Raw genomic sequence first — 72089 nt, 5'->3', positions numbered from 1 at the left:
TTCTTCTATAGTCTTAGGTTCAATTTTAGAAATAAGGGCAATATGACTAAAGTTTCTATAAGAGGATCTAGTTCTGACTCCTAGGTTTGGATCAACCAAAATTTGGTCAGGCGGGTGAGAGGTACTTGTTCTAGTTGATCTTATGTTTGGGTCAGAAATTGGTTCCTCTGGTTTATTAGTGTTGGGATGAATTCCATCATCTTCAATAATTCTTGGATTAATGTCAACATTTTCATTTAAATTAGGTAGATTATTTTCTTCATCAAATATTATATTAGTTGTTTCTTCAACTTTTAGGGTATTTTGGTTATAGACTCTATAAATGTGGAACCGCCACATCAGCGACCCCCCTAGAGCCGGTCCCACGGATATGGAGGGAGGTAAATGCAGGTACACAGCTGAAAGCGCATAGCCGGGACGCTAACATCAGGCAATGACACCCCGAGGATCGAACCCTAGACATTTCGACCACGAAACCATGCGCCCCCAGCTGTGCTACGCCCTCGGGACTTGGTTATAGACTCTATAGACCATACTGGTTGTGGAGTACCCCAAAAAGATTCCTTGGTTTGATTTAGGTGTAAATTTTCCTAAGTAATCTTTAGTATTTAAAATATGAACTTTACATCCAAAAACTTTTAAATAGTTTAGGTTGGGAATTTTATTATAATACATTTCATAAGGAGTTTTATTGTGAAGTTTGTTAATTAGAATTCTATTTTGAATATAATTTGTTGTATTTATGGCTTCGGCCCAAAATTGATAATTTAAATTATATTCATTTAGCATGGTTCTAGCGGCTTCTTGTAGGGTTCTATTTTTACGTTCCACTAGACTGTTTTGTTGGGGGGGTTCTAGGACATGAAAATTCATGTTGGTATCCATTGATTTTACAGAATTGGGTAAACCTATGATTTTCAAATCCCCCCCCCCCTGATCACTTCTTATTCTTTTAATTTTAGTATCTTTTTCATTTTCTGTTAACTTGCAAAAATTACTAAATTCTTCAAAGGTTTCATCTTTTGTTTTTAGAAATTTTACCCAGGTGAACCTAGAGTGGTCATCAATTATAACTAAGCAATACTGATTCTTTCTTAGTGGCTTGGCTCCATGTGAATCAAATAGGTCAAGGTGAAGGAGCTCAAGTAAAGAGTTAGTTCTTTCTAGATTAGTTAATTTGTGGGTTGACTTGGTTTGTTTTCCTTGTTGACAAGCATTACAGATTGAGTTTTCAATAAATTTTAATTTGGGCAAACCTTTAACTAGACCATTTTGACTCATTTTTTAAATGAGTCTAGTGTGAGTGTGACCCAATCTTTTGTGCCACAACTCAGTTTCCTCTTCTTGTGTTAGAAAACATTTTATTGAGGAAGTGGGTAGATCAATTAAGTACATATTATTTTTCCTAAGCCCCTTAAGTGTGATTTCAGGGTTTTCAATATTTTTAACTAAACAACTAGATTTGTCAAAGGTGACTAAGTATCCACTATCACACAATTGGCTTATACTTAGAAGATTAAAATTGAAGTTTTCAACTAATAGAACTTTTCGAATAATAAAATCGGAACTAAGTTCGATGTTACCTCTTCCGATTACCTTAAGTTTGTCGTCGTTGCCGAATGCAAGAAACCCTAAATTCTTTAGTTTGAGCTTTGTGAACTTTAGTTTATCTCCAGTCATGTGTCTGGAGCATCCACTATCTAACATCCACTGATCCAATTCTTTATGTTCCTACACATAAATTGTTTGAATTTGACTCTATTTGATGAAAAGAAAGTGAAGTGATTAAGTTTGAATTTGTATTCGATGAAACAAAGGTTTAACTTTTAGGTTAATTTTGGAAAATAATTTTAACCTTTTGGAAAATAACTTCTAGCTTGTGTTTTTTGGTACCTGCAAGATGCGTTAGTCCAAAGTACCTGCAACACAGAGTTAGTGCACAATAATAATAATGAATTAAAGTTTGACAATCTCCCGACTGTCCGAGTCTGACTTCAGATTTTTGACCGGAAACCCTAGGTCGACCCGACACCTACTGTTCCCTCTACGGGGAACACGTCCTCACCTACTCCACTCAGGAGATTTACCTGTTGCCAGTGCGATCCTCCAGATCGACTGGACTTTTGCTTGGTGCTCGATACTTTTGGACTTTCTGCTGGACGTCCACTTCCCGGCTGGTCCAGTCTTTCACCTGGTTCGCGACACCAGGACTTTCCACCTAGGGTTACTCCCCCTAGGACTTTTGCCTGAAGCACTCAACCCACCAAGACTTTCCGCATAGGGTTACCACCCCCTATGACCTAGGGTTACCACCCCCTAGGGTTTTCACTTGCCTAACCACAGCTATGACTTTTCCTGAAACACTTAAACAGACTTGTTAGATCACAACATAACCTTAACTTTGAATCCTTTGTCATTATCAAAACTTAGGTTCGATCGTCGGATGCTTTCCACACCAACACCTTCCAGCCCATAGAAGGTGTCTTTCAACCCATAGAAGGTGTCTTCCTAGTCTTTCTTTTGAGCTGTCAATTTCTGTAAGAGGCTCTCCATCTGCAATGAAGAAAAATTCTAGTGGAGCACTTTCAGAGCTTTGGATTAACAACCACCTAGGTTGTAACCAAATTAACTTTTTGACCTTCTTACTTCTTGTTTTTAGTTGTTCAATTTTTGTTATGCATTCTTATTTTGTTTAAATTAACTGTGTTATCTAACCAAGTTGAAAGATCAAGAAATAGGTGATTTTATTTTGCAGGCAATTCACCCCCTCTTGTCGACCCCACTACACCAACATTAATAATTGATATTAAAGCTTGACTATGAGAAGGTCTAATCCTTGACTTTGCATAAGAGCTATGATTCAATCAAGCCATGTAAGTATAATATTGACCTCGAATAAAGGAAGTGGGGGCTCCCATGTCCTAATCAAAAGGACCAGACATCAGATAGGAAGTTCTAGTGGATAGTCAAGTAGAGAACCCCTAGTTGTGGCTAGGCAAGAAAGACCTGGTAAGTCAGTTGGACTGAGTGGCAAGGAAGTCTCAGTAGGTCAGGTGAACTTAGGGTAAGGAAAACCTAGTAGGTCGGTTGGACCTAAGGGCAAAAAGACCCAGTGGGCCAAGGATAAGATGTTAAACAAGTAGGCTTTCCACTTGAGGGGGGTCTGTGGTCATTCGTTTGAAGGGGGGGGGGGGGATTGTTGGGGTCACAAGGTTGCAAATAAAGTCCCTCGTTGAAAACACATAGAAAAGATCATGACCTTATAAGGTAAAGATATCTTCATTAGTATGAGCTCTTTTGATTAAAACTCATCCAAAAATAAAATCATGAGGGCTTAGGCCCAATGTGGTCAATTTCATACCATTGTTGAGATATCTAAATTCCTTCGGTCCTAACAAAAAAACATCATAATATTTCTCATTACCCGACCACGCTCTTGAAGACCTCTACTATGTCATATCCTTTTGACCATTGGGGCATGAATGTTGTGGACCCTTTTTCGATTGAGTCTCAACAAAAGAAATTCTCCTAATCACCATTGATTACTTTTTCAAATTGGTAGAAGTTGAGGCTCGAGCTCGTATAATAGAGCAGAACGCCAAGAAGTTCCTATAGCTGAATATTGTATACCAATATGGCCAACCTCATAAGCTCATTTCAAATAATGGTCGTCAGTTTCAGGATTGTCGACTAAAGGGGTAGTGTAAAGGATTTGAAATTGAACAGGCTTTCATCGACCTTACCTAGTGCCGTCAATTTGGGTTGGGCCCGTCGGGTTGGCCCGCCCCGCCAAATAATTTAAGCGGGTTGGGTTGGAATTTTATCAACCCAAGTCCGCCGTGGGCCGACCCGCCTAGGCCCGCGACCCGCACGGGTCGACCCGCTCGGGCTTGGGTTGACCCGTGGGTTGAAAAACATATGTAAGCTAAGTTTTAGGCCAATTTATTATCTTTCTTTGTTATCATTTTGAAATAAAAATAATACTTTTCATCCAACATAAGTATTCGTTTGTGTTCATTTATATTTAAAATGCATGTTTATGTATATATTTCATTGTAGAAAACTTTTTCAAAGTAAAATGTTGAAGATATGAAATATTTTTTAATTTTTTAAAAAAATTTTGATGGGCCCGTGGGTTGGCCCGCCAAACCCGCAACCCGCCTTAGAATGGGTTGGGTTGGAAATTTCCCAACCCGCCAAGTTGGCGGGTTAGCCCGCCCTGCCCTGCCAAATGGTTAGCCCGCCATGGGCCGACCCACCCCGCCACGGGTTGGCCCGTCTGACAACTCTAAGCCTACCCATAAAACAATGGGCAAGCAAAGGTGACTAATCGAGAGATAATTCAAGAGCTCAAGATTAAGCTCGACCATGTAAAGGACAGTTGGGTAGATGAGTTGCCAAGTATCTTGTACGCTTACTGAACCACATCTCGTGAGAGCACAGGGATGATCCCCTTTCACCTTGTCTATAGTGGGGAGGTAGTCATCCTGGTAAAAATTTGGGAAGAACCTATTCAAAGAAACACCTATAGGTAGGATAACCTCGAGTAGCGGCTCTTGGATCTCGACCTGATCATATAAACTTGAGATAGGGCAGTCACTCGACTTATTGCCTATCAATAGCAAATGTGTTTCAAGTGCAACAAGTAGGTTATTCCTTGCACTTTCTAGGTTGCAGACTTAGTCTGGAACAAGACCAAGCTTATCAGGGACATTAGCAAGCTAGAACTCTAGTTTTTTTTTTTTTTGGCGTCTGGCGAGAAGCTGATCACAAGTCCTCCATGCTGTCGTAGTAACCTCCCCATCATACAAGGATCGAGCACGTGCCATATCACCTTGTCATTTTCAGGCCTCCAAACTCTCTCGACTCAAACATAGTCGGAGTCGAGATCCTCTAGACTACGGTAGCAGCCACTCCTTCATACAAGAGTCAAGTGCATACCATATTATCTTGTCCTTTTCTTAGCCTAAACTCTCCCAACTCGGACATAGTCGAGGTTGAGATCCTCCATGCTGCAATAGTACTTCCCTCTCCTACAAGGGTCAAGTGCACAGCTTGTCCTTTTCAAATTCCAAACTCCTTTGACTCAGACATTTTCGGAGTTGAGATTCTTCAATCGATGGTAGCAATCTCCTACTTCGTACAAGGGCCAAATAGATACCTTATCACTCTAGTTGCTACAATGTCAATAGGAAATAGTACAATCCTCCTAAAATAATTTTATTAAATTCACAAAAGGACTATTACAAAGGATAATCTTAAATTGACATGCTATAAAAGTCTTATGCATCTTCGTCAAGAATGCTATAGTTGATTTTTAGTAGGTCAATAGCTAGAAGAGGAGAGTTGGCAGGAAGAATCCCTTTCTCCATCAGCTTCTTAAGGGTGCCATCCATTCTGTGTTGCACCATTTGGACGAGGCAGATGTTAACTATATCATAGAACTCCTAAGATCGCAAGAATTCTTTCTTCTTGGTGGCTCAGTGCTCGTCCTCTCCCACCTTATAGTCCTGAAGCTCTGACATCTTGCTCTCCAACCGGTCCATTTAAGCTTTAAGCACTGCCTGTAGTTCCGACATGGAGGCCTCCTAACCCCGTGCCTCAGCTTGAGCATCCTTGACTATAATCAAGATGGCCTCCAACTCGCATCGTCAGTCTTCCACCAAGGGCCTAACCAACTCAACCTCCTCTTGAGTGTCTCCTAGTTCCACTTTCAAGATCTCAAGCTCTGTCCGATCGACCTCCAAATTGACTTATATAGACGTAGCTACTTCCAAGTGTGTGTGGTGCTTAACCGCAACAACTATTATCTTGTCTATCTTCATTTGCAGTTGGTTCAAGCTATATGTCGGCTAAAACATTTCTGTCGTCGTCTCCACTATTCCTCTCTTCAGCCGTATGATCATCACCTGATCAAAAGTGGGTAGCCTATTGTCGCTTCAGGCAGTTGATCTCCGACTGTGCGAGGGTTATCTCCCCCTGAGTCACGATCAAGATCTCCTGAGAAGGGGTCACGGTTAATTGGGATTCTAGTTCAGTTATGAGACCCCATAGCTCTTGTCTACCCTGCCAGATCTCAAGATATCGCTTGCCGAATACCATCAGCTTGGACATATGCTTAGACCCATTTAGCAAAAGTTCCTCCGACAAAGTTTGAATGGGCATGCCCTTGGTCGCTTGTTCGGCGTACCTTCACCTGATGGCCATTGGACTGTAGAGGGTGAGATTCAGCTTGTGTTCTTCTTGAATTGGTTCTTGGGATACCTCTACGACAATCAGGGCATCCTCTTCACCCAACGAATCCTCTTGATGATCCGCAGAACCTAGACCCATGGGAGGGCGTGAAGTGTTAGATTTTGAGTGATGTCATAAGGCAATCACCTTATAATTTATTATTTATTTGATAAATATATATTCACTATTTGAGTGCATATTATTTATTTGAATAGTCTTAAACTCATTTACTCAATGTTCGCAATATAATTCATATCACAAGAGAATTTGTGATTGGATCACAACTTGTGATTATCTCTACATGTGCAATTATGAACGTATTAAAATTTCCTAGTCGTTGAATTGGTATATTCATGCATCATCAATTCTATAAGACTAGTATGAGTTATACTCCTTAGTTCATCTAAGCAGTTATTTCTCACTAGAATAATTGTTATTCAATTTCGTTTTATTTTATAATCTTGTCTATGTGATTGTTGTTGGTTGCTACTCGGAAAACCTAGAGGTTCCACTGTACAAAAATTTTGTACAAAGGTTTGAACCTTTTCCTAGCTACCATGTGTTCTTTTAAATTAAATTTTGGATCGCCTGCGGAACTTAACACGTTTGATCCAAAACTTAATCTATTCGTTCTTTTAGGTTTTGACTTGGGTCTCCTGCGGAACTTAACACGTTCGACCCAAATCACCTTAAGTTATTAATTCCATTAAATATTAATTTCCATAATTGGTTCCCAGTACTGACGTGGCGAGGCATATGGCCTTCTTGGATATGGGAGCAACCACCACCGACTAGACAAAACCTTTTATAGAAAGGTAATATTTAATTTCCTAAAATAACTTTAGGTTAACCGAAAAGAATAATCAAATCACAAGGAAAAGAAAAAACAAAAGAACACAACATCGAAAAACATATTCGAAATTCTAGAATCGTAAGCCTCTTGTATTTGGTATTATTTCCATAAATAACTAGCATGATGCGGAAAGGAAAAATTACTAGTTATACCTTCTAAAAGACCTCTTGATCTTCTACCGTATTCCTCTTCTAACCTCGGACGTTGTGTGGACAACGATCTTCCGAGATGAGAACCACCAAGCACCTTCTTTCTTCCTTACAAGTTTCGGCCACCACAATTCTCCAAGAGAAGTAGAGGTCCGGCCACCACCACCAAGCTCCAAGGGATGCAAGAAACAAAACCACCTTTCTCTCCTTCTTCTCCTAGCTAGAACCGGCCACCATCAAGAGCTCCAAGAGAGGTTGCCGCCGGCCATAAGAAGAAGAGAAGAGGAAGAAGCTAGGGCCGGCCACCAAGGAGGAAAAGAGAGGAGAAGAATAATAGAGTTGATCACCCATGAAGGCACCTCTACCCCCTCTTTTATAATCCTTGGTCTTGGCAAATAAGGAAATTTAATTAAAAACTTCCTTAATTCTTTTGCCATGAAAAAGGAAATTTTATTTAATTAAAAATAATTTTCCTATTCTCAATTTACATGGTCGGCCACCATCAAGCTATAAACAAGGAGAGTTTTAATTAATTAAAACTTCCTAATTTGTCTCCAGAAATTTATAAAAAATTTCTCCAATAATTTTCCCTTTATGGTGGTTAATAAAAAGGAAATTTTATAAATTAAAATTCTTCTTTTAAACATGTGGATAATTTCCAAAAGGAAAGTTATCTCTTAAAAATTAAAATCTCTTTTCAATCTACAAATAAGGAAAGATATCAAATCTTCTCTTAATCTTTTGTAGAAACTAATAAAAGAGAATATTTAATTTTTAAACTTCTCTTTTAAATTATTATCATGGTTAAAAAGGAAAGTTTTTCTTAAAAATAAAATCTCCTTTCAATCTACAAATAAGGAAAGATTTCAAATCTTTTCTTAATCTTTTGTAGAAAGCTTTAAAAGGAAAGATTTAATTTTTAAACTCTCTTTTAAGACTATGATATCCACATAAGAAATAATTTTAATAAAAATCCTTTTTAATATGATGTGGTCGGCCACCTAAGCTTGGGCTCCAACCTTTAGGCTTGGCCGGCCCTAAGCTGGAGCTTCAAGCTTAGCTTGGCCGGCCCCTATTGATTAGGTAAGAAGGTGGGTATGTGGTGGGTATAAATCTCTATATACAAGAGGCTACGATAGGGACCGAGAGGAGGAATTGGTTTTGGTCTCCGATAAAATTAAGCATCCGTGCTCGCCCAACACACAACTTAATTTTATCAATAATAATTCATTCCACTAGAGAACTATTATTGAACTATCGCACCAATCCCAAATTACATTTTGGGCTCCTTCTTATCATGAGTGTGTTAGTCTCCTGTGTTTAAGATATCGAATGTCCACTAATTAAGTGAATTATCGACAACTCATTTAATTAATATCTTAGTCCAAGAGTAGTACCACTCAACCTTATCATCATGTCGGACTAGGTCCACTGCGGGGTTTAACATGACAATCCTTATGAGCTCCTCTTGAGGACATTATCAACCTAGTATCTCTAGGACACAGTTTCCTTCTATAATCAACAACACACACTATAAGTGATACCATTTCCCAACTTATCGGGCTTATTGATTCATCGAACTAAATCTCACCCATTGATAAATTAAAGAAATAAATATCAAATATATGTGCTTGTTATTATATTAGGATTAAGAGCACACACTTCCATAATAACCGAGGTCTTTGTTTCTTTATAAAATCAGTATAAAAGAAACGACCTCAAATGGTCCTACTCAATGCACTCTAAGTGTACTAGTGTAATTATACAGTCAAGATAAACTGATACCTAATTACACTAAGACCTTCTAATGGTTTGTTCCTTTCCATTTTGGTCGTGAGCTACTGTTTATAATTTATAAGGTACTGATAACATGATCCTCTGTGTGTGACACCACATACCATATTATCTACAATATAAATTAATTGAACAACTACATTTATCATAAATGTAGACATTTGACCAATGTGATTCTTATTACTAGATAAATGTTTATACCAAAAGCTAGGCTTTTAGTATACACCCTAACAATTGTATCTTGCATGCATGTGGTGTGTATGATGTAATAAATTAGTTTATTTATCATTAAGTCTTCTGCTATAAATATTTATGAAATATATTTTTAGCACACATCGTATCGGGCATATCCGAACATATGATGGACCTGCCTTGGTATGAAAATTTCTGGACTCTGCAGGGGCATGAAGCTGTGATCTTGGGAGATGTAGGTGGGACGTGCACCGAGGGAAAATTGGCCATGGTTGGGTGACTCTTTGACCCGACTAGTACACTCCACGGTTGAACCGATGAGCAAATTAATAGGCCTGACGATCTAGCTAGGACTCGGGCGAGGGCAGACAGTCCCATGTGGCCTATAGAGGATCCAAACAAGTGACGCATTTTCCTTGTAATTCTAAAGGGGACCTTTGACTCCACAGACGAAGTCGATCCCGATGCATTAGATCGGCGAATTGGAGGCCTCCTTGACTCTCTTATCGGGCTCAATTCTCTCACCGTCGATTGAGGAATCACCTCCTTTAGAGCTATAGTTGGAGTCGGAGTTGCTCTTTTCTCGGGTATTATCTCATCTAAAGTGAGATTAACAATAGCTACCCTGCGTGCCTCCAACTCTGCTGCAGTGAGTTTCGTCATCTTGTTCAGCAATGCTCTCAACATAGTGTCGGCTATAAAAGATGATATGCCTTCAATTAAACCAAAACTTGCAAAGGTGAACAAGCTTATCGAATGAAGCTTTGAGAGACGTCGAGAAATTAAAGAACTCAATTTGAACATATGTAGCAGCTCCTCGCTCTTCGAGTAATGAAGTGTTGTTGAACTTCAAGCTTGAAGCTTCTGTGAAGCATTGAAATGGCCTTGCTCCATATGGCAATATTTTAAGGAAGGGGGCATTGGTAACTCACGTTGCCACCAGGTCGGCCAGGACACTAGAATTTGGTGTTTGACAAAGAAGAACAAGGATTTCTACCCCTTGTGTGAGGATGGAAAGTCATTGATAAGTCCAACTATAGAAGAGAAAAAGACAACCTCATCTTCTATCTTTTTTGGGTAAAAGAAGTAACGAAAAATGGAATGGGAAGACGTAACCCACTCAGAAAATGACTTCTGAAGAGAGGTACAAAACTAAGGGAGAATGGTACAACCGATCATTCCCTTTGGAGAGTCTTACCAAATGGACTACTGGGATCCCATGCTCATTCCTTAATCTATCTGAGGTCTCGCTAGTAAAACTAGACTCAACTGATCTATACCAAATAACATAAAATGGTTCCTTAGCCATTAAGGATACTATAAAGCTATAGAGAACACCTAGAGAACTGATTGAAACGAAAAAGTACGGAGTGAAACTGAACAACTTACTAAACAAGAAGACATCGAAAGCTCGAAGATGAAGAGCATTTGAAGTGGAAGTAGCGATTACACGATTAAGCCTCCTCGTCTGACATAATATATCCAGGCTTGATCAACCTAGGCTATTGGATCTCTAATGTTACACGGATGGGATGCATTCTCAACCACCAAATTTGGTGCACGGAACAAATCAAGTCCTAGTGATCATTACTTGGTGAAGGACACTTAGTCTTCTTTGTTGTGGGTCACATCATATTAATGTGATACTGTGGCATTCCAAGCAAGGGAATCAAGGTAGATGACACAGACAACACATTTAAAAGGAGTGACTAAATATAAAGGTCCAACATCAGAAGCATGCTGACATTTAATGTGTAATCTCTTCAAAAAATACATGATCATGTCCGAAAGCTGATTCGATGGACGCTGGGGGTGTGGCACTCTCTACTATCCTCTGATGATGGTGGAGACCTCCGGCGAACCTGCAAAGAAGCCGAGCCAGGAGGGGTTTCCCGGCGACGACCCTCCGACGCTTAAGTCAGGCAGTGAAGAAGAAGAGGAGCAAAGTAACGCTACTGTGGCTACAGTGATGAGAATCGCATACCTCCGTCGAAGTCCGGGGGTCCTTATATAGGACCCCGGGGAGGCACGGACACGCTTCTCAATGCGTGCACGCTTCCTCAAACATACCTCAGATAGGGTTGTGTCAGAAAAGCATGCCTGATGCCATTCCATAATCGTCTGAGCATATCCCTGACGTGACGGTAGAAACTTCCACCGTACGATACTCTGTCCGCTCCGGTCGTCGACCATGCTGTTTGTCGGCGGAAGATGTCTCGAGGACGATGTTACCAGCTGTCTCTTTTGTCCCTTTGCGCCTCTTGCCTGTTCCCGGGCCGAGCGGACCGGTCGCTCGGCGCTCATGTCCTCCGGGAATGTGCATACCTCGGACCGGGCGGGGAAGCCCTGCTCATGTGCTCGGATGGGATTGCGCCTTATTGTCCCGTGGCTCGGCCGAGCGGCCTGTCCGCTCGGCCCAGAGACTCTTTCACCTTGAGCATCGAAAACCCGACCCCTGGTCGGGCTGTATTTCGTCCGGCCTGGGAGACTCCTGGTCAGATGTTCGGTCGGTCGGATGCTCGGTCGGCCCGCTAGTCCGCTCGGCATGACCTCTGTCCGCTCGACACAACCTTGGGGCTGACCCTCTTGACCATTGACCTCCACGTGTCATTGACCTCCCGCCAACGAGGGTCCCCCATCCTTACTACCGGATCACATGCCTCCCCCTCAAGTCTAGTCGAAGGAGGCGCTAAGTCCGACTGACTGAACTATGAGTTTGGACAAGCAACAACCATCCTGCCACTCCCGAAAGTGTACCTCCGCTCGGCCACTATAGGGTCGAATAGCGCCGGTCGCCTAATTGCCGAGGGCTGCCCAACTGGCTTGTCGACGGCCTGTGATGATGTCCGCAGGATCTTCTCGGAATGCGTGTAAATCTCCGCCATTATGGTTGAGCACGCGGGTTCTGCCTCGTGATGGGGCTCATTAAATGCCCTCCTCTGACCGAGTGCCACGTGGCGCTGTTGACGTCATCGTACGGCCGCTGCCTTACGCCCGATGCGACGTTCATCGGTTTGAAATGGACGGTTGGATGCGGGCCTCAGGTCATGTGACCTGCATCCGACGGCTCGGGCGGATCGAGCCCATCCTTATAAAGCTCTCGTCGCCTTCTTCCGCCGCACTTTTGCCGTCGCGTGCTCAGAAACCTTTTCCTGCGCTCCTTGCTTCGGTGACCTCATTCCTCGGCACTCCGACGACCTCTTGCCCTCTTCTTTCGATCCTCATCTTTTCTGTAAGGTTCTCTGCCTTTCTTCCTTCGGTTCTCGTGTTTTCTTTGCGTTCCTTGCCCCGTTCTTGCCTTTCGGTCACTGTTTCGTTCGTCTTCCCAGAGCCTTTGCGTTTTCTTCCGATCCCTGCCTCCTCCATTGTTCCGGTGATGGCTAACTCTTCCCAACCCGCAGACCTCGCTCTCGGCCCATGGTATACTACCATGGAGTCGCGGTTCGATTGGCGTGATGTCGAGAGCCTGATAAACGCTTTTGACATCCCTTCTGATTTTGAACTAATTTTACCCTCACCTTCTGCTCGGCCGCACAAACCGCCGCGCGACGCTATTTGTTTCTTCCACGACCAATTCACAACTGGTCTGCGGTTTCCTCTCCATCCCTTCATCGCCTAAGTTTGCGATTTCTTCGGCATTCCGCTCACCCATTTGGTTCCCAACACTTTTCGCCTTCTGTGTGGAGTTGTGGTATTATTTAAGATACACAACATTCCCCTCCGCCCGGAAGTCTTCTATTATTTCTACTATCCCAAGCAGTCCGAGCCGGACACTTATTTGTTTCAGGCTCGGCCTGGTTTGGTCTTTTTTGATAAACTACCCTCTTCCAACAAACATTGGAAAGAGAACTTCTTTTTTCTTCGTATCCCCGGTCGGCTTCCTTTCCGGACCAAATGGCAGGTCGGACCGCCCACCTCCCCCGAACTAAAGAGATATAAAACCCGACCGGATTATCTTTAGATAACCAATATGCTTGCTGGTCTGAAGCTCGACATCAACAAGCTTCTTCCTGAAGGCGTGATGTATATGTTTGGCTTGAGTCCGAGCCGGACCCCCCTCCCGAGCAGCTTTGGTAATAAATTTACTTGTGCATTTACCCTGAGTTCTAACTGATTTTCTTCTCTTTTCCTTACAGCGAACATCGTAATGGCGTCTGTGCTGTTCGGGATCTTGAAGAGAAAAGCGGCGGCGCTCGAGGCGGCCGCTGCCAAGGAAATGGAGCAGTTGGGCCTCACCCCGGTCGGCTCTCACGAGGGTGAGAGCGAGACAAATGCAGGGGAGTTGGCCGCTCAGGCTTCACCTGCGGAAGCGACTAGTGGTGCAACTTCCAGCAAGGGCCCTTCCGTTCGGGAGGATGACTCTGAGCCGGACGACGAACTCCCCCTCAACCAGAAGAGACGGCGTGTGGAGATGCCCCTCCGTTCGACCACCTCCGCAGCGCAAGCGTCCGAGCGGACGGGCACCGTATCTCCCCGCGGCAAAGCGCTATCGGTCGAGGCGCTCTCCTCCGACCGGACCCCCTCCCAACTGGGTCTGCCTGCGGACCCCATCGAAGCGGTGTCGGTCAACTCTCTTCCTCCCGTACCCCACCGAGTCCGCCGCTCGGGCATTCTGTCCTCGATGTCCAGCCCGGCCTCCGACCCCTCAGCGCCCGCTCACACAACTCCGGGCCGGCGCCGCACTATTAAGGTCACCCTGCACCTCCCCATTGAGGCGTTTATGGCCGAGTCCGATCAGCCGACGGCTCCTGAACACATGATCACTATCAAGGACCCCTTGCTGAGATGTGGGCGGACACCCGGGCCCGTGTTGCCATGATACTGCTCGACAAACTGGCTTACAGCCACATGCAGCAGTCCACAGGGATAAGCCTCATTTCTGCTCTTTTATGTAGTCTTTCCAGTCGGCGTTTTAACACTCCTGCGTACATCAGAGATGGGTGGAAAACATCGTTGTCGCCAACCGTTTGGCCATGGTGGAGGAGGAGCTGAAGAGACTGAAGAGTCCGGACGGCACGTCTTCTTCTCAAAGGCCGTCATATGCCGAGCTGCAGAAAGAGCTTACGAAGACCAAGGACTTGCTGGAGACCGAGCGAAAGAAGACGGCTGACCAGGCATACATGCTGGCCCAGCTCGAACAGCAGGTCAAAACTTATGACCGCAAGATAGAACTCGCAACCACTCAGAAAAATACCGCTATCGCCGATCTGGAAGCGAAGAATGTGGAGGTCCACGCCCTGGAATAGCGGGTAAAGGAGTTGACAGATCTGCTAGACAGCGAGAAAAAGGGCCGCTCGGTCGAGGCGGCGGCTCTCAAGGACGATTTGAAGGCCTTGCAGGAGGCTCTTGATGCTTCCCGTACCGCCTTCAAGGAGTACCAGGAGGTGGAGCCAGGCCGTGTCGCCACCTTGAGGCAGAAGTACATCTGCTCGGCGGAATTTGCTGAGAAGGTCTGCGACCGGATGGTAATTGCCTTTGAGTTGGCCATCACCGCCACGGCGGACTATCTGAAGTCCAAGGGCCAGCTCCCCGAATCCATGGTCATCCCTGCTACGGAGCATGCGGCGCTTCTCACCACCATTCCGAAGCATGTTTTCGATTATCTTGAATGAAGTGTTTTCTGTAATCCTCCCGATCGGCGAACTTATAACTGTAATTTTGGAATGCCAACTTTTACTCTGTTAGCCTTCCGTGAAGTGTTTCTTGTAACTGCACCGCTCGGTCGAACGACCTTCATTCCTCATGGAACTTCTGTTAGTTTTTCACTGAAGTGTTTTTCTCGACTGCGCCGTTCGGTCGAACGACCTTCCATTCCGTTAGCTTTTCGCTGGTCGGCGCTGGTAGGTGCACGCCATTATTTCCTTCTTGTCCTTAGGATCAAGGCTTGTTGATCATCGTCCCTAGACGCTGGGCCTTAGTATATCGGCGTGACGTTGTCCCGTCCAAGGGGTTTATAGTCGTCGGTCCGACCCTATAGTTTAACGTCGCCGCTCGACGGTCTTCGAGCCGGAGGGTTTATAGTCGCCGGTTCGACTCTAGAGTTTAACGTCGCCGCTCGACGGTCTTCCGACCAGGGGGTTTATAGTCGCCGGTTCTACTCTAGAGTTTAACGTCGCCGCTCGACGGTCTTCGGGCCGAGGGGTTTATAGTCGTCGGTCCGACTCTAGAGTTTAACGTCGCCGCTCGACGGTCTTCGGGCCAGGAGGTTTATAGTCGCCGGTCCGACTCTAGAGTTTAACATCGTCGCTCGACGGTCTTCGAGCCGGGGGGTTTATAGTCACCGGTCCGACTCTATAGTTTAACGTCGCCGCTCGACGGTCTTCGGGCCGGGGGGTTTATAGTCGCCGGTCCGACTCTAGAGTTTAACGTCGTCGCTCGACGGTCTTCAGGGCGGGGGGTTTATAGTCGCCTGTCCGACTCTAGAGTTTAACGTCGCCGCTCGACGATCTTCGGGCTGGGAGGTTTATAGTCGTCGGTCCAACTCTAGAGTTTAACATCGCCGCTCGATGGTTTTCGGGCCGGGGGGGAGGGGTTTAGTCGCCGGTCCGACTCTAGAGTTTAACGTCGCCACTCGATGGTCTTCATGAAGTTTTGTCGTTCGGCAACAAATGCTCATATCCTTTGTCTTTCTTAATTTTTACTCCTGCAGCCAATGGATACAGATGAACAAGCCATACATGAGATAAATTACACTGGTGCACCTTTTACCCCGCTCGGTAAGACTGGAGATGGTTTGCGCTCCATAGTCGTTCTACCCGCCATCTGTCCTCATCTTCCAGATAGTATGCACCCGATCGGAGCTTCTCGACGACTCTGAAGGGCCCCCCCAGGGAGCTGCCATCTTACTCACATCGCCGACCGGCTTCACCTTCTTCCATACTAGGTCGCCGACCTGGAATGCTCTGGGAATTACACGCCTGTTGTAATTCTGCTTCATCCTTTGTCGGTACGCCATCAGCCGGGCGGCTGCTTTAGCTCATGCTTCGTCAACTAGGTCCAACTCCAGCTATCTCCGCTCGGCGTTGTCCCCATCGTAGCTCTGGATCCGCTCGGACTCGACTTCGATCTCGACTGGGGCGACCGCCTCGCCCCCATATACCAAGTGGAACGGTGTTACCCCCGTTACCTCCTTTGGGGTTATGCGAATGACCCATAGCACGCCGGACAGCTCATCCACCCAGCTTCCTCCCATGTGATCGAGCCGAACCTGAAGCATTCGCAGGATCTCCCGATTGGCTACTTCGACTTGACCATTGCTCTGAGGATACGCCACGGAAGTGAAGTGTTGTTCGATGTCGTATCCCTTGCACCATTCTCCGAGCTCCTGATCAACGAATTACTGCCCGTTATCCGAAATGAGCCGACGAGGAATGCCAAACCGACAAATTATATGTTGCTAGATGAACTTTTTGACCATCTGCTCGGTTATTTTGGCCAGTGGTTCTGCTTCGACCCACTTGGAGAAATAGTAGACCGCCACTAATAAAAACTTCCGTTGCCCGGTCGCCATAGGGAAAGGCCCCACTATATCCATACCCCACTGGTCGAACGGGCAGGACACAGTAGACGCCTTCATCTTCTCCGTTGGCCTATGGGAGAAGCTGTGGAACTTCTGACAGGAAAGGCAGGTAGCGACGGTCCGAGCGGCGTCTTCCTGCAGAGTTGGCCAGAAGTATCCGGCTAGCAGGATCTTCCTAGCCAACGATCGCCCGCCCGGATGACCTCCGCAAGATCCTTGATGTACCTCCTAGAAAATGTACTCTGCGTCCTCCGAGCTGACACACTTCAGCAACGGGCGGGAGAACGCCTTTTTGTAAAGTTGGTCCCTAATGAGTGTGAACCGGCCGGCTCTCCTCCTCAATAGCAGGGCTTTCTCCCGATCGGACGGCGTGGCATCCGAACGTAAAAATTCTATTATGGCTGCTCTCCAATCGCTCGGGAATGTGAGGCCTTCCATCCGGTCGATGTGCGCCACCAAGGACACCTGCTCAATTGGTTGTTGGATGATGATCGGAGATATTGAGCTAGCGAGCTTGGCTAATTCATCCGCTGCATGGTTCTCGGCTCGGGGGATCTTCTGTATGACAACCTCGGTGAAGTTAGTTCTGAGCTTTTCAAAGGCCTCCGCGTAGAGCCGCATCCTTGCGCTGTTTATTTCGAAGGACCCCGAGAGTTACTGAGTGGCCAATTGGGAGTCAGAGTACAGTATCACTCGGTGGTCTCCTACATGCCGAGCGGCCTGTAAGCCGGCTATGAGGGCCTCATATTCCGCCTCGTTATTTGTTGCCCGGTAATCCAACCGGACGGACAGAAGCATCCGTTCTTCTTGAGGAGAGAGCAGCAAGATGTCGATCCCACTCCTGAGCCAAGTGGATGACCCGTCCACAAAGCTTCCGGTTCAGGATTTTGTGCCTCTGTTACGAAATCCTCCAAGGACTGCTCCTTGATCGCCGAGCGGGGTTGATACTAGATGTTGAATTCACTGAGCTCCGTTGTCCACTTAATGAGCCGCCCGGACGCCTCAGGGTTCAGGAGTACTCTTCCCAGCGGGCTGTTTGTCATAACGATGATAGTATGTGCCAAGAAATAAGGACGGAGCCTCCATGCGGCCAGGACTAGGGCGAACGCGAGCTTCTCGAGACCAGTATAGCGGGACTCATCATCTTTTAAGATGTGGCTCAAGAAATACACAGGCTGCTCTTCTCCGCCTCCCCTCACCATCACCGAGCCGACAGCATGCTCAGTTGAAGATAGGTATATACGGAGTGGCTCGCCTACATTCGATTTAGCCAGTACGGGTAATGAATTCAGATAGGCTTTCAGCTCCTCGAACGCCCGGTCGCACTCTTGATCCCATTGGAATTTGGTTGCTCTGCGCAAGATCTTGAAAAATGGCAAGCTCCGGTCGGCTGTCTTAGAGATGAATCTCGACAATGTCGTTATCCGACCGGTGAGGCATTGCACTTCCCTCAGATTCCTGGGAGGCGACATGTCTTGCAGTGCTTTCACCTTGCTAGGGTTCGCCTCTATGCCCAGCTCGGTCACGATATATCCCAAGAAGTGCCCACCTTTTGCTCCGAACAAACATTTTTGGGGGTTCAGCTTAACTCCATACCTCCTCAGTGTTCGGAAGGTTTCCTCTATGTCTGTACAAAGATTCGCCGCTCGGAGTGACTTGATTAGTTTATCATCCACATAGACTTCCAGGTTGTGCCCGATCTGCTCCCGGAACACTTTGTTCATTAGCCGCTGGTATGTGGCTCCGGCGTTTTTTAGTCCGAATGACATCACATTGTAACAGTAAGTGTCGTCCGAAACTCACTTTGTCTTGATCTTCCCAGGCGAGTGGCACTTGGTGGTAGCCCTGATATGCATCCAGCATGCATATTAGCTCGTATCCAGCAGTAGAGTCTACCAGTTGGTCGATCCGGGGTAGAGGGTAAAAATTCTTCCGACATGCCTTATTTAGATCCCTGAAATCGATGCAGACTCTCCATTTGTTGCCTGACTTGGAGACCAACGCCACATTGGCGAGCCAACTCGGGAATTGAACCTCCCGTATATGGCCGACCTCCAGAAGTTTCTCAACTTCAGCTCAGATGATGACATTCTGTTCGGCGCTAAAGTCCCTCTTCCTCTGCTTCACCGACCGAGCGTCCGGTCGGACGTGGAGTTCATGCTGCGCTACGCTCGGTGAGACCCCTGGCAGCTCGTGGGTCGACCAGGCGAAGACATCGCAGTTTTACTGGAGACATCTGATCAGCTTCTCCTTCTGGCTAGGCTCCAGGTCGGATGCGACGAACGTAGTGGAATCCGGTCGGACAGGGTGGATCTTTACCTCCTCCTTTTCTTCGTAAACTAAAGAAGGTGGCTTTTTGGTTATAGCATTTACCTCGACGCGTGGTGCCTTCCGGGCGGCCTTGCCTTCGGATCGGACCATCTCTACATAACTGTTAGAGTGCATACTAAAAGTCTAGCTTTTGGTATAAATATTTATCTAGAAATAAGAATCACATTGGTCAAATGACTACATTTATGATAAATGTAGTTGTTCAATTAATTTATATTGTAGATAACATGGTGTGTGGTGTCACACACAGAAGATCATGTTATCAGTACCTTATAAATTATAAACAGTAGCTCACGACCAAGATGGAAAAGAACAAACCATTGGAAGGTCGTAGTGTAATTAGGTATTAGTTTATCTTAACTATATAATTACACTAGTACACTTAAAGTGTATTGAGTAGGACCATTTGAGGTCGTTCCTTTTATACTGACTTAATAAAGGAACAAAGACCTCAGTTATTATGGAAGCGTGTGCTCTTAATCCTAATATAATAACAAGCACATATATTTGATATTTATTTCTTTAATTTATCAATGGGTGAGATTTAGTTCGATAAATCAATAAGCCCGATAAGTTGGGAAATGATATCACTTATAGTGTGTGTTGTTGATTATAGAAGGAAACTGTGTCCTAGTGATCTAGGTTGAGAATGTCCCCAAGAGGAGCTCATAAGGATTGTCATGTTAAACCCTGCAGGTGGACTTAGTCCGACATGACGATGAAGTTGAGTGGTACTACTCTTGGAGCTAGATATTAATTAAGCGAGTTGTCAGTAACTTACTTAATTAGTGGATATTTGTTATCTTAAACACAGGGAGACTAACACACTCATGATAAGAAGGAGCCCAAAATGTAATTTGGGATTGGTGCGGTAGTTCAATAATAGTTCTCTAGTGGAATGAATTATTATTGATAAAATTAAGTTGTGTGTTCGGGGCGAGCACGGGATGCTTAATTTTATCGGGAGACCAAAACCAATTCCTCCTCTCGGTCCCTATCGTAGCCTCTTAATTATAGAGTACTATACCCACCTATACCCACCTTCTTACCCATCCTATAGGGGCCGGCCAAGCTAGCTTGGAGACCAAGCTAGGGCCGGCCATGGGTATGTTCATGGGTGAATTCATGTGGCCGACCCTATTAAATAAAAAAGGAATTTTAAATTTTAAAATTTTTCTTATGTGGATAATATAATTTAAAAGAGAGTTTAAAAATTTAAATCCTTCCTTTTATAAGATTCTACAAAAGATTAAGAGAAGAGTTAAAATCTCTTTCCTTATTTGTAGATTAAAAGGTTGATTTTAATTTTGGTAAAAACTTTCTTTTAAATTATATTCATGATTTAAAAGAAAGTTTAAAAATTAAAAATTCATTTTTATTAGTTTCTACAAAAGATTAAGAAAAGATTTAATATCTTTCCTTATTTGTAGATTGAAAGGAGATTTTAATTTTTAGAGATAACTTTTCTTTTTGAAAATTATCCACATGTTTAAAAGAAAGATTTTAATTTATAAAATTTCTTTTTATTAACCAATCATGAAGGGATTAAAATTATTGGAGAAATTTTTATAAATTTCTAAGAAACAAATTAGGAAGTTTTAATTTTTGTTTTAATTAAAACTCTCCTTGTTTTGGGGAGAAGAGTGGCCGGCCATTATAATTTGAAAAGAGAAAATTATTTTAATTAAATAAAATTTCCTTTTCAATGACAAAAGAATTAAGGAAGTTTTTATTAAATTTTCCTTATTTGCCAAGACCAAGGATTATAAAAGAGGGGGTAGAGGATGCTTCAAGGTGAACGACTCTATTCTATTTTTCCTCTCTTTTCTCCTTGGGTGTGGCCAGCCCTTTCTTTCCTCTCCTCTCCTTTGTGTGGTCGAAACCTTCTCATGGTGGAGATAGCTTTGGTGGCCGGATCTAAGAAGGAGAAGAAGGAGAGAAAAGAAGCCTCTTTTCTAGCATCCCTTGGAGCATGGTGGTCGTGGCCGAACCTCTTCATCCTAGGAGAAGTTTTGATGGCCGAAACTTGTAAGGAAGAAGAAGGTGCTTGGTGGTTCTCATCTCGGAAGATCGTTGCCCACACAACGTCCGAGGTTAGAAGAGGAATACGGTAGAAGATCAAGAGGTCTTTCTAAAAGGTATAACTAGTAATTTTTCTTTCCGCATCATACTAGTTATTTTTGGAAATAATACTAAATACAAGAGGCATACGATTCTAGTGTTTCGAATTTGTTTTCGATATAGTGTTTCTTTGTTTTTTTTTCCTTGTGATTTGATTGTTCTTTTCGGTTGACCTAAAGTTATTTTAGGAAATTAAATATTAGCTTTCTATAAAAGGTTTTGTCTAGTCGGTAGTGGTTGCTCCCATATCCAAGAAGGTCGTGTGCCTCGCCACGTCAGTACTGGGAACCAATTATGGAAATTAATATTTAATGGAATTAATAACTTAAGGTGATTTGGGTCGAACGTGTTAAGTTCCGCAGGAGACCCAAGTCAAAACCTAAAAGAACAAATAGATTAAGTTTTGGATCAAACGTGTTAAGTTCCGCAGGCGATCCAAAATTTAATTTAAAAGAACACATGGTAGCTAGGAAAAGGTTCAGACCTTTGTACAAAATTTTTGTACAGTGGAACCTCTAGGTTTTCCGAGTAGCAACCAACAATAACAGCGCGGGCCTGCTAGCTGATCACCTCGGACTTCTCCCACCTGATCTTCCACGGAGAATTTTACCTTTTGGCAAAAGGTGGAGACGACCGCTCGGAACTCGTTGAGAGTCGGTCGCCCCAAGATCACATTGTACGCGGAGGGAGCATCGACTACAATGAAGTTAGCGGTCCGCGTTCTTCTGAGCGGCTCCTCTCCCATCAAGATAGCCAACCGGACCTGTCCGACCGGCAAAACTTCATTACTGATGAACCCGTAGAGGGGGGTTGCCATCGGCAGCAACTCGGCTCGGTCGATTTGCAATTGGTCGAATGCCTTCCGGAAGATTATGTTGACCGAGCTGCCTGTATCAATAAAGATGCGGTGAATAGTGTAGTTAGCTATTACCGCTCGGATGATGAGGGCGTCATCATGCGGGACTTCGACTCCCTCGAGGTCCCTAGGCCCAAAGCTGATCTCGGGCCCGTTCGCCCGCTCCTAACTGCAGCCCACCGTATGGATCGTAAGCTGCCTTGCATGCACCTTCCTTGCCCTGTTGAAGTTGCCTCCGGTCGGCCCTTCAGTGATGATGTTGATTTCACCCCTCGACGCATTGCCTCTATTCTCCTCCTCCCGAGCGGATGGTCGGTGTCGTTCATGCGATGCCCGAGGAATGGCCCTGTGCTACTGGTTATGTTGTCGCTTGGGAGATCTCCTTTCTGTACGCCGGGCAGGACTTTGGTGTTGATGTCATCAATTCGACGAAGGTGATCGACGGCGATAGCTCCTTGGTGTAGGATGAGTGATTAGGGGAGGCTCCAACAGTCGCGGGTGTTGTGAGTTGCTGACTGATGGAGCGAACAAAACATGAGAGTCCATAACTTCCCTTTCGGTTTAGGCCGATCGGCCGCTACTTGTTGGATGACGTGCGACCTCTGATGAGGACGGGCTACCTCTGCGCAGGGTCCTCTCGGTGGTTGATATTTGGAAGGCGGCTTCCGCTCGGCATGAGTTGGTGGCTCGGATGGTGCTTCCTTTTTCCTCGCCATCTGAGCTTCCTCCACATTGATGTACTCGTTGGCCTTGTTCAACATGTGGTCGTAGCTGCGAGACGACTTTCTGATGAGCGAACAGAAGAAATCACCGTCCACAAGCCCTGTGTGAACGCGTTCATCATAGTTTCTGAATTGACCGTCGGGATATCCATGGCCACCTGGTTGAAACGCTGGATGTAGGCTCGGAGCGACTCCTTCGAGCCTTGTTTGATGGCGAACAGACTCGCTGGTCTTCTGGTAGCGCATGCTGCTCGCGAAGTGATGAAGGAAGGTCGTGCGGAACTCTTTGAAACTCATGATGGATCCGTTCGGTAGCCTTCGGAACCATCGTTGCACCGATCCAGAAAGGGTGGTGAGGAACACCTGGCACTTCACACCATCTGTATATTGATGCAGAGTGGTTGTGTTGTCGAACTTACTCAGATGGTCGTCCGGGTCGGTGGTCCCGTTGTATTCCCCGATCGCCGGGGGCGCGTAATGCCTTGGTAGTGGGTCGCGCAGGATGACCTCGAAGAACTGCCTATTGATCCACTCGGGGGACGAGTCTGGCCGTGGAGCCTTGCCCTTCTTTGCGTCGCGGAGGGGCGCCTCATCGGACTAAGAGCCCCGGTTGAGGTTGGCTTGCGCAATCTCCGAGGGCGTTTGAAACAGAGCCCTATGGAAAGGTATCGGGGCGGGCAGGGCTTCCACCTGAGTGCCGGTTGGACCTTTGTTCGGGCCGCATATTGAGAGCTGCTCCAGCCGATCATCTGGTGTCGCCCGACCGCCTGACGCCAACGTTGCCTGCTGCGCTATCCGATCGGCTTGAGCCTTCTGCTGTTGCTCGACTATCTTGGCCGCCCGCGCTTGGATGAGCGTGTCTAGTTCTTTGGGAGAGAGTGTCACCATGAGTTAGCGCCCAACTTCTTCCATCGTCTCTGCTCGGATTCAGGAATGTTCCCACAGATTGCGCCAATTTGATCCTGTCCGAGCGCTGAGTCGATGGACACTGGGGACGTGACGCTCTCCGCTATCCTCTGATGATGGTGGAGACCTCCGGTGAACCTGCAAAGAAGCCGAGCCGGGAGGGGTTTCCCGGCAACGACCCTCCGACGCTCAAGTCAGGCAGTGAAGAAGAAGAGGAGCAAAGTAACGCTACTGTGGCTATAGTGATGAGAATCGCATACCTCCGTCGAAGTCCGGGGGTCCCTATATAGGACCCCGGGGAGGCGCGGGCAGGCTTCTCAATGCGTGCACGCTTCCCCAAACATACCTCAGTAGGGTTGTGTTAGAAAAACATGTCTTACGCCATTTCGCAATCGTCCGTGCATATCCCTGACGTGACGGTGGAAACTTCCACCTTAAGATACTTTGTCCGCTTCGGCCGCCGATTATGCTGTTTGTCGGCGGCAGATGTCTCAAGGACAATGTTACCAGCTGTCCCTTTGCGCCTCTTGCCTGTTCCCAAGCCGAGCGGACCGGTCGCTCGGCGCTCATGTCCTCCGGGATTGCGCATACCTCAAACCGGGGGGGGGGCGGGGGGGAGCCCTACTCATGTGCTCGGATGGGATTGCGCCTTATTGTCCTGTGGCTCGGCCGAGCGGCCTGTCCGCTCGGTCCAGAGACTCTTTCACCTTGAGCATCGAAAACCCGACCCCTGGTCGGGCTGTCTTTCGTCCGGCCTGGGAGACTCCTGGCCGGATGTTCGGTCGACCGGATGCTCGGTCGGCCCGCCAGTTCGCTCGGCACGACCTTGGGGTTGACCCTCTTGACCATTGACCTCCACGTGTCGTTGACCTCCCGCCAACGAGGGTCCCCTATCCTTACCACCGGATCAATACATAAAGGATCTATCATGTGGGTTGGACGATCGAGATAGTTGGGATTAGTCCGTTTGAACACAATTAAAGTCCAATCAGTCAAACTTTCACCTCCTTCGAATACACTTAAAAGGGAGACTTGTGATCTGAGAGGTAATATAAGAGTGTCACGTGGATAAAGGAGATTACTAGACAAGCTTAAGTGGCTTGGGAAAAGGTTGAATCAACCCAGATCCCACAGCATCCTTGATGCCCCATCTCTTTAGCGCCCCCAACTCTAAGGCACCCCCGACTCCATGGCACCCTGACTCTAAGGTGCCATCATCTGCTTGACGCCTCGTCTCCTTGACACCCCGTCTCCTTGGGAACTCGACGCGGAATCCAGGACTATTTTAGGAAGAAAATAACGCTCGCGTGAATTTTGAGATTCAAGACTATTTCAAAAAGAAGATAATGCTCATGTGGATTTTGAGAATTTTAGAATGTTTCGAGAAGCAAATAACAATCTCGCAGGAGGGAGGACATAGGAGTTAACCTTTGCTCTATAAAAGCTAATCCTCTTTGACGGTTGTAGGTGCACGAATAAATGCATCCAAACCCTAATTATCGCTCCTCTTCTTCATTTCCTAACTTGTGCGTCAGAGTGGTTGCGTCGGGGAATCCTTGGTTGTCATTCTAATCGTTTTTCCTAATTTTTCTTCTGTCCATGTTCCAGCAGCTCTCCTCGTCGATTATCATTATCACTAGGCTATTAGTGACAAGTTGACATATATATCTTATAATAACAAGATATAGCCCGGGCCCGTAATCAGGTCAACGGGCCAAAACGGTTGAAACCCTTTTTAAACTGCCAGACTGATGGTTCGATGGAATAGCCAAATAAGTTATATCCATGTGGCAATATCCAAGTTATAATTATTATTGTTTTCCTATGTCAGTTAGATTATTAATATCTAACTAATAATTTTCTTTATAAATTTGATATCGAACTAACAAATACGGGAATGAAAAATGTAAATAATTTAAATAAGTGGGCAAGTTTTTTTATATAAATTTATAATTTTAAATTTTAATATAGTAATATTGAACCATGATAAATCATGACAAACTATAAACCAACGATTTCAAATTATGAATCGGCGGTTCTAAATCGTGAACTGTAATCATCTTGCACCGCTAAGATTAAAGGTTGATTTTCATAAACTGTCATATTGACAGTTCCGAACGGTCAATTCAAAATCGTGATTAGATCTAATTATAGGCATAATTGGGGAAATTTTAAAAGTCTGGGTCTTTTTTCAATTTGAAATTTAAACTTGCGTCTCAATGTTATAGAGGCCCAAAGTTTCTGCCCATAATTAATTGGGCCGTTTTATCCTTCAGGCGGCGAAATTAGGTTGGGCCGGATGTTGATCATTATCAAACTTAGTATTAATTATTATGGTAGGTTTGATTTTTAAAATAGCTATTCGATTTTTATGAATTTTCAATAAAAATTATCAGTACGTTCCTTAACTTTTTATTATTAGAATAATTATTCTTTATCCTCAAAATTATTTTTCTAAATGATCAATGAACATGTTTCACTCGAAAAAGTCATCCAAATTTAATTAAATCTTTAAATTTTCTTAATATGTGGGCAGACCATTAAGATAACATATCTATTGTTTTTAAATTTTATTATTCTATAAAGTGTGGAAACGTCACATCATCGACATCCTTAGAGCCGATCATATGGATATAAAGGGAGATAAATATAGATACATAATCAGAACGCTAACCCTAGATAGTGACACTCCGAGAATTAAATACTGAATCTTTCGATCTCGAAATCATGCGTCCTCAACTGTGTTACACCCTGGGGACTAAATTTTATTATTCTATGAGTTGATGAAAGGCGAAGGTTTAATAAAATTAACTATAAAACATAGAATTAAGAGGTATTTTTCTTTACCTCAGCTTGGTATAGTTTGTCCTTCAATTAAAACGGGCTTATGAATGCTGATATAGATCGACTTCGAGTAGCATATTCCGATACGCCGATGGCTAAAAAACATGGGCCTAAGATTGCTAACCAATATTAATCAGATGATTTATTTAAATATGAATGAATGTAAATAATTTTTTATTAAATTTAATATTAAAAGAGCGTCGTCCAACGTAAATTGTTACTGTGTTATCTGAAAATACTTTCTTAAAAAATAAAGTAAAATTACATATAATAAATTCCGTGACTTTGTAGATTGGGCGGTTCGATATTAAAGTATTTATATTAATGTTAAGACATGAGTATTATAAAATTTAAATGATATTATAAATTAATATGGATATTAAAAATTAAGAAAATAAATTTTAAATATAAAGAATAAAAATAAATATGATACATAAATAATAAAAGTAAAAAAGGAAAAGATTAATATAATAAACATGTGATATACTATTTTTAAAAGTATGATATATTAACGTTAAACTTTTCGTGAAAAACTCTAATGTTAAATTGTTTTATTAAAAAACGGTAATTTACCAAAACACGTACTACGGTTAATGTATTTATCAAAAAATACATCACAGTTTTATATTCACCAAAAGGCGGAGTTTACCAAAATCAATCCCCAGATTACCCCTCTGGCTAACCTGGCAACCGCCTTTTTCAAACACATTTTTCCAAGCATCCAAGCCTAAAGTAGAATAGAAAAATAATTTGTGGTTCGGATACACGTCTTCTCACCGTCTCTCTCCCTTCGTCCCTCTGTGTGGTGTTATAAACTTTGAAAGAAAAAAAAATATGAACCCTGCGCTTGCCATTACTGCTCGTGGTGGTTGGTGATTGCAATAGACCAGTTAGGTTTATGGCATAATTGCGTAAGAGTTGCTAGAGGAGACCAAGGACAAATTAAGTTAAGAAGGTCAGCCGAGAAGGACAAACTTCTTGCAAGAAGGAAATGAGTAGAAGCACACATTTAAAGATTTAGACATGTATGTATGGATTTTTTTACTGTAAAATAGGGTAGTGAAGGTAAATAAAAAGTACACCATTTGTCTGTGAAGGGTGGCAGCAAAAAGTTATTTTATGGTTAATTTTGGTTGTGTGGGGAATAATATTCAATAACACCTGAATTATGATGTAATAGAAGACTTAATCGATTTAATTCATGTTAGTTTTTGACGTTGATAGTTAAGTTTGGCTAGGGTTTAGTCAGTGGTGGTCCTAGTTTACAAGAAATATCTGCTTCAAAAGTGGCTTGATATCTATGAGATCATGCCCAACGTGGGCCTGATATCATAGATATCAGGCCTAACGTGGGCCTGATATCTATGATATCAGGCCCACGTAGAGCCTGATATCGATAATGTGTTATGTGGTTAAAACTTTGCTTTTACATCAGACCGTTCCTAGTTTGAGCAAAATTACAATTTAACTACAAAAAATGATTATGTAGTTGCAAATTTACTAAAATAGTTTTTTAATTTATTTATCAGGGATGATCATATAACTGACGAAATTCTATATGAGATATGGAATACTCTTGATGCAACTTCTAGCATTGGACATGCAGATAATGTAGGAGAAGTATCCAGAACAAATATTCCATCATCTTCACAGTATAATTGTGTGCATAACACAAATAGAAATACGAGCAGTAATTTCACATTTGATCTAAATGAAGAAGCTAGTATTCAAGAAGATGAGGTTCTGAACCCGTGTGCAACACTTGTTGATTACTATGAGCCTAGTTGGAGTGAGGAGGAAGGGTATTATAACCGAAATGGAGAGGAAATGCAATGCAATACAAATATACAAGAATTCTTTGCTGATGATATGCAGATTGAACAATATGAAATATCTCAAGAGCAGTATAGTGACTTAAAGGAGGAGTTCCCAATAGCTGATGATCCATATATTCTAAATTCTCGATTGCTCCAAAGGCCAATTGAAGAGGCAACAGATCAGCATGAATTTTTTGTAGGACAGATATTTCAGTCTCGACAAGAGTTCAAGAATCAACTTGTGAAGCATGTCATGGTTAAACATATGAGATATAACCCAGTTGACACTCGGAAAAATAAAGTAAAAGCTGTCTGCTTCAATCAACCGTGTAAGTGGAGAGTAGTTGCCAGGGGGGATGTCGAGTTCATTGTTACGAAATATATAAAGGAACACCAATGTGGCACCATTAGGGAAAGTGCTGATCATCAAGCATGCTCTTCATCCTTTGTAGCTTCTTTTGTTGAAGAGTAAGAGATCTTCCACTATATCTGCGTGAGTTAAGAGTAAGGGATCCTGAAACCTATGTTGCACTACACAGGAATGGGGATAATCAGTTCCAACGATGTTTTTGGGGTTTTGGAGCTTGTAGGAGAGTATTTAGGTCTTATCTGCGTAAATTAATTGGAATTGATGCCACACACCTAAGAGGCAAATATCCGGGTGTGTTGTTGATGGCTACATCAATATATGCTAATGACAATGTCCTCCCAGTAGCCTTTGGAATCGCTGAAGTTGAATGTGGGTCTGCATGGGAGTGGTTTCTGGATCATACGAAGAGATTCTTTAATGTTGATCCAGAGTCAATGAGTATAGTATCAGATAGACATCGTGGCATTATAGCAGCAGTTAGGAAAGTATACCCTACTGCCCATCATGCTTTTTGTTGCCACCACATGTCTTGCAATATGGTAACAGATACTGGCAGTAGGTCAAGTTTAGGCTGCAAACACAACACTACAATATGATCTCATAATGCAGTCCATGCTTGAAAAACATCCAGATGCTCATAAGTGGCTTCAGAACATTGACCCTAAAAGATGGGCTAATGCACACTTTAGTAGGAGAAGGTACACAATGCTAACCACCAATTGTGTAGAGAGTTTAAATGCTTTGTTCAAGGAGACGCGTGAACTTCCGATAAACAGGTTAATTGATAATACCAGAAGAAAGGTAGCTCAATAGTTCTGTAACCGTAAGGAGGAAGCGTCGAAATGGTATGTAGTGTTGACACCTCATGCTACCAAAGAAATGCAATCAAGGAGAGAGAAAGCTAGACGATATAAAGTCCACCCCTACTCTCAATCCGAAATGGAAGTAGAGACATGGGGTGCTTCATACATTGTTGATTTGGAGAGGAAATATTGTAACTGTGGGGAGTTTCAAATTTCAAGATTGCCTTGCTCACATGCAAATGTCGTCATAATTCACCGGAACATGGATACACTCCCATATTGTGAGCATTACTTTCATTCACATAATTGGAAAACGACATACATGGATCGTATTTACCCCTGTCGAAGCAAAGAATTTTGGCCTAGGGGTGTCAACAACATTATAGTGCTATGTCCACGTAGCCTTGTGCAGCCTGGTAGGCGAAAGAAGGCAAGGATCGAGTCAAAACATAATGGGAAGGTAAAAATCAAATGCAGCAGGTGCAAACAACTGGGACATAATCGGAGGACCTGTAGAATGCCGCCAGCCCCTGGATCTTGACTGAATTGTAAATTCGAGGAGTTGAGGCATATGTTTTGTATGAAGTACATAAATAGGTTTGTAAGACAAACAGTTGTTAAAAGTGATGTTTCTGTTATATACGTTTATGGAGTATTTAGTTTGTGTTACAGTTTTATGGTAGGTATGAGAAGTGTAAACCATCACCTGCAAGGCAGAAATAATACTTCACACCATATCTCCATTGTGTCAAATAAAAATGCGATACATTTCAATTCAACAGGAAGGGGTTCATAATTTCAAAGTCACATTAATATGTAGTGAAATATAGATGTGTTAAAACATGCACAAAGGGAGTGTAGTAATCCATTCCATAGGGTAGAAAAAGAAAAGGTGTGCACTGTTCCGTGCCTACTGGCACGGTGCCATACTTCCTAATCCATGGTATATAAATTATGTTTGACACCATAAATATCATCTCCCCACCAAGACCTTCACAGGGGACTTGATTTCATGAAAATCCAAGTAGGGGAGGGTCATCAGTGGGTTTTGGTCAAAACCCACTGATGGACCTAGACACATCGGATTGGACCCATTTCAGCTCTAGTGGTATTCTGGAGTTGCAAGGACTCAGAATCTGGTGGCAAATCATTATTTAAATATTTATAGGTGCTGGGAAAAATTTAAAATACAATCAGCCTCCGTTGGGCCTGATATGCTTGGATATCAGGCAACGTGAGCCTGATATCCAAGCATATCAGGCCCAAAGTCGCCTTGGCTAAATGGCAACTGCACGGAGCCATATGTAATCCATGGTTTATAAATTATGTTTGACACCATAAATACCATCTCCCACCAAGACCTTCACAGGGGACTTGATTTCATGAAAATCCAAGTAGGGAAGGGTCATCGGTGGGTTTTGGTCAAAACCCACTGATGGACCTACCCATATCAGCGCTAGTGGTATTCTGGAGTTGCAAGGACTCAGAATCTGGTGGTAAATAAATGTTTAAATATTTATAGGTGCTGGAAAAAATTTAAAATACAATCAGCCTCCGTTGGGCTCGATATGCTTGGATATCGGGCCCTACGTGGGCCTGATATCCAAGCATATCAGGCCCAAAGTCGCCTTGGCACTTATAAATGGCAACTGGCACGGAGCCATACTTCGTAATCCATGGTTTATAAATTATGTTTGACACCATAAATACCATCTCCCCACCAAGACCTTCACAGGGGACTTGATTTCATGAAAATCCAAGTAGGGGAGGGCCATCAGTGGGTTTTGGTCAAAACCCACTGATGGACCTAGACACATCGGAATGGACTCATTTCAGCTCTAGTGGTATTCTGGAGTTGCAAGGACTCAGAATCTGGTGGCAAATAAATGTTTAAATATTTATAGGTACTGGAAAAAATTTAAAATACAATCAGCCTCCGTTGGGCCTGATATGCTTGGATATCAGGCCCAACGTGGGCCTGATATCCAAGCATATCAGGCCCAAAGTCGCCTTGGCACTTATAAATGGCAACTGGCACGGAGCCATACTTCGTAATCCATGGTTTATAAATTATGTTTGACACCATAAATACCATCTCCCCACCAAGACCTTCACAGGGGACTTGATTTCATGAAAATCCAAGTAGGGGAGGGCCATCAGTGGGTTTTGGTCAAAACCCACGATGGACCTAGACACATCGGATTGGACCCATTTCAGCGCTAGTGGTATTCTGGAGTTGCAAGGACTCAGAATCTGGTGGAAAATAAATGTTTAAATATTTATAGGTGCTGGGAAAAATTTAAAATACAATCAGCCTCCGTTGGGCCTGATATGCTTGGATATCAGGCCCAACGTGGGCCTGATAATATAAAAAGTAATATTTCAAATTAATAATAAATAATCTTACACATAAATCGAGGCGATTAGATAAAATAAATTAATGAGATATCAGGCCCAAGTTTCAATCTGCAAAAGCGCACACTCTCCTGCTTCGTTCTTCATCTTCTTCTCGAAGCCATTCAACGCAGCTCCAGGCCAAAACCCACTCTTCCTTCACCGGCGTTCAAGAATCATTTCCGTACGGAGGTCGGTTGCTCATTTAGGTAAGCTTTCTATAACCGGTTAACCTAGGGTTTGTGTGGGTGTGTTAGAATAAGAGCGTAGAGTTTTTCTGTGTTTGGTTATACAGTACGTAGGTTCGCAATGGCAACAAAAGAAGTCTCCACAAGTCTGTGTGCTGATCGACCAACTTATCAAAATTACGTCAACAGAGGAAGAACTAAAAGAATGAACTGGAAAAGTACCATTTGTCACTTCAGAAAGTTTATCTCTTCTGTTAACCCGACTTCAGAACAAGAACAGATGATTCGAGGCACACCTTTTTCCTGGATCCTCGACCTCCCTGATAGTTCTTTTGTAAGAGCTCAGGTACAAAATATGTTTGATAACTGGGATCATGAGGAAAAAAACTTTATCTTCCATGGGAAGAAGCTCAATTTTACAAAGGTAGATGTGGGACTGATTCTTGGCCTACCCGACAATGGAGATATAGTTCGTCTCGATTTAAATGAGGCTTCAAGCGCACTGTACATGGAGTTTTTCCGAGAATCGGATTGTTCTGCCAAACATTTAGAGAAACTGATTAGGAAGTCTAGATCAAACGACAAGCTGTACTGTCAGCTTTTTATCCTGTATTTTTTTACAACAGTTCTGTTTTGTGGGAGTAGCAGTGTTCTCAGAATACATGTGCTCTCCCTAATTGACTGTGTAGATGATTTTGAGAACTTAGCTAGGTTTAACTGGTGCAATGCAGTATACAGTTTCATGGCTCAACAATTAGACTCCATTGGATTGGAGCTTACATTAAGACCAAAACCACAGGTTGCTGATGCAACGCCCAAGGCCCCCTTGCTAAAGGGATTTCCAAATATTTTAGCTGTAAGTCCGATTACATATATAGCAAGATATGTGTAAAGATTATGAATTACTTTTATAATCATATTGTAGGTATGGGTGTGTGAGCACATCAGCATTATTGATCCAGACCATCCAGAAAAATTGCCAAGAATACTACGATGGAGGTGGCCTAACTATCATGTTGACACAGTAAAAAAAATGATAGACCGTGTAACTGCAGATAAAATTTTAGTAGAGTTAATTTCGACAGAATCAGAGTTTAATTTACTATCAAACCAGCCTCAGCCATCTGAGTATCTTGAGTTGGTTGGCCAAGGATCTTTACATCAAGCCGAAGAAGGCCAACTCCAGTGTGACGATACCGTAGATTGTAGTTTGTGCAAGGAAAAGGATAACAAAATTGAGAGTTTAAAGCAAGAATTATATAAAGCTTCTCAAAGTTTGGAGGAAGCTAATAAAAACCTGGCAACGGTGATAGAAGAAAAGGATAGTCTAGTAGCAGCAAAGGATATTGTGATTGCTGATATGGAAGCTATGCTTAAAGAAAAGGATCAACAAATAAGTGAACTGCGTAAAGAACGGGATACGAGTGGCAACAAGGCTGACACTATAAATTCTGACGTGGATAACAGAATTTTAACTGTAAAAGACAAAATCATAGCCGATGCCGAAAATAAGATTAAAGAGCTCCAACAAGTCATACAGAGCATATCAGGGGAGCCAAGAGCATCAGAAGGCATAGACCCAGCATCAGAAGGCATAGACCCTAATCTGCTTATAATTCCAACTAATTTTCGGGTAGGCCCAAAAGAAAGAGAACCCAGAGAAGGTTGATATCCCAATGCACCAAAAAAAAAGGCAAACAGGTTGTTCTTAGTGTCGAACCAGATGCTCCTGCACCATCAAAGACAGAAAATACAAGTTCATCACAGATAGAAACACAATGTCATGAAATTAACAAGGTCAAAACCAAAATATTGAAGGTACGGTCGAGAGTAGGTAAGTTGTTATTTTAGAATCCTTAATGACATAGTATTATTTTAATTATCTCAGCAAGCAAAAACATTTTTTAAAAAGAGCAAAGATGATGTGATAGCCGATGCATTGTTGAAGCTCAGTCAGTTAAGGTAACGTAGTTGCCAACCTAAATTCTTAACCCACATGTCAACAAAGGATTATTATTGGAGGTTAATGATAATTTTTTTATTTTCAATTTATTAAATACCATTGACTGTATACTTGTGTGTAGGGTGACGGTGCAACCAATATGGGCAAATGATAATTTCTCCTTAGATATGCAATCTTTTATGACAATATTTGATTGGACACAATATACCAATGGGGATTGCATAAATGTTTATTGGAATATTCTTGCTAATGAAGCCAAACACTCTAACTCACCATACCACCCATCCATATTTTGTGGGGTTGGATTCCCAGTATGTCCCTTATCTCATTGTAAATTGTTTAAATTATATATTGGATGCAGTCACCATAATAGCTCTATTATTTGTATAGGACTTGTTCGGAATGATGCACGTGGATGCATTGAAACAAACTGCAAAAACAGATGACGACAAGGACATTAGATATATTTTTTGTCCTTTACATAACCAAGATGATCATTGGCATCTAATGGCCATGGACCTGGAGGAACGACAAATAATTCATTATAACTCTCTTGGCACCACAGAAAATTACACTTCTGTTTTTAATCAAACTGTAAGTAACAAATTTCTTATATCCAATAATCATTGTTTATGTATTAATTACTATGGTTTGATATTTGTAGGTGTTGTTTTTTAAGGAGCTGAACTGGTCATACTATCACATATGGCATAAAGGTTTAGAACCATTCTCCGGGAGAGAGTATAAAACGATGCAAGTTATTGGCCCCACACAAAGTAAATTGTAAGTATTAGTGTATGTTCCATAATAATTCTATTTGCCTTTTCTATGATGGATTGTGCATTTGTTTTGTAGGTTGGATTGTGCTTTTTTTATAATGCGCTATGCAGAGAGTTTGATGTTCCGGAGATCTACAGACTTTGTACAAGATGATATGAGAGCTTATAGATTTAGACTTGGACACAAAATCATGTCTGACAAAAATTTTAAACTATAGAAATAGTGAACAATTGTAATAATTTATTGTAGTAATGATTTACTGTTTGTGTAACTAAAATTTATGGTGAATAAAATTATTGTAAATTAAATTTATAAGAAAGGATACCATACCAAGGCCACTTTGGGCCTGATATCCAAGCATATCAGGCCCAACGGAGGCTGATTGCATTTTAAATTTTTCCCAACACCTATAAATATTTAAACATTTATTTGCCACCAGATTCTGAGTCCTTGCAACTCCAGAATACCACTAGCGATGAAATGAGTCCAATCCGATGTGTCTAGGTCCATCAGTGGGTTTTGACCAAAACCCACTGATGGCCCTCCCCTACTTGGATTTTCATGAAATCAAGTCCCCTGTGAAGGTCATGGTGGGGAGATGGTATTTATGCTGTCAAACATAATTTATACACCATGGATTACGAAGTATGGCTCCGTGCCAGTTGGCACGGAACAGTGCACACCTTTTCTTTTCTACCCTATGGAAGGTGACTATTAAAATTGATGTTATTTTATTATTTTGATCAGGCCCCTGTAAGAATGCTTGGAGTTTATATTAGGGGGAGATAGAATACTGCTTTATTAAATGATATTCATATCAGGCCCACGTTGGGCCCTCCCCTACTTGGATTTTCATGAAATCAAGTCCCCTGTGAAGGTCTTGGTGGGGAGATGGTATTTATAGTGTCAAACATAATTTATAAACCATGGATTACGAAGTATGGCTCCATGCCAGTTGTCATTTATAAGTGCCAAGGCGACTTTGGGCCTGATATGCTTGGATATCAGGCCCACGTTGGGCCTGATATCCAAGCGTATCAGGCCCACGTTGGGCCTGATATCCAAGCATATCAGGCCCAACGGAGGTTGATTGTATTTTAAATTTTTCCCAGCACCTATAAATATTTAAATTATTATTTGCCACCAGATTCTGAGTCCTTGCAACTCCAGAATACCACTAGAGCTGAAATGGGTCCATTCCGATGTGTCTAGGTCCATCAATGGGTTTTGACCAAAACCCACTGATGGCCCTCCTCTACTTGGATTTTCATGAAATCAAGTCCCCTGTGAAGGTCTTGGTGGGGAGATGGTATTTATGGTGTCAAACATAATTTATAAACCATGGATTACGAATTATGGCTCCGTGGCAGTTGCCATTTATAAGTGCCAAGGAGACTTTGGGCCTGATATGCTTGGATATCAGGGCCACGTTGGGCCTGATATCCAAGCGTATCAGGCCCAACGGAGGCTGATTGCATTTTAAATTTTTCCCAGCACCTATAAATATTTAAATTATTATTTGCCACCAGATTCTGAGTCTTTGCAACTCCAGAATACCACTAGAGCTGAAATGGGTCCATTCCGATGTGTCTAGGTCCATCAGTGGGTTTTGACCAAAACCCACTAATGGCCCTCCCCTACTTGGATTTTCATGAAATCAAGTCCCCTGTGAAGGTCTTGGTGGGGAGATGGTATTTATGGTGTCAAACATAATTTATAAACCATGGATTACGAAGTATGGCTCCGTGCCAGTTGCCATTTATAAGTGCCAAGGCGACTTTAGGCCTGATATGCTTGGATATCAGGCCCACGTTGGGCCTGATATCCAAGCATATCAGGCCAACGGAGGCTGATTGTATTTTAAATTTTTCCCAGCACCTATAAATATTTAAACATTTATTTGCCACCAGATTCTGAGTCCTTGCAACTCCAGAATACCACTAGCGCTGATATGGATCCAATCCGATGTGTCTAGGTCCATCAATGGGTTTTGGCCAAAACCCACTGATGGCCCTCCCCTACTTAGATTTTCATGAAATCAAGTCTCCTGTGAAGGTCTTGGTGGGGAGATGGTATTTATGGTGTCAAACATAATTTATAAACCATGGATTACGAAGTATGACTCCGTGCCAGTTGCCATTTATAAGTGCCAAGGCGACTTTGGGCCTGATATGCTTGGATATCAGGCCCACGTTGGGCCTGATATCCAAGCGTATCAGGCCCACGTTGGGCCTGATATCCAAGCATATCAGGCCCAACGGAGGCTGATTGTATTTTAAATTTTTCCCAGCACCTATAAATATTTAAACATTTATTTGCCACCAGATTCTGAGTCCTTGCAACTCCAGAATACCACTAGCGCTGAAATGGATCCAATCCGATGTGTCTAGGTCCATCAGTGGGTTTTGACCAAAACCCACTGATGGCCCTCCCCTACTTGGATTTTCATGAAATCAAGTCCCTGTGAAGGTCATGGTGGGGAGATGGTATTTATGCTGTCAAACATAATTTATACACCATGGATTACGAAGTATGGCTCCGTGCCAGTTGCCATTTATAAGTGTCAAGGCGACTTTGGGCCTGATATGCTTGGATATCAGGCCCACGTTGGGCCTGATATCCAAGCATATCAGGCCCAACGGAGGCTGATTGCATTTTAAATTTTTCCCAGCACCTATAAATATTTAAATTATTATTTGCCACCAGATTCTGAGTCCTTGCAACTCCAGAATACCACTAGAGCTGAAATGGGTCCAATCCGATGTGTCTAGGTCCATCAGTGGGTTTTCACCAAAACCCACTGATGGCCCTCCCCTACTTGGTTCTACCTGAAATCATGTTCCCTGTGAAGTTCTAACTGGGAAGATGGTATATTTGGTGTCAAAATGTATTTATACCCCATTTCTAATAAGGTATTGCTCCGTGGCAGTTGGCACGGAACCTAGTGACGTGCTCTGGAAACCTCCGTTGGTCCGAGCCTATTTGATTTTTTAAACAATCCCAACCGTTACCATGATTTCAGTTTTGAGAAGATAGAAATGGTGCGCATTACAACTTATATACATTGTCTCTTTCCACTGATAAGCACCAGCATTGCATTTTGTATTTTGTGATTTATATTTCTGACTAATCACTATGCAATATTATTAATATTCCAGTGACAGTTTCTAATCTTCTCATACACTACATACCACCGTATTATACAACAAAGACTACATACAAAGATATTAAAAGTCCTACACTACGTAATAATTGCATTTACAATCTATACAAGTTTTTGCCTTACAAGACTGGATATTTAATCCAATGTTTGAAAATATTTATCCCTCAAAATTGCTACCATTACATCAATTCTAATCTTTTTCATGTCTCCTTGTTTGAAGTCCATCTTCATATCATATAGGAGACATCGAATGTATTGCATCACAAAGAAGCCACAGTCAACGCTGTAAAGAACAACAACATTTTAATTGTCAATAATTTTTTATCAATTATTTATATTCACACCTTGTGCTCGATTTACCTTGCTTGTTGTTGTGGACATTCAATTGTGCGAGAGACCCATCTATCAAACGGATAATGTCTTTCCAAGTTTGGATGAATAGCAGTAACGTGCTCACGACTATATAATTTAAAATCTGATACCTGAACATTGAAGAGGAAATTTTCATTTTCCATCAACTAGCATTTATATTAAAATACAAACAATATCATTATTATTAGATGCTCACCGCTGCTTCAAATTCATATTTGTATTTACTTCCACTTGCAAGAGAATTGTACTGATTGAACGTCATTGATTTGGTGTCGACCACCAGCAAGTGGAAGTGTGCATTATCACTGCACAAAGGTATAAATATATACCTTACCTCTTCATCTCGTCTATCCGTCTTTATCATGTGTTCGAAGGCAAACTTACTTGACGATTTCATTAATGACTACAAATATGCAAAGTCATACATACATAACCAACTAATAAAAAGAATTCTATTTTTAACTATAATCAAATCAATTCCTTACTGTGAAGAATGTTGAACAATATATTGACTTGTTGTATGTGCTTCCAGACGGGAATGCCCCCCTAAATAAAATTTTACAATACGTGTCGATTACATCCCCTCTTGTCAACATTTCTCCATTCACACCAGATAAAAGGGAATACAAATTTAAACAAAAGGGTGGTTCCTCCCAAACTATATCATTTGTAAACCTACAAAGTAAACAAATCAGAGATTATTTTTACAAATTCCTTTTTGATAACCTTAGCCCAAATATGTAATCAGATATGCATATATTATACTTTACTATTCAACTATTTAATTTACGTACTTTATTTCCTCCAAGGCTTTTAACAAGTACGTCACCTCTTCGTCTTGTTTTTTTTTCTTGGAAGACTTAAATTGCTTCTTCACATACTATGCATACAAACAAAAAAGGCAATTAGATAATCCATTATATCTAACAAATTGCAAAGAAATTTGCATATATCGTCTTACAGCAATTGCTTGTTTCCTCATTTTGTCATATTTGGCAAACATTTCTACATCCTTGTCTGCCTCTTCATCAGATTTATCTTCCATCATTTGTACAATATTAATTTCTTCTTCCATTTCATCCAAACCTATTTTTCCTTTCCCCTTGCCCACAACAACATATTCTTTGACAAGTTTTTTTCCTTCTCCTATACTTGTAACTTTTTCCGCAGGCTCACTTATATGTATATTTCTACGCTGCCTCTTAGGTAAAGTTTTGAGCCACAATGGACTATCAATTGGAGTATCCCTGTAATCATAGCGACTTCTGTCACGTCCTCTCCTACTTCTTGTTGTAACACCTACAGGTTCAATTTGAGGATCGTCTACAGGCTCGCTATATTGAGATTCCATACTTTTTTTTTCAACTATTTTAAGTAACTCTTTCACCCTCTCCTTCAATTGCATGTTCTCCATTGTTAGCTCTTTATTTATGTTTGCTTGCATAATGCAATTACAACAATCCTTATTAATCTGCCTTCCTCCTACACTCACTTCAATTTGTGATGCCTCCATTGCATGTGGACTGTCCTCAACGCCAGCAAGGTTCTCAACCAATGATCTTTCATCTTGGTTAGGGATTAGGTTAATCACAACCTGTAAGAATATTAAACCACATGTTAAAACCATACTTTTTTACCAAACTATAGTCAAAGTATTCTAAATTTACCTCTTCAGATGAAATTTGGTTAATCATTTCTCTCACCTTACTAATATGTGAAGGAATATTCCTCCACTTATTTATTATGACTCCTTTTATTTTGTATGGTTTTTGGATTGGAACATGCTCCAAAAACCATGCCTGATTCACCATGACAAGGGTTAACTATTTTATAATTGTTCGCAAAATATTAAAAATTTTCACACAAATTAAACACTTACTGCCAAAAGACCAGCAAATCCCTTTAGGTAAGGGAGGTTGGTGTTACATGTTTTGTCTCAGTTGATGAAAATATGTCCCCAATCTTAGGTAATTGTGGAGCCATAAATTCATGGATTGATTCAACCCAGTTGAATCTATCAAGATTCTCAAAATCATCTACTATATCTATAAGACTTAACGGGACCTTATATGTACTAGAAGAAAATAAGACACAAACAAATATATACAAAATATAGAATTTGCAAAATAATAAAACATCATCTTCGACTTCAACGCGATTGCCATAAAATTTAAGCAACTCCTCAATTCTTGATCTAGTAGCTTCTTTTTTGTTTGAGAAGTAAGTTAGAAAAAGGTCACTGGATGCTTTAGCTGAATCAATCGGAATTGAAGCTCCTCGGTCTGCAATACCGAGCAGCAATGAAACGTCTCCTCTTGTGAAGCAAACCGGAACACCTGACCAAGTTAAATTATTATTAAAATTCTACCAACACATACAAAAGTATTAGGAACACCGTGGACATGATACAATGTCATATCAAGAACTGATACTCCATCGTATCAGGCCCACGTTGGGCCTGATAAGATGTCGTATAGGGCCCACGTTGGGCCTGATACGATGTCGTATCAGGCCCACGTTGGGCCTGATACGGCATCGTATCAGCCCCAAGTTTAGCAAACGCTTAAATTTTATCATACAACTACTTTGTAATTAAAATACAAATTTATAAATTGTACATGAGAATCTAAAGGTTTGACTACTTGAATCCCAATTTTCAAATATATTTACCAAAATCCCACGGATGTGCTGCATATCTTCTATGTCCAAAAAAATACGAAAGGGTGACTGTTTGATCAGCACTATGTGTCGGTCATGTAAAATAACACCGCCTCCATGCGTTCCTTTCTTCGTGGATAGTTGAAAAAAACTTTTAAAGTGACCGAGGACACTGTTCCAATGCAGTTTCTGTCCAACATCAACTGAACCCTATACTTTATAAAAATAAAAAAAATTTAAATCATACTAGTTCAGCTTCTCAATATCACAGAGTTTGTAAAATGATAACCTTTACAGCTAATTGATGTGGCGAGGATGATGATTCACCCGATCGACGTCTTTGCGCCATTATGATACTAGCTGATTAATGTAATGTAAACCCTAGAATCCTTCACTGATGGCTCACGAACACTCTTGGTTTTTAATTAAACTGAAATGCTAGCTAGATGGCGCTTGAGAAAAACTCGAACTGATGGCTCACGAACACTAAACTAGGGTTTCACAAGACCGAGCTGCACTCGCATGTCACGAAGGAGGGAAGTACCGTAATGATCATTTTTTTTTTAATATCTAATTTTTTTAAAAATGTGGTTCGGATGCCTGGGAATTGATGACTGATCAGAGGTGTTGGTTGGCGGTAGGATTATATTTGGTAATATATATTATTTACCTGCGTTTTTTGGTAAATACAAAATCGTAATGTGCTTTTTGATAAATACATTAACTGTAGTATGCCTTTTGATAAATTACCGATTAAAAAAAGAACGAGATTTCCGGGATTCAAAATAATTTCAACCGACAGCGAACCACACGCAGGAGCAACCCCCATGTGGACTCGGTCCCGTACAAGAGGGTCCCGCCGCCGCGAGCAAGGGAACGTCCGAAAGTACCACCAACTATTTCTCCAAATTCCACCAAATCCTAGAAGTACTTCGCAAACAACACACCAGATACTGGATTCGTGCTCTAAGTGTGAGGTCCCACTCGTCAGAGTTCAGACCCGTTGGGTGAGCATTAGGGTTAGATCAGTGGTACGTTTAATATTCCAGGCAAGGTAATAAAAGCGGGCAAGTTGATCGCCGTTGCCAGGACCACTGTCGTTTCGGATCCTATCCATCGGCTGCTCTCATTCAAGCGTAAATCTCACCGTTCACCCGACGCCCAAGCAGCATCTAACGACTCAAATTTCGTAAAATCGAGCTCGATTCGACGTATTCTTGAAGAGGATCCTAAGACTAGGGTTCTAGTCTCTTCCTAGTCAGCGTTGGTCCGGCTACCTTGGCGGAAAACGTGAAAAAATACTTTCCATTACTACCCCTACCTTCATCTTGAAATTCCATGTTTACCCCTACCACTACCGCACTGACTCGTAATCCGTGCTGGCGTCGCTACTATTCCCTTCCCTCATATTGTCCGTTGGATTACTCAGCGACCGAGAATCAGACGGTCAAAACGGATTCGAGGGGATCTTCGAATCCGCGGCTTTTTATACATCGTACGAGGACACCTCGGAACTGAAGAAAAAAGCGAGCCTGGACCATTAGAATGGCAGTATCGTAGTTTTCGGAAAATGCAAGTGCATTTAAGTACTTGGATTAAATTAATTGGAGTTTACTCCAACGGTTTCGAGAACTTGGCTTTCTATAAATACCTCGGTATCGGATAAGCTTCTTCGCTACTTGCGCATTTGCCTGTTCGTCTCCTTTTGTTCATCTCAGATCTTTCTAGGGTTAGGGTTTCGGGAAGCTACGATCTGGCAATGGCGGCGACGGCGGCGCAAGCGGGGCTGTTCGGCTTCAAGCCGCAGGTGATGGTTCCCGGTGGGAAGGCAGAGGCAGCGGTGAAGTTCTACAAGGCGGCTTTTGGGGCGGAGGAGCTGCGGCGAGTGTCGCACCCCAAGCGCAAGGCCGACCAGGACCTTCCTCTCATCATCTCCTCCGAGCTAAAGATCGGCTCCTCTTTTCTGCTCGTCGGCGATCGCTTTGATGAAGGGTAAGCCGCAACCAACTTTCTTCTCCGTGTCTTCATTTCCGCTACCATTTGGACGTGAAGTTTGTGTCGTTCGCAGGGGCGAGGATGGATCTGCGCAATCCGGCGGTGGGGTCGTGTTCCGGCTCGAAGCAGAGGACGTCGCCGAGGTGGTGAAGAAGGCGGTAGCTGCTGGTGCGGTCGTCGTAGGCGAAGTGGCGGAGGATGAAAGTGGCATCGTCGCGACGGTGAAGGACCCTTACAGTGTTGTTTGGGTCATCGCGGCTGCCGTGAAAAGCGCCGATCCAGAAGCTTGATCTGGTCTCACCGATTTACTACTTTATCATAGAGTATATCTCTTTTTGGGAAACATTAATGAACTCGAACCGTATGTAATAGCTAGCTAGTAGGCCTCAGAGAAACTGCATTAGTCAATGTGGTTTTCTCTCGTAACACTCGATCTACTAACCTGAAGGACATCAAGGTTACTGGTTAAATCATTCCCTATTTTGTGATGCTTCTAATCATCCTTCTTTTGCAGGAATATTATATATCGGGAAGTTTTAATCCCTTCTCTTTCGTTTATTACTTGCTTTTTTCCTTGATATCCGCTTTATTTTTTTCTTATATTTTTTTGACTCGTATGCTTTTGAACCCTCTTTTATCTTGCAATGGTTTTAAGTTTAGATCTACGCTTCTATAACTCTAATTCTCTCTTTGGTCTTGCATCTTCATCAAGTACGTATCATTAGTTCTACAACACTAATTTTTGCCATTAACTGGCTGATGATTCCGGCAAGTTCCTCTGATCGTTGTTGATCTTTCTTCTTTTTAACTGATACCTTTGTGGTTTGGCATTGCCTTTTAGTTGTTTGCAATTAACTAATTTTGCCAGGTGATTTCGGCAATTTGTCATCTAGGCATTTGGAAGCCTTCAGGATGATCTCGTTTCGCAGGATGATCTACTCATCACCAAGAATCTTTTGTTGGGTCTTTGTTATTAAAACTGTTGCGTGTTCTGGACGCTTATATCTAATTCTCATTAGTTTTACCACTGGCCCAGGTGATGTTAGAGAACGGTAGGAGAAAGACGGGAAAGGGGGCGACAAGAACTGCGTTGAGTAGTTGGTACATCCTCTTCTCGTGAAACTCCCAAGTATAAATGCTAAATGTCAGTGTATTGTCAGGGGGGGAGGCGGAATCGGTGTTTTGATGGTGTCAGTAAATGGCAGGATCTCCAATGTTTAAAGCTGAAACTTTAATTTATTTTTGGTCCAGGAAATGGAAATCTGAAATTAAAGAGTTAGATTGCTAAGGCTGTTTATAATGTTTTCGACTTGGTCGCCATTTCCCTTTGGTACCTGTGAGTTTAAACACTGCCCTTCGAGGTGAAAAAACAAGGAGGAAAAATTCTCCGACTGATTCCATATCCGTGGATTGATAAAAAGGCAGAAATAAACTCTAGACTATAGTTATGTTTGGCTTTGTTGAAATACAGTGGTTCTAATGACCATTAAATCTCCTTTTGATGTACTTTTGATCTTTTAAGGAAAGGATAAATAGGACAAACGTTGGAACTGGTGTCGAAATGAGTGTATTGGGTCAGACATGATTTAGACTGTTTCTGTGTGTGCCAAGCCGAACATGGCAGTAGGCAATCAAGAATTTCCTTTTTGATTTTTTTTACAAACTTTTTATATTTTAAAAACTTTTGGGCTTGAGCATGTAGTCCTGGTCTGGTCTAGATTATTGGCCAAGTTATCTCTGCCTAGTTTCACCTGCGGACTAAGCTGTGTCCGTGTCGTTGTGGAATAACAGAGATAGCGACTGGCCAATATCATGGAACAGAAATGATGAAGTTTTACTGCGACAATGGGAGATGAACCGTACCGCAATCCGCAAATGATGGAAGAGAAGGCCTAATCACCAAAGTGACCATTATCTTGTTTGCTCTCGGTGCGACTCTTGCCAGCCTTTGTCCGATCCTCCCGCATCTGCATCCCTTCATTCTGCCGTCTTTGTGCATATCCTTTCACATTAACCAGAAAGACAAGAGAATTTAATCTCCGTCTAAATTTGACTATGCATCTCTCATGTCATTCTCAACAATCATGAATGCCGTGGAGAATAAAGGAGTTAGAACGGCCATCAACCTAATTGATCTTTAAAGGCATGTGTATGCATACTTTATAGATAAATGTAGTAATCGTTTGTAGAAATTGGATTGGTATGCTTTCACCAAATGCCCCCAGAAATTGAAAAACAAATAATAAGTATGGTAAAGTCTCATTGTCACGCAGTTTATACTCAGAGACACAAGTCCAACCCTTCCGCTTCAGACATCAATTCAGCCCTTGCACACCGACCAGAGGAAGGCATCTACCCTGTTTGAATGAGTGGTAGTCGGACATAATTCCCGACATGAATTTGCCAAATCTGCAAACCAGCAACATGAGAAAGTTAATGACATGCCAAATTAGTTACTTGTAAAGTTGATGACAAATATTTCTCGTTTGAAACACTAATGCCCTCAGATTGAACCAGAATTTCTTTACTGATCTAGTTGAAGCAATCTTCTGGCAGATTCTTCCGTAGTCAAGGGCATTTGAAAACCCTGATAACAAACCCTTCTTAACTTCAAAGCCTCGGTTAGATTTGGTTAAAGCCCTAATGTAGCCCTATGTTTAACCACTACATTACATACAATTTACAAATTAGCTTTTGTCCACTATTTTGTAGCATTTTCTACTTGTAACTGGAGGAATCATGATGCGCCTTTTGCTGCAGAAGAATAAAACATGAGCAGAGAGAAATAACAACATATTTTATGCTGCTACATCTTCATCTTCCCTCGTCTCACTGAGTCAATTTCTCGCAACTTTGAGGATAACATTGCAGCAGGTTGAGGCATGGGCACGCCAACTGATTCAGGAATGTCCAGGTCAACTTTTGCTGATGGACCAGAGATCACTCTTCTTGTGGCAAGTTCATGTGGTTGCTGAACACTGAATCTTGCCTTTTCAATCTGCATCACAAAGACAAGACCATATTAATCTACAGACACAAAATTTTTTTTTAAAAAAATAGTAGCTTGATTGCAAGAAGAAAACTTATAAAATCTGCATAAATCATCAGATTAAACTTGCTTAGAAAAATAGGATTTAATCACTTGCTAAAAAAGTTCCGCCCTTTAATTTTTAGATCCATGGATCTTATATTCCATTGCAGCACCATCAACAACTAATATAGCACAGAACTATATAAAATATGGTTTGAACTACAGGACTGCCATTGTGGAATCTGAAATTTCATATAATTTTGCTAGTTTTTCCTTGATGCTTTGCTTCATCCATGCATAGCTAAATTATCAAAAGCTGGATACCGAACAGGTTAACAATATTGGTGGCATTTTTCAAAACCAGTAGATCCTTTATAACAACTCTATAACCATTTCCCTAAAATAAATACTCTAATATATACTTCGCATTAACAACCTAGCAAGCTGAACAATGATACATTCCAAATATTATAATTGCCCTTTCAATACTAGAATGGATATGAACTTGTAGTAAGGAAGGTGAAGAGACATACTGCCTTTAGATTAGAAAATGGTGATCAATTGTTTCTTTATACACAACATGTAACTACAAGAACTATCACAACAATAGTATTATAGCATGAATTTCATAACAATAAAAAAAAGAGAGCAGATCCTCCGGACCGCTTTTTACGGTCCAGGAGATGGTCCCTCCACATTCATTGGTGGGGATGAATGGTCCCCACCTATTTTATGAGTAGGGACCATCTATTCCACCAATGCATGTGGAGGGACCATCCCCTGGACCGCAACAGAGGATCTGCTCTCTAAAAAAAGAGGTGTACAAATAGATTTTGCATACCAGGTCCTGGTGATGAAGGTGGGAAAGAGCTTCAGATAACCTCTTTTGCAAGTCATCTTCCTTTTTTCTTTCATATTCTGAGTTCTCCATTTCATTTCCCCTCTCTCCAATTTCTTGGTACAATGCTGCAATAATTATTCAATAGATTTACTCTTATAATACATGTATCATGTATCGTTTCTAAACTACATATATCTAAAACTGTAGACACAAAAACCCATGCCTATAGAAGCAGCAGCACTGAGTAAACGGATCTTATTCTGCTAAATTGTTGAGAGACAAACCATATCACCTACATACCTGTCAAGACAGAAAGTACCCATATTTGGGTTGGAATGTCATAAAGCGTCTTTGCAAGTGTCAATGATGACTTCAATATCTCCCTAGCTTGAACAGTGTCATGTAGCTGAAGGGCTAAAGTACCTAAGATGGTCAAGTACTGAGATACGAGTTGAATATTACCCAATTGTTGGTGCGCGATTTTCAAGCCACTGGCGAGTCGGATTCTATAAAACATACACGCATGATTATCTGAGAAATGAATATTAGACATTTAAGAATACATCACTGGAACTGGAAGCACAAAATGTGAAGAATGAAGAACAAGACCATAGCCAAGCGTCTCTTTCTAAAAAGACAAGACTTAGACACAGCACCAAATAACTAATTTAATTCAAGCTTAGCTTAACAATTTATTCTTGTGTGAAATGACAAAAGTGAAAAATAGTGGCAAGGTTCACAAATTTACATATTCTACAAATGATAATGCAACAATGTGTTACTAATTATTTCCAATTGAAAGAAACTTTTCCAGGAAGAGTATATTGAAGCGGCAAATAGTATGCTAGACTGTTATAGCTCCAGGATAAAAACATAATTTTGTTAGTGAAGATTATAGCAAGCACAATTGATGTTACAATGTGTTACTAATTATTTCCAATTGAAAGAAACTTTTCCAGGAAGAGTATATTGAAGCGGCAAATAGTATGCTAGATTGTTATAGCTCCAGGATAAAAACATAATTTTGTTAGTGAAGATTATAGCAAGCACAATTGATGTTAAGAAAACACCACAGTGTTAGAAGCTAAGATGATTTAGATTTAAAATCAGCAGATTTGATCTATTTTAGTTCTATTTGTTAAGTATTAGAAACATAGATGTCTTGTTCTTCAATATGTAATACATGCAACAAATAAGTTATTCTGTTATGAAGACCAATCCATGCTTGACATAGAGATGGTTTGTTGGCCCATTTGTACAAGACCCACAGATTGAGATATTGCAGAGAAAAATAAAGATGAAAATAAATAACTTTGTTTGATTTAAACATTATGTATCTTTTTTCTAAGGTTGTAGATAATATTTTTGTGAAAGTCAGCATAGGCTAACCATATCATTCAGCCGTCCAACAGGGACATGAACAAGTCGGGATGGCACAGCCGGACAGAATTTTATTGCAATGCTTCTGTGAGCAACATGAGGCTTCCATGAGGGTTAGGGTTTCACTTTTTCATGATGAAGTTTGTCTTGAAATAAAGGTTCATGACAAGGCTCAAAGGGATGAGATTTCAACCTACCAGAACTACCACAATGAGACAAGAAGGAATCTTCCAGTTCTGCCTCTTATCCTCTTCCACAATTGGTCATATCTCAATATCACAAACAGAAAAGATATCTTTATTTTGTAGAACAAATACATATCTCTTCTGCCATTTGAGGTATAAATAGTGATTCTATATCAGTTGTTTTAAAACTCCACAATAACGTATCATAATATACTGAGTACTGACTTCTCTAACAACTCCTAAAACTGCTTTTATAGAGATAGTGATATATCATCATGTTAGACCTGGAAGACATGACAAGCAGATGCAGCTAGACAAATGGGAGGCAACTTCCAAAATGTCAAGGCAAATAACAGAAGCAGTGGATTCACTTATCAAAATTAAAGACTTAGATGTCTCAGCCTTTCATTATCGTCCATGGAAAATATAGGCTTCTACTTTCTACCTAACCTAACCCATTAATTAGATCATATCGAGCTTTCAAAGTAAAATCTGGATCCAGATAGAGACAAATTGGAGTAAGACAATTTCAAAAGGTAATACAAATAGAGACTCAAGGCATTTACTTCTCAGAAAATAATTTTATTATGGATTCAGTAAAAAAAAATTCCAGTTTGTTTTCCTATTAATTAATTTCGTCAGCAACATTTACATTCAGGAAGAATTGATTCTTCCTCAAGATATATTAAGCATGCAACATAACTTCTACCATGAATGGAACTATGGAAGGTGAAAAAAAAAAATCATAAGAGGGATGGTTAACAGCAAATACACTTCATCACAAGATTGCAGTTTAGGCAACAGAAATTAAACGATGAACAATATCTGAAAGAAAAAAAAAAATCCATCTAATGAGATTTGATGGGAAACTACCACTCCTGAAAGGGATTTGATTATCTTTAAGCAAAACACTAGAAAACAAAAACCACAAATTTTCAAATGAAGTGCCATATCAGGTAAACAATGAGTTAATATCTGTACCGTGCCTCTTGTAGATTATGTTGCCTCATCAGCAGAAGGCCGTAAACAAAGATAATACATGTTTTTTCTCGTACACCAACAAATGAATCCATGATTCTGAATACTGGCCCTACCAAATCGAGAGCCTAAATAGACCAAAAAACAAGCTCACAAAAGCCAAACAAAATACCAGAGAAATAGTACCCAAATTCATGAAAAGTATACCTTAGAAGATGATTCAGGATCCCCTATACAAATATAGGAGACAGCTGCATAAACTTGGCACACAGATTGCACAGATCTGCTTTCAGTGAGCTAGAAAAATAATAAAGAATTTGCAATTAAAGCAACATACACCACCAATCCCAACTCAGTATTATTCATTAGAACAGTTGAAACACATGAGTAGCAATCAGATTAGAGCCAAACCTTTGTAGCTTCAACAAAATGAAAAACTGCCTCATGGAAGCAACCAACAGAGTGAGAATAATGCCCTCTTAACATCTCAATAGTGCTTTCACATCCTTGAAGGATTGTTGGGAAACGGATAAACCAATTCTTCATTTGCATTAAGGCCTATAATCACAAGAAAAAATTAAGTTAAGAGCATATAGAATCTAAGAATCAAATACTGTATTAAAGATCCTATTGGGTCCATTTCCTTCATATGCCTAAAAGTCTCTATTAGCGTCAGTTCATTAACACCCCCACACAAATTGCAACAATCACTTCAGAGGAAATTTACTTTTCAAAAATATACACTTAGGAAATTTAAAAATGTGGCTGCTCAACCTGCTAGGAGATTACTAGGATTAACTATATACTGCATGTAAACATTTAGGGATACTACGGACAAGTTTAAAGAGACCCAGATGCATTAGGTTACAGTAATTATAGAAGTAGTACGGGTATCAGATGACCTTAAAGCACACACTATTAGAAACAGCAAAAGAATCCAATTGAACCAACAAGAAGTAGGCAATCCCCTTGAAAACAGAGGAAGTAATCATCCAGATTGCATACCTCTGGAACACACTTTAAAGTTCACAGCTCAGATTCATTTAATGAAGTAAATGGTCCTTAATTGACATTTTCCATTAGAAACACAATGCAATAGTAGACAATATCTGTTAGTAAAGTGGAAACCTACATCCTTTCTTATAATCAACCTATTGAAACAAGAAGACAAAAATCTGCGTGGGAAGAGAGTTCTCTCTCTTCACTTCACTGGTTCCCTTTGAGATAATTATATTGTTTCTGCACCTCTTGCCTTACCCTTGGGGGAGCTACGGTCAGTCAGGTTTGTGAAAACACCCTAGTTGGTTGCTTCAAACTATAACCAAGACCGGATTGGATCACATTAAAACAACTACAATTACTTAAAAAATTAATCAGTCAGCTTACATTAACATAATCTTTAAGATCAAACCATAGGTTTCCATTTCCCATACCCCTCCAGGCGGTAAAGAGAGAAAGCCCTCATCTACAACCTTTTCTTTCTACTCCTCTAATACTTCTATCCATGGTTTAAAATTTTGACCCATGCCGAGAGTTTGACCGGAATGGTATGGTTTTGATACTTTATTATGCCGTGCCAATATAATTTTGATAATTTTTTAAAATTTTTAAATATAAGTGTATCTTAATTTTATTAATATTTGCTTATTAAATATGCTCACTATTGATGTTATATTTTGAGGTGTTGAGTTCATATTTTAATATTTTCTTATAAGATAATGCTTATTAAATTTTTGTAAAATTTATTTTAAAAAACAAGTAAATCTAAAAATGCAAAACTAAATCTAAAATTATAAAATCATTTAAAAGACTCAATGATAATTATAAAATTATTTGAAGATCTTAAATTATTTTTTGAATGTATTTATAATTTTTTAATTTTTAAAAATTTATTTGAAATGTTTAAGAATTATATTTTGGAAAAAAATAGATTATTTTAAATTCACATTCAATTTTTAATACATATTAAAAAATTTAAATTATTTTATAAAATATTTTTTAAAAAAATTAATAAAAAAATTTGCAGCTGCCGCCACCCTGTGAGAAGCAAATCATGTGTTATATCTTTAACAGCAACGTACAAACCAAGCAGCAGGAAGCAAATTGTCTTTCCAATAGAAAATGCATCTCATTTATAAATTGGGCCGAGATGGAAATTGTAAGATAAGCTCAACTAAATTTTTTACTTATCTCCTAGAGATAATCTTGAAAATTAGAAAAATCTATACATCAAATTAGTGAAAAAACATGCCTCTATGTTCCCTATCTTAGCCGTTACAGATTGTGATTTACTACTTCCAACATCAAATTCATCTTTTTTTGTAGGGATGTGGAACAAGAGAAAATGCCTTAAAGATGTGTAAATGTCTAAAAGATTGGTTGGATGCAGAGAAACACCCACAAGATCAAGGCAAGATATTCATTGGACTTAGAGTCTGATGAAGGCAGTCTGCGTGATATAGCAAGAACAAGTTGAACATGACTTGCCCCACATCCGTATCACATAAGTGTGATACGATAAGTATATAGGTATGTAAAACTAAGTTAATCTAAATACTTCCAAAGGAAGGTACGTAGGTAGCCATGCGAAGACTGATAAGCTAGGTTTAAATCATAAGCATTTTCCCTAAATTTAAGATATATTATTTGTGTATTAGGGTTGTATCAAATTATTCATACTGTACCAAAATTAAGATGTAATTATGTAGATATGGTAATTTTAATTAATAAAAATTTCTACCTTTTTAATTTTAAATTCTATATAATTTTTTGTGTTTTAAATTTAATTTAATATTTTTCTAGGCCTGTGAGTCCTAGCCAAAACAAGCACAGTGTTCATGTTCCTAGGCCCGGTTCAAGCAAACTCAGTTTTATATCTACCACTTCCCGTAGAGCCAAATAGCACATCATGAAAAAATAGGCAAAATGGGCTCATCTCATGGCAAGTTCAAGCATAACTCATTGACACCTCTATCTTTCTCTCTTCTTGTTCGCTTGTGAAGTGTTTGATTGCTTGGGTTCATTTTTATATACTGATGTATTGTTGGCATAGGTCAAGAGTTGATAAAATGTAACAAGTTAGGAGTATATGACATGTATTTTCAAGTTTAAAAAAGAGTATTGAAAGAACGCATATTAAATGGATTGTAAGAGATCTAGTCTACTTTATAGTTGATAGATAAGAGGGTTTAAGTTAGAATTAGAAATCTCATATCACACTAGGTGGCAAGATAAATTATCAAAATTTGATAGTATTCGGCACATTTTGAAACAAACAAGGTCTCTTGTATTGTTGTGTCAATCATATTGATGAGTATAATCTGATGCTGACATTCGACATCCCTTAACATGCTGCAACACATGTCACAATGAATTAAAATAATATTGTTATTCTTTTATCACTTACGTCCTCTCAAGATAATTTCAAATATGTACCATTCCAAAAGTTATCCTATCTTTTTCTTCTTTCTCCTTCCACCTCTAATTCTCCACCGACACCATACAACGGAAAGTCAAAACACTATGCTTGGGTCAAAAATTGAACCGTGTTTAGGGTATAATACTATAATCCCAATCAAGTTATCTTTCAAATTCCTTTTCTATTTACACTTTGCATAAATTCACAAGTGAGCTGCTAATGATGTTAACTCTAAATTAATTGGTGCAAATCAAACAAAATTAAACCATATTCATAAAAACAAGATAAAGCTTACTGATTGAACCAATGAAACTGCAAGATTGCAAGAAAACTATGAAATTTTGCTGATAAGGCTACCTCCTCTACTGTACTTTTTTTAGATAATGGCTACTGCACACTGCACAGTCAGATGAGTGTGGAACAAGTTTAAAATAGGGAAAGCAAACACCATAGCTGTTGCAACAAAGGAAAGTAGTATGGTACAGCTAAACTTGTAACATCTTTTTAGTGGAGATACATGAAATAGGTCTCATTTATCATGTTTTTGCTGACTCAATATAATTAAGGACATTGTAGTAACCACCAATGAAATAGTCATGTCGTGGACTCCAATTTTCGTCATCTTGTAGATATAGCATACAGCAAACATTACCATTTACTAGAATTCATAGGATCACAAAATCTTATAGAATCTACCATAAAAAAAAAGTTTCAGGCAACGATTCAAAGGTTCTGCCTCTTGTGCACCAACATACACAAGCCTAAGACGTGAGATAACACTAAACCTAAAGATTTTGCAACAAAAGAAAGTAGGGTATGTATAAACTTGTTACATTTTTTGGTGGAAATAAACAAAATCGGTCTTATTTATCATGTTTTAACTGACTCAATATAATTAAGGGCATTGTAACTAACTACCAATGAAATAGTCATGTCATGGACTTCAATTTTCGTCCTCTCTTAGATATAGCATAACTTGAATGGAAATGGAAGTATATATTACCATTTACCAGAACTCATAGGAGCACATTTTATATAACATTGGTACAAAAAAAAAAAAAAAAATTCAGGCAGCAGTTCAGAGGTTCTACCTCTTGAGCGTCAACAAACTCTGACCGAGTAAGTTCTACAGCTACTTTATTCTCCAAGAACTGCATGAGAAGCACCAAATAAACCCCGGCCATCCAAATTGCCGAGTGCTGCAAATCCACCTCTGAGCATAAAGTAAACATTACCTCACCCCAACCAACAATCATTGCAAAACATTACAACTCCAAAAAAAAATCAGAGAATTAGATACATTAAGAAGACAGACTTAATTTCCCAAATCATGCATAAGATCAACCTCGAGCAACCATCTAAAGAGCATACACAACGGAATGTACTTACATAGAAGGGCATAAGAATATGAATACCATACAACAACCAGAAAGTTCTCAGCATGAACTAGAATAAAATCGATGCTTGGAAATGGGTACTTAAACTCTGATAAAGTTTGGGGGAAGGAACATTTTATTGATTGCCATCTATAGAAAATACCCATTACATAGTACTTATAGGATATATCTAAAATCCTTAACCTAGACATGCCTCATAATGCATATTAACTTCGACACACCACCTTAAGCTTGAGCAAAGACACAATCCATGTCCGACTTATTTCATACACTAGAAAAGTTCTAGCAAGAAACACATAAACTAAGACAAGACTATGATGAAAACAATAACACAATACTTGCACATAGAAGTTGATTCCTTCAACCTTGATTAGCACATCAACAAAGAGAGGGTGAACAAAGATCAAAGACAAGTCTCTCAAGTGGGTGGTTTTCATTGAAGCACATGCAGCGACAGTGCATGCAGAAACAGATGGTAGTTTGAAGAGAAGCAAGGCACTCTATGAGAATTCTCAAGGCAATTAAGGGGATAAAGGAAGACATAGGAACATGCGTCTCAGGCCGCCACCCTGGCTAGCACAGATAAGAGATTGCTGTAGACAAACCATGTTCCCTACTAGAGAATTTATCACAGTAGCAAAGTGAGTGCTCAATATTGCACATTGAGAAATTTTGCAAAGAAGAGAGATCCAGTTCTTTAAAGACACATGGGAGATATCATGACCACAAAGAAGGGGACAAGAAAATCTGTAGATTGTGAGCTATGAAAAAGGAGACGGTGTGACTCAAGATACAACAGACCATGGATGGAATGAAGAAGTAACCAGTACAAAGGATGGTCACCAAAAAGATAAAGGGCAGCGACTACTTGCAGATGATCTTGTGGTCTTAGAGGCCAAGTGCTTGCACTCTTCATGGTGGCGAAGACCTCATAGGCAAAGAGGTCCTTGTGTGCAGTCTACAAGAATCAGGAAAGATAAAGAGATCAAGCCTTTTTAATGATGATGAACTGACATGGTTGGAGGAAAATAAAACAATAAACAAGTAGAAGACAAGGACGAGGGAACTTATTGCCCTCATATTACACTCGGAGACCTCCCCTTTTGGGATTATTTTAGAAAAAGATAAACCTTAAAGAGGGGCTCTTGTACCATGTTAAATTTTGTGAAACTGAGATTGAATCACTACTAGAAAAAGTAGAATGAGGCAGAATGACTGAGATTCTGTACAAAATACATCACCATGAGATTAAGATTGAAAACCACGATAGTTATAACATTTCATGAGACTCGTATCTCTCTAAATTACAAAACCATTCTTTGCAGTTCTTTGCAGGTTTATTGATGAAAACCAAAACCCTAACACCATTTAAGATGACTAGTTATCCTAAAATGCAAAGTTTAGCTGATGATGCTATCACAAATAGATGAATCTTTTTCTCTATAATTGCAACACCCACTCCAGTCTGGGTTGCACCTTAATTCTTCAATAGTAATGCAGGAGAAAATCTACAATATGACTTGTAATTGCATATGTTATTGTATGAATGAATTGAATAATAGGATAATACTATAATATAGTAACAAAAGTAAAGTTTATGTGAAACTAAAAGAGAAGATTAAGCTATAAGAAAAATAGCATTATATAACAAATACTCAATTTGAACAAATAATCAACCATGCATTTGATGCTTCCTAAAAGCAAAAAAAAGGAACAAATCTAACAACAAAATATACATACCTCTCGAGCCATCGGCAATTCCCAATTTCTCGAGTTCCTCTGGACATAAGTACAGATTTCAATATGTTAATAAAAATATTAAAATGAAAGACCCAACTATTTTTCCCTCAACACATCAATGAAAATTTTGAATATATATTAAATGATTACAGTAACAAGAAAAACAGTAAACTAGTTTGCTATTTTGGCATCTAGGAACTTTAGAGTACGAGAATGCAAGAGACTGCTGAAATAAACAGCATATAGATGGTTGATAGTTGAGTGTTACATATGTAGATTAACCAAACTATGTCGATCAAACCCAATACTCACCATAAATTAGCTCCAATCCAGATTGTATCCTCCTTCCACACTCCTTAAATACTCCTTTTGGGCGATTCAACATGACAACCATTAGATCCACCAACGCAAAAACAGCAGCTCTCGGAAGCCACTCCCCATCCATAGGTGGAGGCGCCAACAGCAACTTCTCCTCAATGTCCAACAACCTCCTAGTTGAATCCTCGCCAGTAGCTGCTCTCAATTGCTCTTGAATCTGGCCCTGCTTCTCAAACAGAGCCAATCTATCTTTCTTTTGCAAATTCGAACGGGAGAGCATACCATTCACAGAATTAAGGTCTTGGACCAATTCTTTAATATATTGAACCTTCTGGTGCTCGTTCTTCATGGCAGCATCAAGTTTTTCAACGTGTTGAGCCGCCGCCTTGTAGTCGCATATCCTCAGTAAATAGAACGTTTGAAGCAACTCGTTGTAGAAAAACAGGCCAATGTGGTGCTGTCTCTGAAGCAACAGAAGTAACAAAAATATCAGGCAGGAAAAAAATGCTTTGCCTGAATCTGAGGGGAAAAAGGCCGATGTGAAACCTGATCGAAAGGGATGGATTCCCAGAGCTCAAGGCACTGGCGAACATTAGCCTCAACTGACTGAGAGTCTTCCCAGTGAAGGAGATGCACGTGGAGAGAAGAGGCGGCAAAGAAGAGCTGAAGCTCGGAACTGCCTAGCTCAGTCGCCGCAGCAAGACCAGAGGCCAGAGTGGAGAGCGCACCTGGGTAATCCCCATCAATAGCAAGGTTAGAACCGAGCTGGGAATGGAAGTTGGCTGACCAGAGCAGAGTGTCAGTCGCAGGGAGGGCGGCGGCGCCGCGGCCATCAGCGGAGGAGGAGAGCAGGTTGAGGGCGCGGAGGATGATATGCTTCTGAGCCGGGATGGCGCCGACGAGGTGGTAGCATCGAGCGAGGAGGGAGTGCGCGCTGAGCTTGAGGTGGAGGGAAGCGGAGGGGGCCGAGGAGAGGAGGAGGAGTCCGCGCTCGAGGTGCGCTTTGGCGTGGTTGAGATTGTAGGAGCGATTGAGGAGGAGGTAAGCGAGGCGAAGCCGGGTGCGGATCTCGACGAGGGGGAGGAGGGATGCGTCCGACTGGAGGAGGGCCTCCAGGCACTTGACGGCGGCGCCGTAGTCGCGGCGGAGCTCCGCCTCCTCCGCCAGCGACCACAGGCCCTCCACGACGGCTTCCATCGGCGGAGCTCCGCCGAGGACCGAGCTCCGGTGGTTAGGGTTCGCCCGACAGAACTCAAGTCTGGCTGAGGAAGTAGAAGATCGAGGGAACGACCGACCGAACAGAAAACTAAGGAGCCGAAGTCAAAGGGCGATTCTTTAAAACTATTTATCTGGCAATTTAATTAAAAATATCTCACTTTTTTTCATTTTTCATTTATTTAATAAAAACAATTTCCAAATCCTATTATTACTATTATCTATTTTAAGAAAATTGTTATAGATTTCTAAAATTACTAAATCTATTAAAAATTTAGTACAGACACTAATTAAGTCGACCAATTATTGAAGTAAATATTCTCTAATGGAATGATTTTGATAATAATTCTGTGAAATTATTAAGATTGAATATAATTTTGCGATGTGAATTTTAATAATATGTGATTGATAAGTAGGGGTACGATATTTATGGGTTTAGTTGTAGTGTCTTCGACCACGATATCACGTGTCCTGCACGATATCACGTGTCCTGAGCTGTAGCTCCTCGACTAGGCCAATTGTATTAAGAGAGTCCATTAACGTAGATAGTTTTATGTTACATTCTAAGTGATTATTTTTGAGACTCAAATTTATAATTATAAAATTATACTGTAACAATTTTATTGTTACACCATTAACTACTCAAAATGTTTTAAATTGTGCAATAAATTCAAAGAGAAATAGCCAAATAGGTTGGCCATTGAGCATGTCTATCAATTCAATAAGCAACCAAAACTTTTATCAGAGGCCAGCAAATGATGCTGGCTCATACTGAGGCCAGCAGCAGTTTGGTCATCAGACATTGCACCATTCACAGTTTGAGCATTCAAACAAATGCCAGATAAATTATATATCTGGTAGATTTTTCTCTTAGTTTATTTTATTGTTACTCTCTTGTTTTTTTTGTTTTTGACAAAATATCCATTTAAATATGAGGTGATTTAGAGATGAGATGATTAATTTGGCCTTATAGAAGTTTTCCAAAAACACAAACAGATCGTAACGGGTGGACCAACATCATGAGTAGTTTAAATACCACGGGTGTATGAGGTGTCTTATGTGAATTTTAAACCCTCGTTGCATGAGAATTCGTCCTACCTCTAATTTTTTAGTTGGTATTAGATATCCAACTAACATTGACTAATCCTGGAATGATCAACTCAGTTCCATAAAATTTTTTCACAGACCATCAAATTAAATCAAGAAACACTCCCAATGAGTAATCTATTAACCAAACATTCTTAGATAATCGACCATTCAGCAAAATTCAATCCTCCATAAAAAGGATATCAGAATGAACCAACCATATGAACCACAGTTCACTTCTAAGAAAGTTTTTAACTTTTAATGTAAATTTATTGAGAAATAGCCAAATCTATCAATTCAATAAAGAAAAAGGAACCAAAACACCACCAAATGCTGCTTGTTCATATCCGAGGCCAACAACAGTTTGGTCATTCAAACAAGCACCAGATAAATTATTTATTGAGGTAGAATTTGATAATATTTTTTCCTTCAGCTAATTTAAATATTGTTATAATTTGTTCCGCATGAGCCATGAGGTGCTTCCATGCAATACAGAAATGGATCACAGATTAAACAAGTGCTGTTAATCAACCACTTTACTCATCTGTGAGCAAGTCATCGACAAGATGGCAAGAGTTTTGACAATAAGCAACTTGATTAAAATACTAAAAAAACAAAATATATAATATATTTTTTTCAGCAGCTTACCAAATTTTCCTGTTTCTCATTCTCACCCTGTTACATAGACTCTGATAGACATGCAATTGGTTGCATGATTCTTCACTAGATCTAGTGCAGTTAGTTTGGGGCTTCCTGTGCTTGTTTCACACAAACATATTGATAGGTAGATATGCACAACATGCATCTGATATCCTACGCAATCATACACATGGTTCAATCTTCTTTGGAACATCAGCACTTTGAGCTCACTCGGCACGAAGAGTTTGGGGGGAGAAAGGTGCCTCCTGGCTCCGCGCGAAGCCCGTTTGAATGGCATACCAAAGGTCGTCCTCGTAAGAATTTCCAAGCTGAAACAAAATCAAGTTTTTAGCCAATAAGACTATTCTACACGCACTTGAATTTGTGATCAGTAATGCATTTCAACTACATAATTGGTGGCGTCTGTAAGTCCAACGATAGGAGGTAGTTGGATCGACGAGTCCAACTGGTTCTTGGCTGCGTACGTATTGAATCTGTTGGTCTCAGCAATCTTAAGGGATTGCTGGGCAAATGAGAAAGGTGAGGTTGCTGTGTCTAGTGGAAAGACTTGCTGTGGCAATGGTACATGAGCTTGATGCATCTAAAACACAAGGCAAAATTCAAGGTAAGCCTGATAGAACATGATGAACATATAGGATGAATTGAAGGATCCATCGATCGAGCGGAACGAATGAATGAGAGAAATTTACATCTTTTGGGAGGAGACACACCATGTTGAACTCGAGCTGGGGGTTCAAGGTGGCCAGCTTCATGGACAAGAACTAAAACCAGATGAACACAATTTAGGAAGGAAGTTATAGTTTGCTGAAAAGAAACTTGGACTCTCTTTTATGGTTCTACCTCGACTTGCCGCTGCAATGACTGAATATAGTTGATGATCTCATCGAGCATAACAGCCTTGCCTGTTACCTATAAACAATTCAGAGACATTGATTGAAGAGATTGGAGCAAGAACAATTTGTATGTTATAAAAGCATATCTGAAGTGTTGGCAAAATTCTACCTTGTTGCAGCCTGGCACAAGATCTTGCAGCAGCTTCATCCTCTCACTGATCTTTTCTCTCCGGACCTGGTGAAGAAGACAATAGCGAGTTCAAAAATGGGAACGAGAGTTGATCACGGCAAGGAAGATGTGTTTCTTTGCGCACCCTCTCGGCGAGGCTATGGCCGTCGGTGGCTTGCCCTCTTCTTGCCCTGACATGGATGTAGTCCTTGGGCGGCTCCGGAGGCTTGGCATTGTCGTTTTCTGTTGGTTTCTGGCCGTCGTCGCTGCTGTTCTGCTCGGTCTTTGGTTTGCAGACGGTTGGACTCCTGTCGGCGGCGCTGGCTTCAGCCTGTTTGCGTCTCTTTGAATCAGGATTGCCCTCCTGAAGAAGATGAATGAGTTCTCGATATTTCTATGGCTTACGAAATATTCGATTTTTGGGACTTACCTTGGGAGGAGGATCCATGGCGAGGGAAGATGAAGGCGCCGCTTTTCCTTTGCCCTTGGGAGCTGCTTTGCGCTTCCTCCCGTTGTTTTCGGCGACGACCGCCGGCAATTTTCCCGACGCCGATGAAGCCTCCGGCGGCGGCCACTCTGAAACCCTGCCGCGGCCAAATTTGGGCATTTCCATCACCGTGTCGGAGACTTTTGCCTCCTTCCCGCTGGGTGCCGCCAGAGACTGGCTGCTCGAGACCCTCGACAGCTTGCCGGCCTCCGCGAAACCTAATTTAGTCGCTGCTGACTCCGCAAACAGCTCGAATTGCGCGTCCGCCGTTGGGTTCACGAGCATGCCTTGCTGCTGGTGATCCGCGCCGGAAATGTTGAGCTTTGGGGGAGAATTGAGCGGCGTGCTGTAGTAAGAAGCGCGCGGGCTGTGGTACCGCGAGGAAGGGGAGGCGTCCCCGGAGTTGCAGATGCTTCCGAGACGGCCGATGAGCTCGCGAATGACGACACTGTCGTTTCCGGCCGGCGCGTTGAAAGACGGCGATGAGACGAGGGAGCTGAGTGCCGACTCGATGTGGGCGTGGGAGTTCTGGCGCATCGCATGCTCCCACCCGAGGTTAATGAAGGAATTCGGCAGCTGGTCAGCGCCGGAGGAGGAGTTCACCCCCGGCGGAAGCCCAGCGTCCGCCAACTGCCAATTCCCGACGAAAAATCGCTCCTTTTCCATTCCCGACATGGAAAGCCGCCGCAAGAAGCCAGAAAAAGAGAAAAAGGCGAGATTTTAAAGAGAGAATTCGAAGGAAGAAGAAGGAAGAACGGAGGAGGAAGAGGTAAGAAAGAAGAAGAAACAAAAAAAGGCAGAAAGGTTGGGTTGTTGACCTCGGAGCATATATAGAGAAAGGGAGGAGGGATAGAGCCACCGCGAGAGGCGGTGGGACGATGCCGGGCTTCGGACGCCAGAGCGGAGGAGGAGGCGTATGTGCCCCTCCACCACCGGTGACCCTTTATGGGGATTAGCTCAGCTTCGGGTAAAGAGAGAAGAAGATGAAAAACATATTTTGATGAATAAGAGGGGGAAAAGAAAATAAAATAAAAACGCCTATTATTATTATTATTATTATTATTATTATTATTATTATTATTATTATTAAAATATTTATCCCTTACAATACTCCGCATTAATCAAAATGATTAACTTTTTAAATTTTAATAAAATTAATTCATTTAGTTAAAATAATTTATTTAAAACTATTTTAACGCTGCTTTAATTATAAAATTATTTTAATATTGATACTTTAATTTACTAAAAATAATTCTAATATTTTTTTATAAATTTACTATAATATAAAATAATGTTAGTCTATACCAAAAGACTTTTGATTAATTTTTTTAAAAAAATAAATAATAATATTGGACTGATCGAGTTAAAAAATAGTTTAAAGTAATTTTATAAGAAGGCATTTTTTAAAAAAAAATTAATATAATGATGCATCAAATCGTAATTCATTTTCAAGGTTTCTTTCCCCTTTCAAATTATTATAATAATTTAACCAAAACTATTTTAACATACTCAAAATTTTCTAAATAATTATAGTCAAAAACTATTTTAACATCAGTTAAATGACTTAAATATTAATTAAACGATTTTTATTCAATCAAAAGTGATCTAATTTAATTAAAATTGATTAAATATTATTTACATAGTTTTGACCAAACTATATATTACAATATAAATATTTTAATTAAAATTATTTAGTATATCATTGATAAAATCCGACGACCTTAAGATATCACTCATTTGGTCCTGTCAATGTTAACAAATAATGATTTATTATTTTTATTGTTTTGAAAAAATAAAATAAAATATTTTGATTATGTCTTATTTCACAAGAGGAAAGTAAAAAAAGAAAAGAAAAGAAAAGGCAGAAATTTTTTAAAATCCGCTACCCATCTCCCTCCATCCAAGCTCTGGAAAAAACTATAGGTTTTTGAATCAAATTAATTAAAGTTTTAATTAATTAATTGCTTTTCAACATTTCGATAAAACCTAATTGATTTCTCATTTGCCACCCTAAACAATTCCTACTCAATGCCAAATTGAAATATTGAAATAAAGATTTAATAGTTATTTTAAAATGCTTCCCAATTCTTTACAAATATTGAAATACTTACTGATACCAAGAATAAGGTTGGTCAGTCGATATGGCTGTCAAATTAAGTTAAGAAGGGGTCGACACTCGGATTAATAAGATCATTTGGTTCGATCAAGTGGTCTAGTCAATCGGGCTGCTGGGTTGATCAGACCTCGAGTCTCTCAAAGTTGATAAAAACCTCGAGTTATATCAGTGATAGTCAGAGTTGAGTCCGGTGTCTCCGCCGAGTGCTCTGGTCGATCGGACTAGAAGTCCGATCAGACACGCTGGACACATGGCCTAAATTGGATAAAACTCTTTATACAAGTATAAGGGTCGAGTGAAGAGGTCGAGTCCTCGAGTGAGACATCATTCCTTAGCCGACCCGACCCGACCCTCCGTCCACAAATAAAGTTCAATCAGACAACAAGGGGACTCGATCAACCTGCTAGCAAAGTATATCAGGGGTCTATCAATCCAACGATATAATATTTCTTTTTGACGTCTTATGTAACAGTTGTCAGAGAAACAGAAAAATATTTTTTATGCATGCTTTACGAGGAAAGTTTCTATTATGTAAATCACAGAAACGGTGAGTCCATTTTTGAAAAGTTGGGGGTCGATCCTTTTTTGACCATGCTTCGAGATTCGCGCAGAGAGTAAACTTAACACTATAAAAGGGGTCTCCATCAACAAACATAAGTATGCTAAGCAAACACTACATTAAGCCACCGAAGGTACTCATATTCCATTGTTCTTCACTATTGTTCATTACATTGCCTCTCGGATACTCATTTAACTTGAGCATTGGAATGCCTCCATCAAGAACCTCTTCCTAGTCCGTTGTTGACGTTTTTACCACTACTTTCTATTTTTGGCACATAGGATTGCATGACATCTTTGATTTTAAGAGCAAAATCTTTTCACAGTTAATAGAGGTATCTAGTTAACGTATCATCTTCGATTTTAGATAGGATCATATATTTTACTCTTTTAAAATTTATTATCTAAATTATATACCCACATTAAGGTAGTTTGACAATAAAAAAGATTTTGAAAGTCAAAGAAAACTTAGGAAATTAACTTTTATATATATATATATATATATATATATATATATTTTAATTAAGTAATGATGGTAGTTAAAGAGAAGAAAAGCATGGACATGAGAAGGTAAAAAGTTTATATAAAAGTGAATATTTTTATTTGATGCACTTGTTGTTTGATAATGTGAGTAGGATGCTTAGGGAATAAATAAAGAAGGCATATTTCTTTTATTAAAAGAGATTAATTGAGTGCTCCCTCGTGGCTAATCAATCATTGCCATCATTATTTATTGATATCTATATAGGAGGTTACTGAAGTCAATTCCTAGTAAATATAAAATTGCTAAGATAATGACTTACCTTTACTTCAATTAATTATTATAATTATCTTTATAAATAATTAAGTATATTGACTAGTCAACACTTGATTACCTCTTAGTCGAATGATTTAACCATGCAATAATGATTTTAAATAGTATTTAATCCTCTCTAACATCTAAAAATCAATTTATAATTTTGCTGAATTAACAAATAATTTTTTTTAATAGATGATTGACTAAGAACATTAAATTGATGGGTCGTCCATTATGAGAATGAACTTTTTCTATTTTATCCTAATAATCTATGAGAGATTTTCATAAGATCAAACTGATCAACTATTGACGTAAATTGAATATCTCATACTAACTAAAAAAAAATCTATTTCAAATCAAATGATCATAATAATTTGTCATAATTCATATACCAAACAACATCATGATAACCCTCTTTATTTAATCTCCATATATCATCAAATAATTAGCAACCCATAATGTGTTGCAATCATTAAGGGAGAAAGGCAATCAAATTCTAAGGTATGAATGCTAATAATTTCAGTTTAATAATTATATAAATTATTTGATGGTTTTCACAATCTCTCTCCCATCAATATCTATTAACTTTCTCAAAATACCCTCATTTGTACTAAAATTAAATGTCTTAATTTTAAAAAGTTAAACAAAAAAAAATAAAAAGTGGTGGAAAATTAATGTACACTATCTATTTCATAAGATTTACTTTTAGTACATCAATCAATTAAGTGTGATGGTAGGGGTAATTAGGTGGACCACATCCTTCCTTATCTAATCAATTATTAGATTTGGTAAATAGATTGCACCTCCTTTCTAAGATTTCCACATTAATGGTATGTCTTTAACCATCAAAGATTTGAGATGAAATAAAAAACAAAGGCAAATCTTAGTTTTGGAGAGAAAAAAAAGTAATTTTATAAATATGATTTTGATCAAATTGTGTAACATAGATCCGTTATCTTAGTGGTGCCTCTAATGTCGGTCCTACGAATATGGAGTGAGGTACATATAAGTACATAGATCATAGACACATGGTGGGGTAAACCGACCTCAGATCATCAATTTCTGAGAATCGACCCTGACTATCACGCTAGAAATATCATACGTTCACCGTCTGCACTATATCCTAAGGATTCAAATTTGGTAACACAAGCTCAAGGGGTGAATAGTTGCTCTTATAATCATCTTCTCGATAAGTGAAGCTTGGGCGACAATAGAAACTTAGACAATAGGGGAAGCTTAATTAGGCCATCGGTGGTGCTCAAGCGGGCAATGGAGGGGAAGCTTGGAAGAGGCACTTACTAAACTCGAACAGACAATAGAGGTTAGATTTTTCTATCTACACTCCTCTACTTCAAAGAAAACCTAATAAAAATAAACAAGGAAATGACACAAGAAAATTCTCTTTTTAGTGTTTGCTTTCTTTCTTTCTTTTAAATTATTTCATTAGAAAACAAAGAAGTGAGAGAACTAGCTCACCTCTTAATATCATATTAAACAATATAACAGCTAATATTAGTTTTAAAAATATAGACTTAGATTCAAAGGTTATAGGTCTAATGAACTTTCACATAACCCTACTTAACAAGATAGATAGATAGATAGGAAGCAACCCTACTTAATTGACTTCGAGTAGGTTCACATAAATTTCATATTTTCGTCAATAAATCGAAGTCATCAATTTGTAGGACAAAGACAGTAGTTTATTTGCTAACCATTTCATGGCAATAAATGGTGGTTTTATTAATATGTAAAGAATCCATAAATGGTTGTGAGGACACCACTTGGCCTTTTAAGGACAATGCGCGGACCGTAACCTTTTCCGCTCATACTTGTATCTTCTTCTTCCTCCTCGTCTCCTTTACCAAAGAGCGTATCAAATGAAATTACTAAGGTAAAAATTCTATAGTGTGTGAAGATGGTAAATTTAGTAGCTAAAAATAAATGTGTAGTTGTCATTTAAAACTAGCAAGGTTAACACTGACTAATTAACTCCTTAATGTAAGGGAGAAGAAGCTTAATAGATGTATTAAAAGTAAATTAGATTATGGAATGTGTACTTTTGAGCATCTAGTTTAGTTTGTTGAGTAGATAGTCAAGCAAGAAGCATAAAATAAAATGAATAATTTTTAAAATAAATAAAAAGAAATTAAGTGATTAATTAATGGGCACAAACAGTCAAGATTTAACAACTCTTGCAAATAATATAATTAGCAGCAATTTATTAGGTCATTGGGAACCCAAATTGGTCAAATTATCTAGAATATTATATTACTAGGTAAGACAATTGGACAAAATATAGAGTTCTAGTAAATATTTAAATTGAATTTTATAAAATGATAATGGCAGAGGAACCGTTATTGAGATGGAAAGGCCATGTATGTTCGTGGTCAATAATTGCGTTAAGTTTAAAAGAATTCATATATTTTATAATAATATGATATTATCATCTCATAAAATATAATATTATTCATTTTGTATCTAAATATTTATAGATTTATTTTTAAATTCTAACTAAAAAGTTTTATACAATGGAGATTGATTTTGCCCAAAAAAAAAAAAAAAAAAAAAAAATTGAGAAGACAGCTGACTGGGAATATATATATGTCACTAATGTTGACTCAAATATAATTCTATTCAAAAACTAAGAAGACGGTTGGTTGGCAACATGTCTTTGAGGTTGACTTGACGAAGACTCCTCGCGATCTCGTGTGTTACAGAGAGCGTTAGTGACTGGGTCAAGAAAGGGATCTCCGATGTTAACCCTATGACGTTTAAATCAGTGCTCGATAGGTGGCAATAAATAATAGTATGAATAGTGAAAATTGCATAGTCTAGCATAATGTGAGCGTACCTGTGCCTATAGATGGAAACCCCTTTATAGTGCTACAATTCGTCTATGCATGAATCTCAAAGTATTTTCATAAAAGGACATACCATAAAAATACTCTGACTCTTTCTCAAAATGGACCCGTAATTTTTGCATTTGAAAGAAAGGAATATTCTAATGTACAACTTGTATATGCATAATATTCTCTGCCCTCCGTAGTACAATACGTCAAAAAGGAATATGAGGTTGTTGAGTTAAGGGGCCTACAATATACTTACATGGCAAGCGGCTAAGCTCCATCTGTGAACCGATCAATAATCACTCAAGCTAATCGGACTTATAGAGTATTGTTGTCGGGAACTCGTCCCTCAATCGATCTATCTGCCTAGCCGCAGAGTTCGATCGGATCGGGTATCCAGTCTGTCCGATCGGACTGCAATTCTAATATGCTAGACCACTCGACCAAGATAGTTAATCATGTTATCTTAAAGAAATCTTGGAGCTAGTCATCCATAGTCAGAGGCTTGATGTCCGATTGGCTCAATGGTCTGATCGGCTAACCTCTGGGTCCAATGGTCTGATCGACTCAATGGACAGGTTGGGAAACCTCTTGGTCGTGAAGATTGATTGTGCTGGCTTCAAGGGTTGACCCTTTCCTAACTTTGATCGCTACGTCAACCAACTTCTTGGACTTTGACCCGACTTGGGGGCCCACATTAATCGTCGTATCAGAGATATTTTCCATTTTTTAAACCCATAATTTTTTTCATATATTTCCAGACTTTGATTGTATTCCTAACAATACTCCCCTCAAACGAAATGCCACAATTATTCTCATGTGATCCTGTCCGAAAGCTGAATCAACGGACGCTGGGCACGTGGCGCTCTCCAAGCGGCTGACGTAGATCTCCTGACTGTCCGCACGAGCCTCCGGTCAACCTGCACAGAAGTCGGGCCGGGAAGGGGTTCCCGGCGACGACCCTCCGACGCTCAAGTCAGACAAGCGAATAATGAAGAAGTGGCTCCAAAAATCGTAGAACGCGTACCTCTGGTGAAGTGCAAAGCTCCTTATATAGAGCTGGGGAGGAGCTCAGGCATACATATCTAGGCAAACACGTGTCCTCAGCCCATACCTCAGTAAGGGCATGTCAGCAAGCTTACCTGACACCATACTGCTACAGTCCAAGCATGTCTTCAATGGGACAGCAAAACCCCTTGTCGTCAGATTTGGAGTATGGCTGGATTATAAAGCATGTCCGCTGTCAGAATATGTCCCTTGTCATTTTCTCCTTACTCCCTGTCGGGCGTCCGGCCGGCCAGCACTTGCCTTACGTCCGGCCGGCCATATATAGTGATCTACTTGGGAGATACTCGGTAATGTGCTTTGTGGATACTGTTAGCAGTATGCTACCTTATGTCTTCGGCTGAGCGTGCCGTCCGCTCAGCCTTACGGCCCTGTTCAAAGAGCGCCGAAACCCCGACTCCCGCCGGGGCGCCTTTTGCCCTAATTAGACATCGGTCGGCCGGCCGGGCGGTCGGCCCCCCATTCTCCGGTCGGCATAGCGATCCCACCTTTTCTAAGTCGTCCGATCGGCCACCTGGCCCTTTGACTTCCACGTGGCGTTGACTCCCCAAGACGGGGGTCCCCTGCTATTACCTCCGGATCACTTGCCTCCCCTTCAAGTCTAGTCGAAGGAGGCGATTAGTCCGACTGACTGGACCATTGATCTGGCCGAGCGGAGCCATGCAACCACCATCCGCTCGGTCGCCGAGGGGGTAACCGAAACGCCAGTCAACACCCAACATTTTTTAGCGTCTCTTCGAATTTTCCACCAATCTCCCCCATTAAGGTCGAGCACGCGCGCATTAAATGCATCCCAGTGACTGAATGCCACATGGCGGTGCTGTCGTAATTATACGGCGGCGGCGTGGTCGAGCGATGAGATCGAGGCAGTTTGAAATGAACGGCCAAATGCGTGCTTTGGCTCCCGTGACCTGGATCCAACGGTGGAGGTCGCTCGACCTCTGCCCTATAAAATCTTCGTTCTCTTCTATTCACCGCATTTGCTTTCGCGACTTCTACCTCCGTCCCTGGTGTTTCGGTGCTCCGGCGATTCTGCTCCTGCTCTCCGACGATCTCCAGCGCCTCTTCCTTGATCCTTTTCCTCGTAGTAAGGCTCTATTTCTTTCCTTCCTTGTTTTCGGTGCTTTCTTTACATTTCTTTCTCAAGTTCCAATCCGTGGAGCCTCTTTTCGCTTGCTGTCGTCTTTCTTCTGTCTTTCTTTGCCTTTTTTATTTCTTCCGATCGGACCATGACTAGTTCTTCTTATCCTGAAGACCAGTCCCTCGGCCCTTGGTACACTACCATGCAGTCACGATTCAGTCGGCGTGACTTTGATATTCTGACCGATAATTTTGAAATCTCCGGTGATTTTGAACTTCTTTTAGCCGGTCCCTCCGCTCGGCCACACAAGCCGTCGCGCGGAGCTTTCTATGTCTTCCGCGACCAGTTTACTGCCGGTCTGCGTTTCCCTGTACATCCCTTCATTATAGATGTTTGTAACTTTTTTGGTGTTCCGCTCGGCAGTCTAGTACCCAACACCTTTCGCCTTCTCTGTGGTGTTGTTGTTTTGTTCAAGATCCACAACATCCCCCTCCGACCGGAGGTCTTTTATTATTTCTATTACCCCAAGCAATCCGAGCCAGGCACCCTCATGTTCTAAGCTCGGCCCGGCTTAGTCTTCTTTAATAAACTGCCTTCTTCCAATAAACATTGGAAGGAGTATTTTTTCTATATTCGTATGCCCGATCAGGCCAATTTCCGGACCAAGTGGCAGGTCGACCTACCCCCCACTCCTGAGCTGAAGAAGTTCAAGACCCGACCGGACTACCTCCATGCTGCAAATATGCTAGCCGATCTGCGGCTTGACATCAATAAGCTTCTGCACGAAGGAGTGATGTACATCTTCGGCCTGAGTCCCATACGGACTCCTCTTCCGAGCAGCTTCGGTAAGAATTTTACTTGGGCATATGCTTTGATTGCTAACTGATTTCTCTTCTTTCCTTTGCAGCGGACATCGTCATGGAGTCGGTAATGTCCGACATTTTGAAGAAAAAGGCGGCAGCGCTCGAAGCCGCGACAGCAAAGGAGATGGAGGCACTCGGCATCCAGCCGGTCGGCTCACATGAAGGGGAGAGCGGTACTCATGAAGGGTCGGCCGCTCAGGCCTCTCATCAAAACGAGGCGAGAGGAGCCACTCCCAGTGGAGGACCAACTGTCCAGGAGGAAGGTTCCGCTCGGGAGGAGGAGCAGCCTCGACAAAAGAGGCGCCGAGCGGAGACTCCCCTTCGATCGGTTGGATCCGCGGTCCAACCGTTTGCCCGAGCTACTGCACGTGCTCGTGGCAAGGCTCCAGAGATCGAAGCTATTTCTTCCGACCGGACGCCCTCTGAATGGGACGAGCCGGCAGCCCCTATTGAGGCTACTCCGGTCAGCACCCTTCCGCCCGCTCCTCAACCAGTCCAACGTTCAACCATCCGATCTCAGTTTTCGGCGCCGGCCTCTGATCCTCTTCCGACCGCCGGTCGGACGACCCCCGGTCATGGCCGCACTGTACGGGTCACTCTTCATCTCCCGACTGAAGAGCTGCTGCCAGAGGCCGACCGCCCAACCGCGCCCGAGCACACCATCACCTTGAAGGGGCCCCTAGCTGAGATGTGGGCCGACGCTCGGGCGCGCGTCGCGCTGATCCCCCTCCGAAATTTGGCCAATAGCCACATGCAGGTGGCCATGGGGGTAAGTTTGTTTTCTTCGAAGTTTGGTATGCATTATCTCCGCTCGGCCACTAACAACTTCTAATTTTCTCTTGCCAGAGATGGGTGAAGGAGATAGCTGTCTCCAACCGCCTGGCGATGGTGGACGAGGAATTAAGACAACTGAAGGCGGCTAGCGGCCCGTCCGGCTCTCAAGGCCCTTCGTATGCCGAGCTGCAAAAGGAGCTGAAGAAAGCTCAAGATTTGTTGGCGGTCGAGCAGAAGAAGACAGTCGATCAGGCCCACGCCTTGGCCGAGTCCGAGCGACAGGTCAAATCGCTCGACACAAAAATAACCCTGGCCACTACTCGCAAAAACACGGCTATCTCCGACCTGGAGAAAAAGAATGTGGAGGCTCGGGGTCTAAAGCAGAAAGTAAAGGAGCTGATGGATCAGCTTGATGGCGAGAAGGCAGGCCGCTCGGCTGATGCAGTCAAGCATACAGACGAGTTGAAAACTCTGCAGGAGTCCCTCGCTGCGTCTCAATTGGCCTTCAAAGAATACCAAGAGGCCGAGCCGAGCCGAGTCGCTACTCTGAGACAAAATTACATCCGCTCGCCCGAATTTTCAGAGAAGGTTTGCGAGCGGATGTATACTGCCTTTGACCTCGCCATGACCGCCACCACCACATATCTGAAGTCTAAGGGTCTTCTTCCGGATTCCACTACTATTCCGACCGGCGATCAAGTGGCGCTCCTGAACAACATTCCCAAGGACCTTTACGATTATATTGAGTAGACGTTTTTATATGTAATTAGGCCGCTCGGCCAAAAAATGATCCTTTTTTGTACTTAGGCCGCTCGGCTTAAAGTTTTATTTTTAATGTAATGCTTTCCTTTCACGTACTTTGCCCTTTTGCTAGCCAATGTGTGTTGTCCGCTCATCTATTATCACACCTCTAGTATCCGAAAGGGAATTTTACGAAGTATTTGGCGTGGCCCTTCCGCTCGGCTAAATATGTAATATTCCGCTTTGATAGTAGAGATCGCTCACTAGATGCCGATGAAGTACCTTTGGGTACAAAGCCGAGCGGATCGGATACAGGAGCGGTCGAACGACATTGACGCTTTGATAGCAGAATTCCTTGGACACTTGCCGTCCTTATTGCCCTCTTCCGCTCGGAAGATTTATAGACGCCGGCTCGTCTCTCGATTTTTAACGTCGGAGCTCGACGGTCTTCCGCTCGGAGGGTTTATAGACGCCGGCTCGTCTCCCA

General features: G+C 41.1%; 3 protein-coding genes across 5 annotated transcripts; 1 reads left to right on the top strand and 2 right to left on the bottom strand.

The window, feature by feature from the left end:
• The first annotated feature begins 42691 nt into the window (after positions 1 to 42691).
• Positions 42692 to 44297, top strand: LOC122002627 (uncharacterized protein At5g48480-like). Its single transcript, XM_042557860.1, has 2 exons — positions 42692 to 43021; positions 43098 to 44297. Exons 1-2 carry the CDS (start codon positions 42789 to 42791, stop codon positions 43312 to 43314), a joined length of 450 nt encoding a protein of 149 aa, XP_042413794.1. The 5' UTR covers positions 42692 to 42788; the 3' UTR covers positions 43315 to 44297.
• Positions 44298 to 45154: 857 nt separating this feature from the next.
• On the bottom strand, positions 45155 to 57632 carry LOC122002626 (sister chromatid cohesion protein SCC4-like). 2 transcript variants are annotated; one of them, XM_042557859.1, is made up of 11 exons: positions 56859 to 57625; positions 56307 to 56775; positions 55995 to 56033; positions 53949 to 54070; positions 49851 to 49997; positions 49647 to 49736; positions 49443 to 49567; positions 47197 to 47402; positions 46897 to 47021; positions 45818 to 46022; positions 45155 to 45433 (listed from the first exon to the last, which is right to left on the bottom strand). In XM_042557859.1, the coding sequence occupies exons 1-10, from the start codon at positions 57507 to 57509 to the stop codon at positions 45831 to 45833; spliced, it is 2166 nt and encodes a 721-aa protein (XP_042413793.1). In that variant the 5' UTR covers positions 57510 to 57625; the 3' UTR covers positions 45155 to 45433; positions 45818 to 45830. The 2 variants fall into 2 exon arrangements, with proteins under 2 accessions (XP_042413793.1, XP_042413792.1); XM_042557858.1 differs by lacking the exon at positions 45155 to 45433 and having other exon boundaries at positions 45450 to 46022; positions 56859 to 57632.
• Positions 57633 to 59136: 1504 nt separating this feature from the next.
• LOC122002624 (transcription factor bHLH62-like) lies at positions 59137 to 61739 on the bottom strand. 2 transcript variants are annotated; one of them, XM_042557855.1, is made up of 7 exons: positions 60706 to 61739; positions 60421 to 60639; positions 60276 to 60341; positions 60114 to 60182; positions 59963 to 60034; positions 59662 to 59853; positions 59137 to 59581 (listed from the first exon to the last, which is right to left on the bottom strand). In XM_042557855.1, exons 1-7 carry the CDS (start codon positions 61435 to 61437, stop codon positions 59480 to 59482), a joined length of 1452 nt encoding a protein of 483 aa, XP_042413789.1. In that variant the 5' UTR covers positions 61438 to 61739; the 3' UTR covers positions 59137 to 59479. The 2 variants fall into 2 exon arrangements, with proteins under 2 accessions (XP_042413789.1, XP_042413791.1); XM_042557857.1 differs by having other exon boundaries at positions 59984 to 60034.
• Positions 61740 to 72089: the final 10350 nt, after the last annotated feature.

This window comes from Zingiber officinale, chromosome 7A, assembly GCF_018446385.1.
Source record: "Zingiber officinale cultivar Zhangliang chromosome 7A, Zo_v1.1, whole genome shotgun sequence".
NCBI classification, from domain to species: domain Eukaryota; kingdom Viridiplantae; phylum Streptophyta; class Magnoliopsida; order Zingiberales; family Zingiberaceae; genus Zingiber; species Zingiber officinale.
This window is presented reverse-complemented; position numbering and strand designations above follow the sequence as displayed.

Excerpts from the sequence above, each read along its gene's own strand:
- LOC122002627 (XM_042557860.1), top strand. The coding sequence starts at position 42,789 with ATGGCGGCGACGGCGGCGCAAGCGGGGCTGTTCGGCTTCAAGCCGCAG. Across the intron at positions 43,022-43,097 it reads GGCGATCGCTTTGATGAAGG|GGGCGAGGATGGATCTGCGC; the intron begins GTAAGCCGCAAC and ends TGTCGTTCGCAG.
- LOC122002626 (XM_042557858.1), bottom strand. The coding sequence starts at position 57,509 with ATGGAAGCCGTCGTGGAGGGCCTGTGGTCGCTGGCGGAGGAGGCGGAG. Across the intron at positions 54,071-55,994 it reads AATTGCCGATGGCTCGAGAG|AGGTGGATTTGCAGCACTCG; the intron begins GTATGTATATTT and ends CTTTATGCTCAG. Across the intron at positions 47,403-49,442 it reads CATAATCTACAAGAGGCACG|AATCCGACTCGCCAGTGGCT; the intron begins GTACAGATATTA and ends TATGTTTTATAG.
- LOC122002624 (XM_042557855.1), bottom strand. The coding sequence starts at position 61,437 with ATGTCGGGAATGGAAAAGGAGCGATTTTTCGTCGGGAATTGGCAGTTG. Across the intron at positions 60,640-60,705 it reads CCATGGATCCTCCTCCCAAG|GAGGGCAATCCTGATTCAAA; the intron begins GTAAGTCCCAAA and ends CATCTTCTTCAG. Across the intron at positions 60,035-60,113 it reads CATTGCAGCGGCAAGTCGAG|TTCTTGTCCATGAAGCTGGC; the intron begins GTAGAACCATAA and ends ATCTGGTTTTAG.